We start from the raw sequence: 69,129 nt of genomic DNA, 5'->3' as shown, positions 1-69,129 counted from the left end.
TTTATTATAGCTCCTCTAATCTCCTGCTCAGCATCTTCCTGGAGACTCCCTCTAACTTAACACCCAACAGCAATCACGCCGGTAAAAGAACCAGTGGTGTAAGGGGAAGACCTATAAAGGACATTATATTACCTGTCTTTTATTATGGAGTGCTGTTATTTTAACCTCTCCTTCCTTGTGCAGTTTTACGTACTCGGGTTGAAAGTGCAAAGAGGCAGCAGGGAAATAGAGCACGCTGACTTCATCCTGTGATGTGCAACATAGGTAAAAGGAGAGGGAGGTCACCAGTGGGTTTTGTCATTTGTGTGGTCTCCAAGGCAAGTAGGATGAACATGGAAGGAAAGTCTCCGGGGTTGGTGTCCCATGTATTTTGCTGGCTGGGTTTGTCCATTTTTGACGTGGTTAAGTGTGCAAACGTGTGGGTGGGGGGAGCGTGCTGCTGTCGCGGGTGTGCAGCAGGTATACGCAGGGATGCACTCCAGGTGAAAGCCTCTGTGAGCGCAGGGCTTTCATCCACCTCCCTGTCTGATCAAAACTATTCCGGATCAGCCCCGTGCGGGGATACATCTTGGTAGAAAATCACGCTGGTGAAAACCGTCAGTGAGTTGTCAGCAGTCATCCCCAAACCAGTGTCTATCGAGGTGGCTGTTACTGGTACAGTTATATCAGTATAACTAATCCCAGGTCTGTCCTAGGACTCGGCCCCAAGCATCTCCTCGCCGTCTGCTCTCTGTAGGAGACCAGGTAGGGATGCAGGAAAAGGCAAGCGCAGAGAAAAGGACAAGGTAAGGGTTGTGTGTGTGCGTCCACCTTACCATGGGGTTGTCCATGGGTCAAAGCACCCTGTATCTTTGGTGGATGGAGCTGTAGGGAATTAGCTCCCTGGTTTTCCTTGCAGAAATAGAGCCTATTTATCTATTTATTTGTTTCTTTTTCATCAGCAGCCTCCTAAATAACTATCTAAAGCATTTCAAAAAGCCAGGCTGGCAAGACGTGAAAATCAGAGGGAGACAGGAGGGAGGGGAAAAGCGCCTGAGAGTCGGGAATAGGGGACAAATGGCCCCCGCCCCAGCGATGGTCCCAGCCCCCCATTCTCACCCTGCTAACATCCCTCCCTTTGGTAAACAGAGACAGGCAGGTTGGCACCTTGTCCCCCGGACAAAGGAGCTGGCCCTTTGTCTCCCTGTGACTGCCTGGCAGATGGGGGCTGGGGGTGCCTGAGGGGCCTTGTTCAAGGAAAGCCTCCAGAATGCAAAACGTGCCCACGGGCAGGCAGGAGAGATGGGTTTCTCCCTGTGAAAGAGCTGGGTGAAAGAGTTTCTATCTCCTGACTTTGAGAAAACATAAATAGGCTGTAATTTTCCTGACTGAGCCTCTTGTTTTTATAGGAACTGAGAGGGAAACCTAGGATTTGGAGCCAAACTTTATTTCTAGAAAGGAAGAAAGCCAAAATCCTGATGGCAGGAATGCGTGCATATCTTAAATATTTAAAATTCTTGCACGAAATTTCTTAGGAGGTGAGAATTTGGATCACAAATCAGTGAGATGCAAGTTTTGCAGAGTCCCAATACTTGCCAACCCCTGCTTCCAGCCCCAAGGGATTTACTGGCTTTTATTCTTGTTGCTTCCAGGGGGCTGAGCGAGGCAGACAGAGAGGAAAGAGCCAAGCCAAGGCACAAGAGCTGAGGAGAAGCCCATAGTTAGCTGGTCGGTTAGTCTATCACCCACTGGCGTGTTTTAACCAGGTCTTCTTCCAAGGCCATTGCACCACATACCTGGCCTAACCTTAGTGTCTGTGCTCCTAGACCACAAAAAGCTGGGCTGAGGCAATTAAATCACTGAAAATATATTGATTTCTTCAGGGAAGGTGTCAGGCACCGCACGGGGAGACTCGTGGCACGCTTCCATACCCAGCTCTACTGTGATGGCAGCTCAGATCTCTCCTTGTGGATGGGGAGTCTCTGGGTTGAAACCAGTCTCAGTCAATGGACGTGTCGTGCTGGCCTGGAGGTCTCGGACCGGCCGGTAACAGGAAGATGCCCACACTGCTGTTGGCATGATTTGTCCCCTTGTTTCATTATTTTCCCTCCCTACTCTGACCTATTATTAACAGACCCACCTTCTACCTAGTGCTTCTGTTTCCCCTGATATATTTGTAAAAGGCCTCTTATTCTCCTTAATCCCTTTGGCTATAATTAACTCATTCTGCATTTTTGCTGCCCTTATCTTTTCCCTGCAAGCCTTAACTGACTGAATATTCTTGTTTGGTTGCCTCCCTGTTTTCCATTTCTACTAAAGGTTTTCTTTTTAATCCTTAGATCTCTGAGCAGGCTTTGCACACTCTTATTTCTTGCATTCTTCTTCTTTATTTACTCTTCTTTTTCTCTCCCACCTTACTTATTGTGCGTGTAAGGACCCCTATCTGCCTTACACACGGGTAGATTTCAGGACCGCCTCACATGGCACCTTGCTCGCACAATTTCTTAATTCCCTTCAACGCATTCACCTTTTTCCTTTGGCACTGTGCGATTTTTTTGGCTAGGTTGAATTTGTCCTTCCCACTTGGGAGAGTCCCACCTTCTCTGGCAGTTCCTCTCTTTCACCCAATACCTTTTGTTCTACAGAAAACACGCAAAGTAAAAATTATGTCTTTTTAAAAAATTATTATTTGTGCAGGGTTTATTTTTGACCCAGAAAACTAGAAGGGCTGAACGTGGGCTCAGTGCTATTCAGGAAAGTGGATCTTGGCTCTCGGTGCCAAAGCTGTCTTTAGAGTTTGGGTCTGTATAACGTCCTAGCGTCTCTTCCCAACGGGACTCTCCGCACAGCCCTTTCCTTTACTGCTCTCAGTCCCCAGCTTTTCCAGCCTTCCTCTCGGCTGGGTTCGCCTTTACCATGATGGCTTTGAGCAGGTTTTACTTTCTTCTGATGCGTTTTACCTCTCGTGCCCACAGCGATATCTCCGAAGGGGCTGCGCTCCTGCTGCTGGGGCTCAGCTGGGAAATGGAGTGTTCCCCCACACTCAGGGGAGGAAATTTGTGGCACATGGCGGGGATCCAGTGTGTTTACCTGAGGGGACGGCGCCAGGGCTGGGATGATGCTGTGTGGTTGTGGGCTGAGGCCGTGAGAGCCCGTGGGGGACAGTGGAGACCCGTCCGCCATTGCGGGGCTGAGGCAGCCTGTCCTGACCGCCATTTTAGGCATCAGGAGGGGGCCTGGGCCACCCTTTCACCCCTTGGCCCGCTGCTGACACCCGCCTCAGGAGCAAGCACGGCGAGAGGAAACTTTTGCTAACAAAGAGGTGTAAACAGAAGAGGAATCTCCAGCCATGCTGCCCAAACCCTGCCTGGGCACTCTGAGGAGCGGCTGCTAGGCCATGCAGGTACGCCATGTAATTCAGTGGGTGGGGATGGTGATAGCAGCCCGTCCTTTTGTCCCTGTTATTGTGGAAACAGAGGCTAAAAGAGACCCCCTTGGAGGAGAGTCACAGGTGAACTTGTCCTCTGTGGTGTCAGCGCCCAGGAGGCTGCCAGGGCGGTCGGTGAGGGCCTGGCCGCCATCTTCTCTGCGAGAGGACAGGGCCGCCTGAGCCCAGCAGCCCGAGCCGCTGCCCCTGACAAGCGGCAACTGGCTCGCCCTGGTTTAAAGAGGGGAAAAAGACAACGAAACTGACCGTTTTTACCCCACTGCCAGCTCCCTTTCTCCTTCCCACCACGTTCCCCCAGGCCTGGGCCTCCACGGAGGCGAGGGCTGTGCTGCTTGGACAGCAGGGTGGCGGCAGGGAGGAGGGAGGTTTCTGAGGGGCGGCACGCGGCTGCCTTCCCCCATGTTCTCCCTCACCATCAGGCGGGTCCCGCCAGAGCTGGTGGTCTGTGCTCAGGCCCCAGCGAGGGCGGCAGCAGCTGCAGATGGCTGCGCCCACGGCCACTTTTGCCGGCCTTGGCCCCCGGCATCGCTCTTTGCAGCGGCCGCGGACATTTTTTGCGCCCTTTGGTCTCCTCCAGTTTCAGGCTCGGGCGCTGCGGTTCAGCGGGGCAGAGTGGGGGAGGGAAGGAGGAAGAAGTGGGGGTCTGCTTTACAGAAAAAAGAAAAAAAAAAAAAGTGAAAAGGCAGTCATCTGGGGCCTGGGCACGCTGGTGGTTTCGCCGCTTCCGTTGCCTGATCCACCTTTTCAGACACGCATGAGGAGACTTCTGAGAAACGGCCCTGAGCCCTTCAGCATAACTGCGCACACGCGCGCGTGCAAACACACGGCCCTGCACGCAGGCTTGCACGCCGGGAGGGAGCCCGCGAGGCCGGGCTGCTCCCCGGCACGCACTCACACATGCACACCTACCATCCTCCTTCCACAAAAGAGGTTTCTTTCATTTCGTGCGGGAGGAGGAGGTGGGAGAGAGGGAACTTGAAGGCTGCAAATTCCTCAGCCACATGTCTCGCCTCCCTCTCCTTTCCTATGCTGCCTGCCAGCTCCACGTTCAGGAGCCGCAGCTCCCGCTTCCCATACAAACAGGCAAGGCCGAACAACTGTGCTTTTAAACCCTGTGAGACATTTCTGTTGCTTTGTAGGTTGGGTTTTTTCACAGCATTTTTGTGCTTTGCCTGTCAGAGCCACCTCAAGGCTGCTCTAACTCTATAGGGCCAAGTTGCTGTTCAGCTGGTTAGGAGCACAGGCATGCCTTGTGCTGTGGTTGAAGTATTTTTTCCACCGGAGCTGTCCCCTTCTTGCCCCCAGCCAACCCCAGGAAGCTTGTCTTCATGCATATTGACAATTACCCTGTGCTGGAGCAAGGCTTTTCCAAACCCTGAGCAGTATACGTGGCATTTCAAAGGGATACTGCTGTCAGGCACCCACCTTGTCACAAAACTGTGAGCTGGAGCCACTGAAGCAGCAGGTGGTACCCAGGTGTGTCAGGCTAATCCTCAGCTCTCCTAAACCAGAGTTACTTTCCCTCATGAGTAACTAGGACAAGCACCGGAGAGGCAGAGTGTGTTTCTGTTTCACGGTTATTTGGTGCTTGCAGGCTCTCCCTTATTTTCAACAAGGTAGGAAGTATTGCTGCTCCTGTGTCATGGACAGAGACATTAAGGATAGTGGGTAAGATCTTACTCTCTCCAGAGCTGTGGCAAAGCAGCTTATGCCAGCCACCTCAGGGCTACCGTGGCTGTAAGGCGGTGTTTCTTAGCCCGTTCGGAGCATCCTGATGCTGAGTTGTGGCTCATTTAGAGCTGCTGCTGACTCAGGAGGGAGTCCAGCTGGCTCTCCTGTTTCTTTGCCTGACACTGCAGGCACAAACGAGTAGTATCAATCAGAAACAATGGCTGAAAGGCAAGTAGATATTTTTTTTTTGTTCATCTAAATAGGGGAAATCCTGTGTACGGAGATTTCAGGACCTGGTGGCTGGAGTGCAGAATGCATGGAGAGAAAGTCCGCTTTTGCAGAACGTTTCCCAAGGCATCCAAGGACTCTCTCAAACCCACAAAGCCTGCCCTAAAACCACAGCTGCAACAAAAGAGGAAGAGTCTACAGCAGAACTCGGAGCATATTAAACCTTGCAAAATAGGTCTCTTTCTGCGGTGGGGGCTATGTGTATAAATACATACATACGTGTACATGAAGAGAGAGCTGGGTTTGTTCAGCATCGGGGCTAAAAGTGAAAGCAGCCTGCAGGAATGCTGAGCAGGGGCGGTGATTTCAGGCAGGGCTAGCAGTGGCAGGGCTGGATCGTGTGGAGGAGCGGCCCGCAGTGGTGGCTTTGCAAGGAGAATGACCAGTCTTCCCAGGCCCTAGCGCAGCAGAAGTAAAGGACTCTGGCTGGTTTGTGAGCCACGGAGGTAAATTCAGCAAGGACGTAAACGGGAGAGCGAAACATTGGAAAGAGAGCACCAAGAAAGAGGGTGCGGATTAAAAGACGTCCAATTGGTGTAGGGTGAGTAGGCCAAAAGGAGCGTAATTTCCATGCGGCACTAAGGAAGAACGTAGGAAAAGAAAGTAAAAAGAGCGTGTTACAATATAGCCAGCTGTCTAATGTGCTGGTACCATCTCTGTTCCTGTCAGTCCTGCCACAAGCGAATGCAGCCGCTGTTGAGTTCAGAGTTGTGCAGACTCCCACGAAGGCGGTGTTCAAGGCTGGCCCCAGTGAGACTCTACCTGTGGTGGCTGCATTCCTGTGCATTGACTCAGGAGCTCGGGATTAACTCTTTCGAGGATGCAGGGCCTTTGCTGAGCAGGTGTGGGTCCCTCATGGACAGCTTTGCTGGAGCTGGAATGACGCTGGCCAAAGGGATCTCACCAAAGAAAGGAAATTCAAGGAGCCTGTGCTTGGACAGAGTGTCTGTAAGAGCTGTTGCTTCATTTGGACAAGCCTCTGGCCCACAATGCTGGTGCATACTTTGTGAACGTGCCTATGGTATGGTTTGCAGTCAGGGCTGCATATTTCAGCTGCTGCATGTATCCAGCTTCAAGTTTCCATTCTTGGGACGTGACCATGTCCAAGGCCTGCACTAACACAGACTAACGGATTGCCACAACCCTACGCGAGGTAAATAAATCCTGCCTTAACCGAGCAGGCAGAGACACGAAGTCTGTAGAGCCCATTCTAGATCTCAGGAGGCTGTAGCTCCTGGGCACAGTGGACTCTCCTCGTGGATCACTTCAGAAAGCACAGAAGAAGGAAATGCACCGGAGATCCCTGCTACTGCCTCGGTTCTTGTGAGCGCAAGGTCAGCAGAAGAAAAGTGGCTCCGTGCTATGTCTGGACGGCAGGCAGACAGGCTCCACTGAGCAAGCCACAGCCCTTATTCCCCGGTGATCGCATCCAGGCCAGGGATGTGGTTGGAGGTCCCTGACCTCCTTTAGCCCACACACCCAATCTTTCTTCCCAGGGAGTCAGAGCAGAGTTGCTGTAACCCTCAGGATGGAAGGACCAAGGGGTGGCTGCAACCAGAGGTCACAGTAGCATTTCCATCTCTGGGATTATCTGTGTCTCGCCTTCCACTGGAGCAAAATTCACTTCCATGTCCCTCAGTCAGCCTGCTGTGGAAGTGATGGAGACAGAGAGTAAAGCAAGCAGCTAATGCAGCAGGGAGCATTTCTTTGCATCTTTCCTGGACAGAAGCATCGTCTTCATTCCCATCACTTGCAGGACCAGCTGTGGTTTCTGGCAATGACGGACACAGCCATCACCCTCTGGATTCCTTTCCCTTTCATTGTCCCTCTGGAGAACAGGACTCCTGTTAAAAACCCTGTAAGTATCGCTGAGAGCCAGCTCTATTATTCACCAGCCAGTGAAGCAAGACAGGCATACTCTCCCACAACCTAGGGATGCCCCTCCGATCTATTACCAATGGTGCTATCTTTAATGGGATCAGAGCCTGCCCTTTTCCACATCCCGGTGGGACAACACCTGCCCACCAGAGAACAAAGAGGAAACCTGTTGTGATGGGAAAAAAGACAGTTCTCCCCAGAGAGGCAGTGAAGCCGTTTGATTAAGAGCATCTTTCTCCCAGCCAGCTGGTTTGCTAGCAAAACAACCAACTAAACTTCATCTTTATGCAAGAGAGAAAATCTCTGTGAAGCAAATGCCACAAGTCCAGTTTTATTCACCACTATAAACCATGAGAAATCTGGGGAAATCATTGCAGAAAAAGACTGTAAGAGCAAGAGGGAAAATATTTCTGCCTAAAGACAGTATTTAAAATATATTTTTAAAAGGTAAATTCAGAGCAATTTTTGAAATGCTGCAGCAAAGAGATCTAACCAGAAGCTTCATTTCTAACTTGTCCTCCTCAAAAGACCCAACGGTTACCCATTGCTGTACGTTTCTCTCAAGCCCCAGTCTTTGCAGAGCTGCAGCGTCCCAGTCGGGCAGGTCTAATTCCAGCTGTGCCTTCTGCATGACTGTCCTCTGGGGACTGACTGTCACCCGCGTGTGCACATCTGCCCCAGGAGTGCCCTTCATCTGTAGCACGCCCAGCCCCGGGGCAAGGAGCCAGGACGGGCCCAACCAACCCTCGTCTCCTCGACAGCGGTGCCAGGCTCCAAATCAGGCTGCGCCGCCTTTTTCTCTGTCCATGTCTCGAATCAGAGGCCACAGGCTTGGTTGCTGGTGCTTATCCCATGAGAATTTTGCCCAGAGCAAACCCGGCATTTGAGCATAGGTGCAGGCTCCGAGGGGGGCAGAAGAAAGTTAGCTATAAGCCAGGGGCCACTTTGTGGTACGCGGTTCATTAGCCCTGTCCAGAGTTGGAGTGGAAGGACTCGGGCATCCTCGGATGTGTTTGTGCATCCTAGTTTCTCTGGGGGTTTTGTGATTCTGGCAGAAGTGTAATTGCGGGCAAAGCTTCATTCCAGTGGATGCGGCACGTAACAAGAAGTTCACCTTCAGTTAGAGAGGATCTTAATATGACCTTCCGTAAAAAAGGGGCATTGTTTTGAGTTGTTAAACAGCTGCTGTGTTCCACCCCAGTAATGGCTGCAATTCGGTAGCAAATAATATAAGCCTTAGATAAACAGCCGGTAAAATAATTTGGGATCTTTCCTGGCGGGGGGAAGCAGGCAAGTTATTCTACAAAAATAAATTATTATTCTCTCTGCCTAGGAAATGAAGTGTTCTCCTTTTCTTCACCAAGTGGGCTGTCACACAAAATCTCTTCCCGCCCTTGTGTGCTGGAAGCAGCCCAATGCCGTTTGCGGTACTCTCTTGCCGTCTTCACCTTCGTAGGAAGCAAGAGGCGGTTTTAGTTTGGATTCATGCATCTTCTCCGTTTTCTCCTCCGACCCTTCTCTGCTTCTCCATTCCATCCCCAGTCTTCTTAAAAATAACCCTCCCAAACTGCCCAGGCTGTTCTGCACAGGCACAAACACCATCTCCTTTCTTGAAGCAGCCGCAACGTGACTGCAAGAGAAGCAAAAGTTTCCCTAAACCACTCCCTGCCGCGAAAGGCCGAGCGTCCCTTCGGTACACGCCGTGTCTGCCTGTGCTGGGGCAGGACTGAAAAGCGCCGGGCCTTGGGTCTTGGCCTCCATCGGATGAACAATTTCCCGTTGAAGGTTACTCACTTCCTGTTTTCCGTATTTAGACAATCTGGGCCTATAGGGAGGCTTTGATTTGTTGTAAACTTCAGCTGGTTTAAACGTTAAGTCGCGGGAGACCGAGGTGGGGGGAGGAGGGGAAAGGCCTGGAGACAAATTAGAGCTATTTAATACCGCGACCGTGTTCTCTCGCAGTTTTCTAGTGACCATTAGAGCATGTGAAAGGAAGGTCAGGGGCTGACAGCATGGGAGATGGAGAAAGGGCTGCTTCACAACGGGCTGGGGCCGGAGGCAGTTCGTGCCTGCGTGCGCGGGGCTCTGTGTGCGTGTGCAGCAGTCGGGAGCAGCCGGGTGATACACTCCAATGACTAATTTCTCCAGTGTGTCATTTTTGCCACAGACAGCTGTACGGAGAGGCTAACGGCAGCGCAATAGCTCCGCGGCGAAGGCAGGGAGGAGCCTCTAACCTAGAGAGGAGAGTGCTGTGCCCTTTCCCGGTGCCTATCAGTACACACCACACACTGACTTTTGTTCAAACTTGCCCAGAATTCTGCTTGACTGGAGCGAGTCAACACTTGTGCGTAGCTGATAGGACAGGCCACGTCTTTTTTCTGCCTGTTTTGCAAGGGGAAACTGAGGCACGGAGTGCTGTAACTTTGCTTGTTATCAGAAAGCGAGTGTGTGAGGGGTTGGGATGAGTGCTGGCACCAGTCAGGCAGTGGTCTGTCTCCTGAGATGTGCTCCGTCACGAAGCACGTTTTCCCTGTGTTGGTAGGAGTTATGCTTGGATAGAGAAAAGTAGTGCGCAGCCCAGAGTGCCTGCGGGCACAAAGGTTACATGAACAGTTTTGGTCTGTTCCTTTTTGTTCACCTACTTCTCTTCTAACAGTTTAACTCTCAAAATGAGGTGCTTTTACTTCCAAATTTTACAAGGGTCTACAAAAAAGAAAAGAAAAAAAAAAAAAACTAGCGGACGGGCTGAAATGCAGCAGGAGATGGTAAATTAACCTGAATTTTACAGCAAAGTCCAGTAGGGATTTCCAGGGATGCCCTGAAATCACTCTAGCAGCATAACCTGCTACCAGGATGCCAATGTGGGCAGGTGGGAGTGAATGAAAGAACCAGAGATAAAAAATCACAACCAAACCAGCCAACATAACGCTCTTGTGTCCCGGGTAAAGAAATCTGCCACGTCCTCTCTGCCTGACAGAGAGCAGGCGGGAGCAGAATCAAGCTCCAGAGAAAAATAAAAGCGCTGGGGAAGACTTTGGTGAAGCACTGTTTAGGAGAAACAAGGGTCGGTGTTCCCGCTCTGGCATCGATAGGCCCAACTCCAAACGATTTACACATGCTCTCGACCCTCCTGAGCCAGAGCCGACTTTCCTCCAAATAACTCCCTGCAGCCCAGGGTGCAGAACGGCAGGGAGAGGGACGGGAGCAGGGCGCAGGCAGGTAGCCGTTTTCTCCCTGGCGTTGCTGCATAGGCTGGGTTAACACTATACTTCCCCGATTCAGTTTTTATAGACCAAACAGTAGCAGTTCCCTCCCTCAGCGGTATGTTGAAGCCTTTCGCTGAAGGAGGGGTTAGTTCTCTATTGTGTTACTACCTGCTGGGTGTTTTTTCTGCTGTATCTCCCACCCTGCGATTGCATTTTGCTCAGCCGAGCTTTTGGTGCTCAGAAATGCAACTGAGTTCTTATTGCAAAGGCAGCGTAGTTCTTACTCCAGTCTTTCCCATAAGTTTCCTCTGATGGGGCCCTCGACCTCCCGGCAGCACCTTGGGGCAATCTGAGCCCTGGATTTAGGACGAGCTCTGGATCTGACAGGGACACATCAGACTGAATCAGGATTGACCGCAAAGCCGACACCACGGAGAATTGCACCCAAAGCTGTTCAAGCAAATGGTGTTTCTGAATCGGCACCAGCCGGCTGCCCTGATGCTGAGGTTGGATCTGTTAGATCCAGAGCAGCCTGGTTTGCGCTCATATCACCATGCTTAAAGAACAGTCACTTAATCTCACTTAGAAATGTTTACTTGCGAGGACCAGATGGCCCAGGGAGTTGGGCTAAACAAAGCATTTTACTTCTAGGTCACGCATTCTAATCCAGTCCAGGTTGGTGATAAACGAACGTATTCACCTGATAGCCACTTTTGGCTTCATTTTTGGTGTTTTTCAGGCTGGTTTCCAAGGGGAGATGTCACACCACAAAATCTCCCTCTGTGCCCTGCCACAGTTGGTACTGATTTGACTGTCTCTGTGGAGAAGCCAAGGATCAAATGCTCCATGGCGCCAGACTGTTTTCTTTTGCAGCCTGCAGGTAAGGGGAAGTTGTCCTGGGTCTGGCTGTGTCATGCCTGCTCTGCGGATGGGCAGGATTTCAGTTTGCAAAGCTGCCAGTCCAACCCCCTCCACCAGCGTGAAATTCATTAAAAAAAATAGGGAAATGTTTAATTGCAGTTGACATATAGGCACTCTCTGCTATGAACTTTACACGCAATCACAGATAACAGCATCAAAATTAATGCCTGCTTCCCACTTGTCCTGCTATAAGCAATAAACGTTTGGCAAGTCAGTAAATAACAAAATTCTCATGTGGCCATCTACAGGTCACCAGGATACTTAAGAAGTTTGCGTTAATTATACCATGTTTGCCATCAAAGAGGGGATGTTAACCCTTTCGAGCTGTTGCAGGAAAGCAGTGGGCTCATTTGGAAGTAAGTAAAAGAAATCTCGTCACTAAAAGTGCAACCTTTGCAAAATAAAAAAAAAAAAAAAGAGAGATGTTTGAGGCAAAACCCTCAGTAGACATCATGGAAAATACGCTACCTTTTCAGCTTTCCTTTTATTTATTTTGTATTTTGACATCAAACACTCCCTGTAACCTAATCTTCTTGGCTTTTGATGTGGCCGTGGAGACATGACAATTAAGCACGGCTTAAAACAATAATCCCAACAACGGGAACCAAAGGCAAGTAATGTCAGGGTTCCCCCCCTCACAAAAAGCCTGTCCCCCAGTGTTTGGTGGTAGTGAAAGGACCGTAAATCCCAATTTGTTGCCTCGATATCTGCTCTGCGCTTACACTTTACGTTGAACTTTACATACTTGCTACGTTTCCATTCCCTGCTGTTTGTTTTTCTTCTGCCATGCAAAATGTCTGGAGACAAACACGATACACACGTTGCAGAGAGATGGTTTGATCTTTCACAGATTAGTGCCACCTGACAAACGCGGGATTATTTGTTATCTGCGTTGCAGGAACCGCTGAAGACCCCGCTCAGAAGAGGCACGCTCCTCCGGCGCTGGGCGGCCGCAGCACCCCTCCCGACAAGCTGACGGATTATGGCCCTGATTCTGCGAGCGAATCGGACCGACCCGGCGAAATGCCTGCAGAGAGGCAGCACCAAGGTAAGCCCTCGTCAAAGTCTGAAGGGGTGTGTAATGTGCAACCAAAGCAGATAGCTTGATTATTCTGAATTATTTTAAAGTGATGTTGTTAGTTCTCCTGTTCTCTCCTCGTCTCAGCTATTCAAATATGGAGGGAGAGTCGCCGAGTTTACTTCTAACCCCGTTTTAAACCTGTCTGAAAATGACCATGTTTCTTTTTAAATGAAGCTTGCACGGTATGCTATAAACTGCCTTTTTTTTTTTTTTTTTTTTTTTTTTAATGGGTGTTTGCACTAAGCCTCGCTAAACAAGTTAGAGAGATGATTAACTCGTCTGAAATGATGCGGGAAGGCCTCGTCCCGGTTGCGTGTACTTTCTTCAGCACATCTAGAGCTGCGGCGGCTCCTCGTCATTCACGAGCAGGGCTTGCAAACGGGGCTGGGGAGGAGGCTGCACGGTTAAAGAGAAGCAGTGATAGAAAGGGCTGGAATTTGCACACACACGCTGAAAAAGGAACTCAGGTTATTTTTTTTCTTAATGAGTAAGGAGTTATCCCCAAGTTGGTTTCCACAGAAGTGAGACGCAACTCCCGGGGGGTCAAAGGAGGAAACCCGAAGTTCATTACCAGTTTTCTCGAAAATATTGTTTTAGTAGCAGCGGTACTCGCCCCTGCACGCAGCGGGGGGACTTTGCAAGACTTTGCTTCACTTTGTAAGGCCCCAAGGAGTTCCTTGGGGGGGTCAGACCGTGTGATGAAAGCAGCCGCAAAGTTTCGGCCGTGTGAGAGCTGCCTGGTAAGCGCTCTTCTCCATCCTCACATGCCAGCCCGCCCGCACGGCCCCTGCACCCACGGCTGCACCCCGTGTTCCCAGGACAGCGCTGAGCAGCTCCGGGCTGGCCGTCCCCCCATTGCTGCCTTCGCACCACCGGTGACGCCAAATGGTTAGGAGACAGGTTCCTAGGCTGACACCGTTGCCTGTTCCAGCAGTGCAAGAACCTACGGAGAACTGCCAGGTCTAATACAGGCCCTGCCTTGAAACCCATTAGGCAGCTGGCTGCTTTTCTGCCTTTACGGTGCTTTTAAAACTTGTTTTTAATTGAAAAGTATTTCTCCAAACACCTCAAAAAAACAACCCAAAAACCAACAAAAAAGCCCGGAGAAACCACAGTTCATCATCCGCAACGTGGCTGCTGCCTTAGATTTTAAACTGGTTTAGAAACTTCAGCGCACTTAACTGCATGACCTCGTCACCCCAAAACAACACCGGAGAATGAGCTTTTGTACCTGTGCTTTTTATACTAAATCATTCACCAACGACTTTTTTTGTCCTACCCTGGTAGGTTTTTGAAATATCAATAGCCCGCTCTGCATAAAGTTTAAGCTAATAATTCTACTGGCAACAATGACGACGATAATTTGTCCTCTCTCCCTATTAAAAGCAGCCTTTATGACATGAAGCTGGGCACAGGTACTTTGACAAAAAAGGTATTTTATTATTCTTAGCAATATTCACCTTGAAGGAATATGAGGAAAGCATACACTTTTTACAGACAATATATAAACATGTTGTACATAATTAACAATAACTTAGTTCACTAATCCAAAAATAAGCAAAATAAAAAAATTAAAATAAAACCAGAAAATACTGCAGAATTTTTTTATGCTGATACAAGTACAAAATAATTTAAATCTCGACTGCCGTTGTCTATGCTGCAGTGACTGACAATATATTGCACTTTGTCAACTGTATCAGTAATCCCTGTCTTCCACCCACGTCCCTTCCCCACCCCCCTGCCCAAATCCTACAGAAATTTGAGTTGGGTACAAATAATGTACAACTGTACCATTGTAAAAGGTAAAAAGTAAGAAGGACCCCATTTTTTACCTCAGTAGATTAAAAATTCGTAAGATTTCTCCCAGCCAATTCAGTTTCCCGTTTATTTCCACTTCTTTACAAAGTGCACCTATATGCCTACACAGACCAGAAAAAGGAGGAAAGCAGGATTTTCATGGCTGCTTCGTTCTTAATTCATTATCAAATATTTGAATTACATGTTTAGAAAAAAAATTAACATACATCCATTTTTATTTGTTTCGTTGTGTTTTTTTCTTTAAAGCAGGACTTTTGCAGTAAAGACACAATTGGCTTGATCCAAAAAAAAAAAAAAAAAAGAGAAAGAAAAACCCCAACAACAAAAAAGTTAAAAATTAAAAAAAAAAAAAAAAAAAAAAGCTTGTCACAGAGTTAAGCTTACGTGGTTTACATTATCAAACCCCTCTGTTCATTGGGGCATTTTCATCAGAAGTATAGCTAAATATGTACATTGTATGTTATACTGGAGCTTGTGTTCACGAGAGGCATCAGATCATAACAATCAATAGAATACACTTCACATTGGCAATAGCTTTGTTTTCGGTCATTTACGTACAATATGGTTTAATAATGGGAGATTTAAATTTTTTTCTTTTTTTTGTTTTGTTTTTTTTTTTTTCATATAAAACACGCTACGGAAAGCGGACGTTCCCCTTAGAACGATGCTTTCCCTCGTCTCGTTAGCTGTCGCTGTGTCTGGGATTTGACGGATGTGTGAAGCTCAAACTGATTGTCTCTCTCTTTCCCCTCTCCAGTGATCCCAACCTCATTTCTGCCCTTCCTCCCTGTGAAGTCCACCGGGGCCTGGATGCCCGAGACAGCACGCGCGCTGGCTGGCTGCGTGTGGACGTGGTGGCCACACTGCCGTAAGTTTACCCCAGCAGCTAATCTGCATTTTTAAGCGACAGCTGCCAACACAACAGAACAAAATGCTTCAACCTCTAAAGTCTGCGCGTTGGATGTTTTTATGCCCTGTGATGGTTTTTGCTGTGCTAGAAGTTAGCTGCCACTCAGTTTGGTAAATGCCTGTATCTCACCCCTCGCTAGTGCAGGATTGCCTTCCCCGAGAGTTTTTTTTCCCAACAGTTTGTCTGATCTAGCTGTCTGTTTTGAGGAATAATAGGGTGGTTGGGAGGGGGGCTGGTTTGGGTTTTGTTTGTTTTTTTTTGTTTTTTGTTGTTTTTTTTTTTTTTTTTAAAGAAGCCTTTCCTGTTAGGGAAAAGAATGAAGAAATTGTGTCAAAATAATCACCATCTTGGGCACATTAAAATCCCGTATTACAGCTACGTTTTTGCTTTGCCCCTGCCCCCCAGACTATGTTCCCCCCTCTTCCCCTTGTTTTGAAGGCCGGTTTTCTTACAGGGTAGCCATTGCAAACAACAGCACAAAAACATGCAATCAGAGGGGTTGAGGCTTTTCGTGGAAAACAAGAGCAAAATAAATATGACTTTGTGTCTGATTTCGTTTTAAAAATTACGTTTTTATAAAGATGTCCTTTACTTTTTTTCTTTTCTTTTTTTTTTTTTTTCTTCCTTTTTTTCCCCATCCCAAACAACGTCCGCAATAGAAATCCAGCATGTCTGGCTTCCAGTGAGCCGATTCCATCCTGGGAGGCTGCTTATATCTCTTTACAATATTCACAGTAATAACAAAGAGAGAAAGGAAAGCCAGTTCCAAGCCTTTTCCTTCAGCTTCTGCCACCTTTTGCTTCCTGCTGGACCATTAAGTATCGAACAGGTGAGTTCTTTTTCCTTATACCTGAGGGGGCAAAGTGCATTACAGGCACCACTACACGTTTCTGCAGAAGACCCATCATTTGCAAGGTTTTAGTCCAGCATTAAGAGTTAAACCACATGGGAGCAAAGATCCCCTTTGCCATCCCTACATTCTCCTCTTGGCAGAACATTTTCTTACTTGGTGTCGTCTTAGGCAAAGCCCCATGTTCTCAATCTCTGGGTGGGTCTTTTGGTCATCGGGTTTTATCCCATGGCTGTAACCATGCTGGATGGGTGCGGATGTCCAAATGAGATGCTGGAAGATGGGTGGATGGGGGTAGGTGTTGGTAGGATGTGTCCAGAGTGGCTAAAGGGTGGCAAATGCCCCATGGGCGCCATGTGACTAGCAAGGGCAGCAGCGCTGAAGGGAGACGATTTCTCCTGCATGCACTTGGACAGTTCCTCAAAACACTCGGAGCCTTTCTTGCTTTTCTTTGATTTGTTGGACATTTTCCTATTCCTGGTCTGAATTCCTTCCTTTTTCATGGTCAGAGGCCTGTTCACCTGCAAGAAATGAGAAAATCAGGCTCATGCAGACAAAATGACCTTATTGTGCAAAAATGAAAATATTTGGACAGCCCCCATGTGTTTTTCCTGGATGGAGACCTTTTTCTGGCCAAAAAAAATGGTGTTTCTCTCTGCAGAACTTGTTTATATTGATTTGTTTAATAAAACCACACACACAAAAAACCCCTAGACATGAAAAGCAAATTGAACTGAATTTGGCAGCTGATGACTCTCTTTCCCGTAGGCTTACCCTCAGTCCTCATTCATTTCCTAACAGAAGAGATCAAACTAGGAGGCACACGTTGACCCAAATTCAGTCCTAAGACATGAGCAATCTTGTACCAGTAACCTCTGTTACTTACAGTTTAAATACCGTTCCAGCATGTCAAGTGATTCCTGCTTAGGATTAATTTCTTTTTTAAAAAAATATAATAAAACAAAGCCTCAGATGTAATTATTTTTAAAGAAAATCAAAATGAAGATGCCCCATCAGGATTAGTTTTTGCGCAGAGCCCATTCCAAACGGCCTCTGTGTTTCTGGAGGGAAACAGCACGCAAACCACGCTTAGTTAAAACCAAGTGTGGTAGCTCTGTTTTGCCTGATTTGCCCAAGCGTTAGAAGCCAAGCTAATACATTGTAATGTCACTGAACTTAGCATCACTATGCCGACAAAGAATGGCTGTCACTTCCCAGGGGAACCTTAGAGACGGGGGGAAGGAATAGAACAACAACCAAAACCCTGAAACCAATAAAAGCCTAGTGTACGCCATGCAGTTAAGACATCAATCCCGGCTAGGCAAGCAGCGACACATGAGATGAGTAAATACTCACATTGTGCAATTTATAGTAGAGTCCGCAGGCATTACAAACTGGGTCCCCGTTTGCATTGCGTCGCCATAAGGTCGTGGTGGTTGTCTGACAGTTGGCACAACAAGTCCCTGCTCTCCTAGCCGCTGACTAACCAAAAGAAAAAGAAAATTAAAAAAATGGATCGGCAGGAGGAGGGAGATCATGAGAAAGGTTAAGTTGGACTCAATATTTAGGTTGGGTAGAACAAATTACTGAGATTTTACAGAGCATCAGGGCCGAAGGAAAGCTCCTGTCAGTTTTACATTTTGTGGCCGTTAGGTTTTTGTTTAAATTCAAGTATTCTCCTATGCGGACTGCAGCTTCAAGCCCCGCGGCACCGTGTGTGCAGGGGACGTAGAGAGAAACAAGGCATCTCTAACTCCACAAACAAAAATTTTAGAGGGGAAAATGACATCTGATTTGTTCAGGTTTTCCCTTTGCAGGATTCTAGAATGCGTTGTGAAAATGCATTTGCCCTTTTTTTTTTTTTTAAATGACCAATTTAGTTTATGCCGATGTTGGGACTGGGTTTGAAAAGAGCGAATGATCTTAAAGAATGTGATTTTTACCCCTACTCTGGCCCTTTAAAGATGGACACAAAAGAAAACCAACCGCATTGCTTAACTGGGTGCAGTATTTATCAGAGCCATCACTGAAAATTCAGTTTCCATTTACAAGTGAAAGGGAGAAAACAAAACCGGCTCCAACTTTCTTTAAATATTTAGCAAACCAAATTTCATGCCTTGCAGCAATGATTCCGCTGACCCGTCTGCCGCCTCTGTCCCTACTCAGTTCCTTGGCTGACAAGCCCTCAAACAACTGTCTTAAAAAAAAAAAAAAAAAGAGAGGAAAAGAAAAAAAAAAAACAAACCCCCAAATCCACCACCCTTTCTAAAACTATTGTTCTGCTGAAACCAAGGTGGGGGGAAAGAAAAATGCCCAAACATTCACCCACCTCCCAAAACAAGAACAGGAAAAGTAGAACAGCAGGCAGGCAGTAATTTCTGGATGGGCCCTTGTCTAGCAGACCCCACAAGAATACGTTCTTTGTGCAAGCATGCTATCGTATAAAGTGTTATGGACGGACTAATTGCACCCCGTATTTTGGAAAATAATTTTGTATTGGAAAGCTTCAGCCCTGCCTCTGGAAGCGGTCAAAATACAGTCCATTTTGTGCAATTGGGTTAATGCTGAGGACTCAATATTTTCTTTTCTTAAATTAGCAGAGTTTACTTTCTAATGCATATCGATCGTGGTAATTTCCCCGGGGCCTGGCTCCCTGGATATTTTTGCAATTAGCCACCGAGAGCCATAGGGCGAAGCGGCAGCGAAGCTCACGTTAACGTGCCGGGCATCTCCGTGAGCAGAGAGCAGTCACGGAGCGGTGGGTTTCCCAGAGGAGAACTTCGGGCGCTTCCCTGCCTGCCGGCCCCGCTGGGGAGCTGGTGCCGCTGGGAGCACAGACTGACCCGGCTCGCAGAAGAGGAGCACCCGGGTTCTGTTCTCACTTGCTCCTGGTTTAGGCCACGGCCCTCCGTAGCTTTCCCAGAGCTGATGGACGGCTCAGCAGCTTAAGGCAAGAATCGGCCCCTGGGAGACTCATATATTTCAGCCCTTAGTCGCCTGTGAGAACAGGCCGAAGGCAGAAAGAGGGGGTACCCCCTACTGCAAGTACACTCATGCAACCCAAACACAATTAATGCCAGACTTCCAGACACTGACACTATTAATATGCTCGCTTTGCTATTGCATGTCAGGCGAACAAATTCCCAAAGATGGCCATCTCCTCTCCCCAGCAAACAAGCAAACTACAGTGGAAAAAGGGGCAATAAACAAAGCTGTAAATCAATTAAAACAAAACATTAAAACAACTAAACTAACAGAAAACCTCTCTAGTGCCCCCCAAACCCCTGGCAGGGAGCTGAGTCTAAGTCTCCCAACACACTGGAAGGTGGAGACCTGTGTTTGCATACTTGAGATGGCTTACTGATATTCAACTGCGCTGCTTAACTCTATGGCCTGTCCCATTCAGACTGGAAAGCACTTGAGCCTGAGAGCCGATAATGTTACACTGTTGTCTTAACATTTTTCTATATGTCAGTCACTTTAGAAGGCAAGTCATTAAGAAGCTTGCATAGTTGAAATTCTGACTCAGGACAGAAATCTTCTCTATCCCATCCCAGTGCTAGAGCAGCAATGCCAATTTTCTGCTCTCCAGACCTCACTGAAACCTCCCCACGAATGGCTAAGAGACTTAGGCACCATAAATCACAAAGCTCCAAAAAATATATTTATTATTCTTAGCATTTTACGCATTATTTGTGGAGTGGAGTGTATTAGAAATTTCAAAACAGCGAGCATGACTGGCAAGGCTCGCCTATAGAAACTCTCTAAAGCTTTTAGAGTCAGGAAACAGATACACAAAGTTTCCTTATCTTTAACGTACAGATATCCGGATAGGAAACTACTACCAGGAGCTTAGAAAGGACATTTTTTTTAAATCGCTCAAATGAAAATACAAAGTATAGGTGACTCCATGGAAAAATAATAGGATTTTTTTTTTTTAAACAGTAGGGGATTGTCTGGGGAGGGAACCAATATTAATATTGCCAGAGAATATAAGAGTGAAAATTACTTCATGGCTTTTATACAAATAATTATTAAGTAGGGAGCAGTAGCTTTGACTCATCTGATTTGTTTTGCTTTTTGGAGCTGGAACTTTTTTTTAGTACACGGTGGAGGACATTCATGCTCATAACCCTTTCGCTCCCAGAATGCGCCCAAAACCTCCCAAGAGGCCAAATAAATGAGGAATTAAATTAAAAGCTGTCATCCGAGGATAAACGGGGAGACGGATACTCGATATCCCGCACGTATTGCGAGCGGCAGGGAGGCCGGGGACAGGCGCGCTCGGCGGGCTGCGGCGGTCTGTGCCGGGGGGATCTGCCCCCAGGCACGGCAGTGACCTCGGCGTGACTGACCCCCACGCACAGCGCGGCCCGGCTCCGCGCAGGGGCTGAGCAGGGGTGGGAGGCGTTGGACTTGTGCCTGCGTGTGGTCCCTTCGCCTAAGTTATCCCCAAACCCAGGAGAAATAGAGACACCTACCAGCCTTCGCTTAGGTTTAATGAGAGGTCGGTTTTGACCGTTCATTTTGTGGTAGAGCCCGCAGGCGTTACACAGGTAATGCCCGGTGCCGTCTCTTCTCCAGAGAGGGGTGGCAGTTGCTCCACAGTTCACACACTCTCTGCCTTCTAAATGGAAACACGAAGAAACCGGATTTCTTTCTTTAAAAACAAATTCACAAAAGCTTTTTGCATTGTCCTTTAGGCGTTTTCCAGAAGTCAAAACAGCGTGTTAATTCAAGCACAATCAGACAGCAGTGACATCTACAGCACATGCAGCAAGGAGCTCAGCGTTTCGCGAACGCCCAGACTCCAGCGAGTATTTTGTGTCACGATCAGAAACAGGCAGCTCTCTCTGCAAGGTGAGAAAGAGTGACACTCTCATTGTGCCAGATGGAAGTTATCGTTTCAGGAACGAGAACTCCCTTAATCTGCACCGGGCACTGCTCCCCTCCCGTATCTATTGCACTCCGATGGTTAGACCCCGCGTTCTCCCGCCACAACCACACACGTACACGTGTACACAAACACACGCACACCGGCAAACACGCAACGCGTTAGAGAGAGAGTCAGAGGTTTTCTAGAATTAAATCCAAGCAAAAAGACCGCCCGTTCGGTGCTTTCTTTTTTTGTTGCAAAGGCTACGGGATGAGAAAGTAAAGCCGAGCAGATTGGGAATGGATACAGAATGCCAAAGGCTCGGTTATGATTTTTGTTCTAAAGGCAGAAAAACGCTGTTAACACTGATCTTTGAGAAAGTTCAGTTTCAACAAGCACTCTGGAAATTACTGTAAAAAACAGGCTTTCGGTTCTTTGCCATTTCTGCGATTTTTCAACACTACAGTTTGGATTTGGGAGGCAGCAGTTTACCTTATTACTGCTTTGTTATTAGTTTTAGTAGCACAACGTGGGAACCACGGCATTGTAGAATGGCTCTGTTAAACCCAGCCTGTAACTCCCAGATATCTGTTTCTGCCTCAGAAAGCTCTCTGCTAAAAGTTCATTTGCCTCTGATGGTTCGAGGGCAGGTCTGCTTAATATAGAAATCTCTCTTAATATAGTTTATGCAAATCCTACAGTATTTAAGCAGAGAGGAAATTCTTTTTGCTAATAACTGAAGCAGGCCATGTTGAGTTCAGCGGGGCTTGTGTCTCCTTTAATCTAGGGAGTGGGTGGCTTTTAAACAACACAGTCTACAGTGAAAAATGAGGGGAGCTCTGCGGCGCTGCATTTGTAGCTTTTGTCCCTCCTAGGGCAGGAAGCTGCAGGAGTCGTCGTGTCGTGAGCCTTAGTTTTCCTACAAAAACACTGAGTGGTCACGAACTTTCCCCAGTTCCTTGCACAGGGGGCTCCCTTACAGAAAAAAAAAAAAAATGTAAAACAAAACAAAAAAGCTCCTTACTTCCCCCACCTAAAAATCACTGGCAGCTACGGGACAAAAATCAAAAAGCTACTCGAGATCCCTTTATCTTCACAGGACCGGGTCTTGAATCTGTTTCCAACCTGGGGCTGCTAATTGCCTTTAATAACCGCTCTCTGCCCTACTAAAAAATACATATACATAGTAGCAACTGCGTTTAAAGGAGGGCAGAGGGAGAGTGTGTTTTTCCCCTCAGAGGAGCCATTTGAAACAGAGCTGATGGGCTTGTAAAATAGCTGCTCTTTTTGTTGCAAAACTCATAAGAGATCACATTTCTAAATTATTGTCTACTTTAAAAATAAACGCATGTGGTGTATTCATAAGCATAGATGTGCAATGACAGATAAGAATACACACACGAAAGCATACATAGCCATTTATTTTTAAAGGGCTATCTAAATTCAGTCCCAATATACGGTATTTCCATGGCTGAGGACGTTAAAGCAGGAAGGGTAGCAGAATTACGCAAATTGTCTTAATTTGTTTCCCTAGTTGTACAACTACTGTGATTTCGGAGTGGGATCAAAACTGTCCATCACCTAATTTGCTGATTTAGGAATGCGCTTTTAGGAAGAAATGCAAGGAAGGGTTGCGAACACGGGAAAGATCTGCAGCTGAAGCAGAGATGTCTGGTTCGGGGGGGAAAAAAAGAAAAGGAGTGGTTTTTAGTTAAAGTTAGGCTGGAGTAAGTTAGCAATGACTGGACACCTAAGTCTTTCACCCTGGTATGTAAACTATATTTGAACTTTGGCTCCTGTAAAACGTGAAGGAAATAAGGCCCTCTGTGATGTGAAGCGGACCGGCCGGGGAAGTTTCGCTTTCATCCTGCGCTGGGGCCTTGGTTCGTATTAACGAAGAGACGTGGAAATTATCGAGGGAGAAATTCCTATCGCGAGAGAGTCCCCAGGCGTAATCCGGGGGGGGGGGGGGGGGGGGGGGGGGGGGTACTGACTTGGGGGAGCGGGGTCGGGCCCGAGCCCCTCGGGTGGCTGAGGCCAGCTTTTCTCCGAGGGAAACTTTTTCTTTTCCCTCACGTAAATCCCTCTTTGTACAAGCCTATCTGCCAGCTCACGCTGCTCCCCGTCTCCCTCGGCCCCATCTCAGGGCCCTGGAGCCGGTGCCCGGTGGCTCAGCGTCCGCCGTGGACGCGTTGGCACCCCCAGAAGCCTGGCGCAAGCTGCCTCTCCTAGCTTAAAACCCCAGAAAAGCGGGACGAAGCAGTCACCTGTCCCCAAGGGAGCCGACGGGAGCACCCAGCCTGGCAGCAGCCCGCAGCCTCGCCCCCCGGCAGCCACCAAGCCGGCCGGCGCAGGCACGCAACCCCGCAGCGCGGCCCTTGGCCCCGGGCTGGCGGGGCAGGCCGCGGGGCGCAGCACTTACCCGAACAGGATCTGGCCTTGCTCCGCGGTTTGGGGGTGAAGCTGGACGCGGGGCCCGCCAGAAAGCTGCCGGGGTGGAAGAGGCTGCTGCTGTAGTCGTGGGCGGCCGGGACGTAGGAGGGGTAGGTGGGGATGGGGTGGTGGGTGGAGGGCTGGGCCCCCATGCTGGTGAGGCTGCTTCTGAGCGGGCTGGCGCTCTCCATCTTCATCCCCTCCGACAGCGACACTTGGTACTTGATGCTGTCTTTGTCCTCCTGCCGGGCCCCGGCGGAGGAGGAAGGGGAGGCAGCGCTGGTGGAGTTGGGGTCCGGGGACACTTCCTTGGGAGGGGTCGGGGGGAAGCCGAAGAGGTGGGAGCCGGAGTGCGAGGCCGGGGTGAGCGAAGACACGGAGGCGGTGCTGGACGTGCTGCTGCCCGGGTACACCGAGATGGCCCCGGGGGCTCCGGCCGCCGAGGGGTGCAGGGGTGCCTTGGTGAAGGGGTTGACGGTCCAGGGGTTGTGGTGATGGGCGGACAGTGCCGCCTTGCTGCTGTCCAGCCAAGGGATGCCGGGGCTGTGGATGAGGTGAGGCCGGCACATCTGACTCCCGGTCAGGCGGGCTGTAGGAACACAAGAGCGTTTGGGGTCAGCGTGGGGCGGCGCAGCCCGCAGCGGCCCCGGGAGGGTGCAGCTCCCCGGCCCGGGCGGCCGGAGGGGAGCCGGGCACCGGCAGGGGGTCACAGCAGCCGGGCTGGCGCGGCGGCCGCTTCGCCCCGTCCCGGCCGAGGGAGAGGAGAGCCCGCCCGGCGGGAAGGCTGGGGAGCAGCGGGGGCACCCCCTTGCCCCCACCCCGCCCCGGCAGCCAGCAGCAAACCCCTTTCTGCTCTGCCTCCCGAGCTGCGGCGCCGCGCTCCCTTCGGCTCCTAAAACCACCCCCGAATAAAATCCATCGCCGATCTGAACCGGTTCGTATTTTGCATCCGGGAAGCAGCCGTCTCTGAGAAGTTTTAGCCTGTGCGCACACTATTTCCCCTTCCTCTCTCACCTCCCCCCGTTCTTTCCCTCCCCTCCGCCAGCCCTCGGTTATCTCTGGGGTTCAAATCCACCTTTTCTATCCCCTTCTCTTAGGTCTCCTCGCCCCCCGGCTCCCGCACGCCGAAGCGGCCCCCGGGTGAGGCTCCTCGGCTGCCCGCAGGACCCCGGCCGGGCGGGGAAGGGGCCGGGGGCGCGGAGGAGGGCAGCGGGTCCTGATTTACCGTGTGCCTGGCTGTAGGAGACCCTGGCCCGGGCGTGGGCGGAATTGGCGTAGTAGGGATTGCCCTGGGAGTCCAGGTGGTTGAAGAAGACGTCGACTTCATCCGGAGGTAGGAGCTGCGCCGGTTCCATGTAGTTGTGAGCCAGTCCGGGATGGTGGCTCTCGGGGTGCTGGCCGTTGAGCACGGCGTGGTGGGCCATCCAGCGAGGCTGGTCCGTGGCCACCTCCATGGCCTCGGGCCTCCCCTCCCACCCGCCCCCGGGCCAGGAGCGAGCGGCGCTCGGTGGGGAGGGGGGGGTTGGTGCCGCTGCGGGGTGGGTGGGGGGCGGCTTTCGGTGCTGCTGGCGGGGTTTTGGGAGCCGGGGTGGCTGTTCTGCAGGAGCGAAGCGGCGGGGGATGGAGGGCGCCCTCGGAGGGGTGGGGGAGGACCCCCGAAGTCGGCGTGTCCCCCGTCAGCCGGCGGAGGCAGGTCCGGGGCAGCACCTGTGGACGGCAGAGACGGGCGGGTGAGCGGCGGGCGGCCCCCGGGACGGGACGGGACGGGGCGGGGGGGGGGGCAGCGGAGCCCCTCCCCCCTTCCCAAAATATCCTCTCCCCCAAAGCCCTCGCCTTGCGCCCTCCCTGCTCATTGCCCCGCAAAATAAACACAGATCCCATTTCAAACTCTTTACCCAAAAAAAAAAAAAAAAAGAAAAAAGGCAAAAAGCTTCCTTTCCCCCCCCCCCCGCTCTCGCTACAAACGTCAACAGGAGTTTTTCCAGCTGGCTTCAAAAGCGGGGTGAAAAAGGAAGAACGGCAGCTCTAATATAGCGTAGTTGTAGCAAGAACTCGGAGTGACACAAAAGGAAAAGGAGGGGAGAAAGAGGGAGGGGGCAGCGAAGGAGAAGAGGGGGGAGAGGAGAAGAGGGGGGGAGAGAAGGAGAAGAGGGGGAGAAGGGTGCTTAGCGAAAGCAGCCAGTGCGCCCCGGCAGCGGCCCCCCCGCCCCACACTTACCCGGGGCGGGAGGCAGGGTGCCTCGGCGGGGCGGCGGCGGTGGGTGCCGGCGCGCAGGGAGCGATGCCGCGAAAAGGGGGAGAAAGGAGGGGGGAAAAGGGGAAAAAAAAAAAAAAGGGGGGGGGGGGAAGAGAGGGGGGGAAGCGGAGCGAGCGCGGGAGGAGGAGAGGAGGCTGCGGAGGGTGTTACTCGGATGGCAAAGCCGCTGCTCTGGCCGGCTCGGTCCCATCCCCGCGCATCCTATATGAGCGCTGGCGCCAGCTGGCCGCGGCGCCGCAGACGGGCCGGGGCGCGCAGGGCCGGCGGCCGGGCCAGCCAATCCCGCCGCCCCACACCGCCCCCGGCCGCACCCCCGGCCCGAACGGAGCCGGCCCGGGCGGGGGGAGCGCGGCCCAGGCCCCCTCCTCCTCCCCCCGCCCGCCGCATCCTCGCCCGCCGGCGCCCCGGGGGCTTTCCCCGCCCGGGCGCTGCACGCCCCTGCGGGGCGGGGACGGGGAAATGAGGGGGGTCCCGCCGGGGTGTGCGGGGATGCGAGGGGCGGGGGACACGCGCACACCGAGGACGGAGTGCGGGAAGGGCTCGGCGGTGGGGCCGGCTCCGGGATGCCCGGGGCCGGGATGGAAATGGGCACCGGGGGGGATAAATTGACTGAAATCTCTTAAATCGGGCACAGCGGCCGGGAGCGGGGCAAACCCCAGCGTGGTGGTTCCCACCACGTTAGTTTGAAATAACTTGTCTGAATCGGGGGGGAAAAAATAAAATAATAAAAACGAATGAACGCGAGGCTCCTCGCCGGCCCCGGGGACCGGCAGGGCGAGGAGGGCCCGGGCAGCGGGGCAGGGTCGGATCCTGCCCGGCTCCCGGGGCTGCAGCCCCCGGCTGGGCTCTGCCGGCCGCCGCGGAGCCAAGGGCCGGGCCCGGGGAGCCGGGCCGGGGCAGAGGGGCGCCTGGGGACCGGCTACGGCCTCCCCGACGGGGCCGCAAGCCCGTTTTTTTTTCCCTTCTCCCCCTTTTTTTAAACCAAAACAAAACTCAGTTTTAATATTTGCAATTCCTCGAGCGCTTTGGACCGGGGAGGAGAGGCGCAGCCCGAATCAACAGGCGTTTGCCGCGGGGTTTGCGGCGCAGCTCGGCAGCAGCCGGAGCGCGGGTCGGGCTCTGCCACCCCCGAAGGCGCCCATAAACCCGCCCGCTTTTGGGGCGGAAAATAATAATAACGGGAAAGTCACAACCAAACCCCCCGGAGCGCTGCCGCAGGTCCCGCTTCCCAGGCGCTCCCCTCCCGCTCCTCAGCCGCTGCTTTCGGGGGAAAAGGGAAGCGCTCCTCGCAATGCCTTAAACCTCCGACCTGGCCACGGGGCGAGGAACCCCCCCTGCTCCGCCCGGGGAGCGGGGCCGGGGGCGGCGGGACCGGGGGCGGCGGGGAGCGGCCCCTCCGGCCGCCGGGCAGCGGCCGCGGCTCCAGCCCGACGGCGCGGCCGGGGCGGGGGGCGCGGAGCCGGGGGGGAGCGGGGCGGCCCTGGGGGTGCTGCTGCTGCTGCTGCGGCTGCCGCTGGTGCTGCGGCTGCCGCTGGTGCTGCGGCTGCTGCTGGTGGTGCTGCTGCGGCTGCTGCTGCTGCCCCGGGGCCGCCCCCCCGGCGGGCAGCGCTGGGGGCTGGGAGCCGGAGCCGGCCTCCCCCGGCCCGGCCGCCCCAGTCACTACGACGCCGGGGCTCTGACGTCACCCGCCACTGCCAAATTCTCCAGGAAATGAACTTTTTTTTTTTTTTTTTAAATAATAACAATAATAATAATAATAATGATGACGGTAATAATAATAAAACTCCCTTTCCTCGCTGCGGAGCCCGTCTGGCCGGAGCGACGCGGGGCTCCCTCCCCAGCTCTCCCCCCCAGTTGTCCCCCCCCGGGGACCCCCAGCGCAGCCCCCCGGGGGGACGCCCAGCGCAGCCCGGGGAGGCGGGGGCCGGGCCGGGGCCGCCGGAGGCCGGGGCAGGAGGGGAACCGGCATTGCCCCCCCCTCCCCTCCCCGCGTCCTTGCCTCCTGCACCCAAAGCCCGGCTTGCCCCGCTCCCCCCGGCCCCCCTCGCCCCCTCCTGCCGCCGGCAGCGGCTGCCGGGCGCGGAGGCGCGGCGGAGCCCGGGCTGCCGGGGCCGGGCCGGGCCGGTGGGGCCGGGGCCGGGCGCCGGGCCGGGCCGGGCGGGAGAGGGGCCGGGGGCCGGTGCCCCCCGCGCTGCGGGGCTGCCGGCCGGCGGCGGAGCCTGCCCGGGCGCCGTAGGCCGGAGGTGCCAGGGAGGAAAGGGAAACAAAGCGAAAAAAAAAAAAAAAGAAAAAGGAAAGTTAAAAGGCAGAGAGAGAAGCAAGCGAGCTTTCTAAAAATCCGGCTTCTCCTTCCGAAGCGATTTTCTTTCTCCGCGCACCACAAAAGCCCCCACCAAAGCCATCCAAATATCCCCCCAAAACGGATTTTTTTTTTTTTCTTTTCTTTTTTTGGAAAGAAGGGTGAGTATAAACCAAACGCGGCCGTTCGCAGGTGGGTCCCCCGCGCCCGGCTCTGCCCGCAGCCCGCAGGCGGCCGTGCCCCGGGTCCCTCCCGCCGCAGCCGGACCTCCCGGCCCCGGCGCCCCGCTCCCCCTCGGTCAGTCCTACGGGTGTCTTAATTCTTGCCCGCTGCCATCAGCACGGGGCCGCGATTTTTTTCTTTTTTTTTTTTTTTGGGGGGGGGGGGAGCGGGGGTGGGCTGTTTGTTTTAGGCAGGTGATAAAATCGCAGTTAACGAGCTGATAATTCGTTCGTGTTTGTTTTAAAAGACAAATTGTAAAGATTAATCAGGCGGTTTGATTTATGGCGAGGCAGACCCCGGCCAGGGCTCCCTGAAGCCCCCGTCTCGGGTTACCCCGGGGCCGGCGGACAGAAGGGGCGAGGGGGGCAGCGGCTCCGGCCGGGTCCCCCCCTCCGGGCCCGGGGTCCGGCTGCCCCCTCCCCGCCGCCGGGTCTCTCCTGGCCCCCGGCCCCCGCCTTTTGCACCCCTTTGCAAAAGAAATGACCCCTCCAGCAAGGACGAACCATTTCTGCCGAGGGAGCGGTTCAGGTCCCCTGCCGGAGCCGGGACACTTCCCAGCCAGCCGGCTCGCAGGATTTCACTTCATTTTATTTTATTTTCTATTTCATTCCCGCCCTGTCCCGTCCCCGCTGCCTCTGGCGAACCGGCTGCCGGCTCCGCTCTCGCCCGCTCGCTGCCCCGGCGGCACGGCTGGGCTTTGTAATTGAATTAACCCGGCCGTCGGGAGCCGAGCAGCTCCGCTGCGCTGCGCTGCGCTGCGCTGCGCTCCCGCGGCCGGCTGCGCGGCTCTGCCCCCGCGTTCCGCCAAGCCCCGCACCCCCCCTTGGCCGCCTTTTCTCCCTTTTCTTTTTTCCCGACACAACGGGCTCCGTTTTATTAACTTTATTTTGTTCTTGCCGTTGCAATTTTTTTTTTTTCCCCCTTTTTTTAATAAGGGAGCTTTCCCCAGATCTGGCAGCACAACTGGTTATTTTGATTTGATTGACAAGTGATGTCATATCGTTAAGGGAGGGGGGGAGACGACAACATGTTTTAGCAACAGTTAGTAGCGCCATGTGATGGAGCTGACACCTATGCCCGGGCAGAGGCGAAGGCAGAAAACAAATACCCCGGCCGCGCACACGTATTTATTTACACGCCCGGAGCGGGGTTTCTTCATTATTTTTTTTTTTTTCCCCTTGATCCTGGGTGCTTGGGCCAGGGAAAAAATTGTACCTGAGCGAACGCGGCTGGGCCGGCGGGGATGCGCAGCCCCGGGGCCCTCTCCTGCAGCCCCCCCTCCCCGGTGCCCCCCGGCTCCCTCCCGGGGCGCGGAGAGCGGGGCTCCAGCGCTCCCCGGGGCGGCCGTGCCGCACCCCCCGCCCCGCCCCGGCCGCAAGCGGGGAGGGCAGGAAAAACACCGGGAAAAGAAAGGAAAAAAGAGGGAGAGAAGCCCTCAGCCCCCCCGCCGGGGCCGCCGCAGGTAGAGGAGCAGCGGCCGGGGCGAGCGGAGCCGCTCGCCCGCAGGTAGGAGCCCCGGGCGAGCAGCCCCCGCCCCGCCTCGCCTTTATTTCCTCGGGTGTGATTTTTTTTTTTTTTTGAGGGAGGGGAAGTTCTTGCTTTCTGCCTCTTTTTTTTTTTTTTTTTTTTTTCCCCCCCGGTGTTTTCCTCCCTCTGGTCTTGTCGCCGCTTTGCTTTTCTTCTCCCCCGGCCTCCCTGCCCCGCGTTACCGGCGCGTATTAATGGTTACTAATAGGGTTATAAAATGACACAGTTACCTCCTAACCACCAGACCCTACTTCAGCTGCATTAAAGAGAAAAAAAAAAAAAAAAAAAAAAAAAGAAAAGAGCCGGCTCGGGGAATAAATCACGGAATACCTAATTTTTGTTTTCTGTTTGTAAATACCGTGGGAGCCTCCTCGCTGTCCCCCACCCCGCGTGTCCCCACCGTGGGAACCCTCGGTCCCCGCCTCCCTCCGGGCCCGCTCCCCTTCACCTGCGCTGTGCCCGCAGCCCCCGCAGCCCCGGCTCCAAATAAAGGGGAGGAAAAGCCTGGGGTCGCCCCCCGCCTGCCCACAAAAACGCTTTTTGTGCAAGGTCCCAAAGCAAAACGCCTGCGGGGCGGGGGGGCGGTTTGCAGGCGCACGGCTTTGTCCAGAAAAAGGTATAAACGTTTTTTTCATGGGGTGCCAGGGAAGATTTCGTTCGCGGGAGCTCGCTTTAATTTTAAATATATATTTTTTTTTTTTTTTTTTTTTTCCTTGCAAGGTTATTTCGGGCGCAGCTGTTGCCGGAGGGAGGAAAGAGGCCGATCCCGCAGGTTTGATTTGTTTCTCCGCAGGCAAAACTTCTCCGGGGAGGGCCCGAGCCCGGAGCGGGGAGCGGGGCCCGGCCCCGGCCGCCTTTCCCCCGCCGCCCGCGGCGCTTGGGCAGGCCGGGGCTGAGGCTTCCGAGAGAAAAACAAATAACTGCGTTTAATAAAGATGCTCCGGGGGAGAACAGTCCCCGCGACCGAAGCCCGCACCCCCTCTTCGTGAAATCGCTTTTCTTGTTGAAATCGCCTCAAATCCAGGCAGGCTCCGCTCCTGGTTACGTCTATTTTTTTTGTTGTTGGTTTTTTTTTTTTCCCCTTGCCTTCCAGCCTGAGCACCCCAAAGCAAAAGGAGGATAAAGAGGGGAACTTTGCACATACAAAAACAACCAAAAAAAAAAAAAAAAAAGAGAGAGAGGGGGGTGAAAAAGCCAGCGGAGAGGAGCGGGTCCCCGATGTGGCTGGGTAATTTTAAATCATGCAAAGCCCCGTAAAGCTGCCGCACGGGACTGGGACGGGAGGACTCCCCGGCAGGCAGGTGCAGGGGCAGCGGGGCCGGGCCCCGCCGCCTTCCCGGCCACAACAAACCCTCGCAGCTCTCTCTTTTTTTTTTTTTTTTTTTTTTTTAATGCCCAAATCTGCCAACAATGGGAGCGAGGAGATAGGAGGCGGCTGCGGGGAGGGGGCGCGGGGCTCCGCACACCCCGTCTCCGGCGAGCGTCTGCCTGGCCGCCCTGGGTGAAATGCAACTTTCCAAGATGGAGATTTAAATAATTACCCCGGTGACAACGCGGGGGGGGATAATAAAAAAAAAAAAAAAAAAAAAAACAACTCACAAAACTCAAGCCCAAACGCGGCCCGGCTCCCCGCAGGGCGCCGGTGCGGGGAGCGGGGCGGGCGCGCCCCGGCCGCCGGGCAGAGGCGGCCGAGCCCCGGGCGATGCAGCGGGCTCAGCCCGGCCCGGCAGCCCCGGCCCCGGCCGGGCGGGAGGAGGCGGCCCGGGGGGCTCCGGCCCTGCCGGCGGCGTTTTTTCGTTCTTTACAGAACCCTGCCAGGTTTCTCCCCAGGGGGATCTGCCCCGAGCGATGCGCCCCGGCAGCGGGACCCGCATCCCGCTGCGCTGCGGAGCCGCGGTGCCGCATCCCCTTACCTCGCCTCGCCTTTCGCCCGTCCTCGGGTTTTTCTTTCAATTTTCCGCCCGCTGCCTGGAAGGCGCCGCTTCTCCTCCTCCTCCTCCTCCTCCTCCTCCTCGGCGGGGCCGGCCGGCGGGTCGGGGAGGGGGCGGCGGCCGCAGGAGCCTCCCCGCCTGCCTGCGCCGGCAGCGGCGGCCCGGAGCCCGGCGGAGGGGTGCGGGGAGCCCGGCGGAGGGGGGCCCGGAGCCCGGCGGTGGGGCTGCCCGGAGCCCGGCGGAGGGGCTGCCCGAGGTGCGCACCGCTTCAAACTGGCAGCGGTTTTCGAGCTGAGCCCTTTTTTTTTTTTTTCCTCCCTTCCCTCCTTCCCCCCTTCCCTTCCTCCCTCCCTCCCTCTCTTTTCCTCTCTCCCTTCTTTCCCTCCCCTCCTCTCCCTCACTCTCCCGCATTCGAGGATGGCACAGCGAGCCGCTGTGTGTATTTATGTACATAATAAGGCAGCTCGTCCCCTCCACTTCATTTGCATCATTACAATATCTGTACAAGCACATCACATTGTCTGTTGCTTGCACCTTTTGTTACGGTTGCTGTCACAGTCTACGCGACTTGACTTTCATATTTTAAATGAATTGATATTATACCAACAAGACGCTGGCAGCCCGGGCGCTGGGAGAGCCGCAGCCCCAGCCTCTCCCGAGCCGCTCGCTTCTTCCCCCGGATCCCAGGGAAGGTGGGGCGGGGGGAGCCGCTTCCTAGGATCAATTATTCGTATAAATTATTCCTATTCGTATTAATTTTGTTTCCACACCCTGATGAAGGGAATGTTTGGGGGTATTTGGATATTTTTTTTTTTTCCATTGGCCAGCCCGGCTTTTGTATAACCTCGTGTTTCTTCCCCTCCCTTCTCCCTTCCCAAACTCAGTCTTTCGGGCTGTGCACCTGCACCTAAGAGGGGCAGCGGAGAAGCTGGAAGAGGCGCAAGCAGATATTACGCGACGAGTCGTTGTTATAGCTAGGAAAGGAACGGTAAAACAGATATCTCGCAGACCGCTAGGAAATCACGCCAGAACGAATGTTTTTGGAAAGGTTTGCGCGCCCCAGCCCCGGCTTGGCAGCCCTCACCTGCCGGGGGCTGTCCTCACCTGCGTGTGTCTGTGCGGGGCTGGGGGGGTCCCCTCGCCCAGCGCCCGGCGGCTGGATGGGGTGGCGGGCGCCGGGGCCGGCCGCGGGGGCCCGCGCCGTGGGGGGCCGCGGGGGCCGCGCCGAGGCGCCGCGGGGCGCGGGGCGCTTCTGCGGGGGGGGCAGGCGAGACCCCCGGGCGGGGCTGCGGGAAAAGCCGTATAAACGGGGAGACAAAGGCCGGACCGTCCGGCGGGGGCCCCGCGGGAGCGGGGGAACGAAAGACGGTTCAGGAAGGGAAGGAGAAAAGTTTCGCGGGAGAGGAATTATCATCATAATGGAGGTAAAAATGTGAGCAGGGGAAAGGGCGGGGGGAATCCTATTCTGCTGGCATTTTCTGTCTGTCTTTGTGATATGGTTCGGGGGAAAAAGGGTCCTTGATATGCGGCAGATAATTCTTATCAGCCCCACGCAGCCCATTTCCAAAGTAAGTGTTTTAATTACTCCTCCTGTATTACCCTTCATCCTCTGAGAGGAGATACATCGCCAGATTTATGCGGGGAGGGGGGGGGAATACAAAAGAATGCGGTATTAAAATATATACATATATACATCTCCCCCTCTTTTTTCCCCTGTGCCCAGGGAGAGGGAGCCGCTGTCGCCAGCCGCGCCCCGGGGTCGCCCCTGCCCGGACCGACTCTGAAACGCGGGCGGACAAACCGCGGGGAGCAGCGGGCTTTGAAGGCTGCGGATTTCTCCCCAGGCGGCGGCAGCCGGGGGGTGGGAGCCGGGGCCCGGGGGGCCGAGGCCGGCGGAGGAGCGGGGCTGCCCACCCCGGGCTCGCCTGCTCGCCGGCCGGGCCGGCCCGGGCTGCCCGGGGCCAGGGCCACCCCCGGAGCCACCGGAGGCACCTGGGGCCGGAGGGAGGGGGGGTGGCGATTTTCCCCTCCTGCCCGCTGGAAGAGAAGGATGTTTTCCTCTGCTGTTTAGCTCTCGTACTAAAGATGTCATCTGAAAGTCTGGGAGGACGGGGGGACCGTGCTCTGCTCTCGTCCACGGTAACAACCATATTCTTCTGCATATTGAAAAATATAATAGACACTGGGGAAGGCTTTTTTTTCCTCCCTCCTTTAAAAAAAAAAAAAAAAGGAAAGAACCAACCTTTTCAATATTGATTCAACAAAAAAGAGAGGGAGAGAATTTAAAAAAGAGAAGAAGCAGCACCAGCAGCAGGGAGAATATAGGCTCAGCAACTCTCCAGGTTCGCTTCCTTATTATTACTATCCAGGGGTAATTTTTCATCTCTGCTAGCTAATCTTTGTTCCTTGTGAAGATAATGAATAGCCCAATCCTTATCTCCTGGGCTCCTGGAGGCTGCTGGAGAATGGGGTTGAACAGGGTTGAAAATTGGTTCCAAAGTGCTGCTGAATAAATGGTGTTCCTTATCTCTCGCTTCCAGATTATCGGAACCCTTTCAAAACTCACACAACAAATACAGCCACCGCATCTAATGCATCATTTACCAGAGCAGATCTCCGCGTTTGATCGGCAGATAGGCAAAATCTATGTATTCCTTGCTTTACTTAGTATGCATGGAGGGGGGCTGCGGGGCATGCGGGGTGCCCCCGGCCGGGCCCGGGACACCCCCCAGGCCCTTAGCACAGGCAGCTCTTGGCTGTGGACCCCGTGGGGTGAGGAGAGTGTCCCCTGCCTGTCCCCGAGCCGGGGCAGCAGGGTGGGACAGCAGCCCACCTTGCACGGTGCCCATTTGGGGCTGCTCCGCTGGGGAGTTGGCAGATTTGCAGGGAAAGGGGAAGAGGGGTGAGCATCGTCCCAGGCACCCCAGCCCCCCACTGGCACTCACTCCTGCACCCACAGTCGCATTCATCCGCACCCGCGAGCAGTCGCTGCTCCAGGGGTGCTGAGCCTCAGCTGCGTGGCAGCACCCCAGCCCCCCCCAAAAGCCACTTTTTGGCTCAGCCGTGTCCTAGTCCTGCCCCTGCCCTCAGCGGTCTTGGGGCCCAGCTGGACCAGTCTGGTAAAACCTCCTGGTGCTCCCCCCAGCTCGTCCCCGCCAGGTCCCAGCAGCCCGGCCGCGGAGCCCGGCCAGTCCCCCAGGTCCCCCGGGGGCTGGGGACAGCCTCCAGCCCTCCCGGTCGGTGCTGGGTGATCCCCCCACATCCCAGCCGCAGGCAGGACAGGGCATCCGGGGCAGCCCGAACGTGGGGAGCAACTGGTGAGCCTGGGGGAGAAAAAGAAACAAATAAACCCCACAGAAAGGGAGGCCGCCTCTGCTCCTGGGGTTAGCGTGAAGTCTGTCCCTTCCAGCTCAGGGCAGTATCGGGCCTGCCTTCGTTCCTTCGTTCGTTTGTTCCTTCCTCCTTCCCTCCCTTTCTCTCTCTCCCCCCGCTCTCTTTCTCCCTCTCTTTTTTCCCATAGGTTTTCTTGTTTATTATTTTTTTTTTTTTATTTCCCCCCCCCAAACATCTGCATAACAGTAAATGCCTCCCAGCCCAGCTGTGCGGCCCCCAGCTCCAGCACAGGAGATTCCCCAGGCCAGGCGTCCCCTCGGCTCTCACCCACCCCTTCTCCCCCCGGCAGCGCCAGAGCCGGCGCCCGGGTACCAAACAAGGTGACGGTTTATGTCGCACACCCCTGCCTCCCCAGCACCGCCCTGGACCCGGGGCCCAGCGGGTTCTGGGCTGGGACGGGACAGCCACGGTGTCCCGCTCCCCTCCGCCCGTCCGGCAGCACTCATCCCTCCCCTGCCTGCAACGGGAGAGAAACTTCCATGGAAGTTGTGGGCACGCAGCGGCCCCGGCCCCTGCCCGCGCACAGGAGTTTTGCAAATGTTCAACTCGTGCTAATTTTTTTATGGCTGTATTCACAGTTGTTCCCTGTAAAAAATGGACCTGTGTTAGTTTATTAATAACCTAAACATTACGTATTAAAGACCTATGAGTGACACAAGATGACAAAAAGCTGTATTTTTCCAATATACACAAGCACACATTTAATAACCTTCTATTGCATCTCAGCTAGGCCTTCTCTCTGATGGTTCCCATGGCAACTGAGATAAAAAAGCAGCCATTTTCCATATCTCTATGAAAGTCTATTATATTGCAGGATTAGTTCATCTTCTGCTAAGGTCAAACACAAAGTCATACAACCTGAAATATTTAGAATCCATGTACATTCATTTTTTTATATGCCCTTTCATTTTCCACAAAAGACTGGGCTCCTCTGAGGTTTTATTCCCCAGAAAATGCTAAGCAAAGCAATAAAAAAATCATGATTAGCAGCTGATGAAAAGTTCAATTGTTTTCTCCCCCCCCCCCCCCGTTTTTTTTTTCCCCCCTTTTTTAAAAAAAACCCACTATTGTTGGGCAGATAGCGCCTTCCTCATTTATCTCTATCAGCAGCCGTGATTGCAGCCGATACCGGCCGCCTAATTGGGCTGCGAGCAATTTGCAGGCGGACGGCGTCACCTTCTGGCTACGGCGGGTGAGGCAGCGGCGGGGCCGGGCCGGGGGCTCCGGGGCGCGGGGGGCTCCGGGGCAGCCCCCAGCCCCAGCCCGGCGCCGGGAGCCGGGGGCTTCGGGAGCTCCGGGGCAGCCCCCAGCCCCAGCCCGGGGCCGGGGGCTCCGGGGGCTCCAGGGGCTCGGGGGCAGCCCCCAGCCCCAGCCCGGGGCCGGGAGCCGGGGGCTCCGGGGGCTCCGGGGCAGCCCCCAGCCCGGGAGCCGGGGGCTCCGGGGCGCGGGGGGCTCCGGGGCAGCCCCCAGCCCCAGCCCGGGGCCGGGGGCTCCGGGGGCTCCAGGGGCTCGGGGGCAGCCCCCAGCCCCGGGCCAGGAGCCCGGGGGGCTCCGGGGGCGCGCAGCCACTCTTGAAATATTTACTCCCCTCTGCGCCGCTTTGCAAGGATGAATATCATCTCGCTGCAGGCTTGCAAATATTTTAAGAGTCCCTGTCTGCTTATACCTGTGATGATTAAACATTTTGTTTCCGTTAGCGCGTCCTGATGAGGCGCTCAAAGCCTTTCCCCTGCAAGTTTCACCTCTTGCGTGCTCGCAAAAAAACTGCGTTGAACGCACCTGAGTCGCTCCCGCCAGCCCCCATCTCCGGTGGGGCGGGCAGAGGGAGAGTGAAGGCACTGGTTTTTTTTATTGTTGTTTTTGTGAAGAAGTTGGCAACGTAATTCAGCTGGCTCTTGGTGACACCTAGAAATGCAATAAAATAAAAGCTGGGCAGCCTTCAGACAGTTTGAATGGTGACAAACGTGTTATCGCCCATGACATGAAGAACTACGGCTCACTCTTTTTCCAAGGTCACTCCTGAAAACCTGGAAAATCAAGGGAGAGAATTTGTGCATGTGGCCAGCCACACTTGTGGCTTTGTTCACGGGTACCTGCTGCAACGTGACATTTATCCCAGCCCCTTTTAACGTGGAAAAATAGAGGCTCTGGAAAGAGGCGCAAAAGGGGAGAAGCTCGTGGGTGGCAGAAGGACGGAAGAATTACTTTCTTCCTTCTTTTCCCCATCCCTCCATCCCCCGGGGCCCCGCAGGGATGTCCCGGTGTTGGAGCAGCCCGGGGTGGGCCAGGCGGGGGGTTAGCAGGGACGGTGGATCCCAGGCTGTCCCTGGAGATGTCCTGCGCCCACTGCGGAGAGGGGGAGCGGGGAGAGGAGCCAACGTGGGCGAAGCCAAAGCCCAGCCCTGACGCACCGTCCCCCGCCGCCTGGGCTGCCCCCAGCCCGGGTGACGCGGGTGGCATGGGGCGCACGCTGCTGCCGGAGGTCGGCGAGCCCCCGAAGGTGGTTTTAATAAGCCGTTTGCAGGCAGGTGTTGCACAGCCATGGCCAGAGCCATGCCCACCTCCCAGGGCAGGCAGCGGCCCCTGCTCCCGGCAGCGCACCTGGGAGGGGGACAGCGGGCGGCTCCCCTGCCCGGGGACCGGCTCACCTGGGGCACCCGCGCACCCATAAAAGCCCACACCTGCGCCCATCCCTGCCCTTCGCTCTCTGCTTCCCTCTGCTTCTTTCAGCGGAGGGCAGGCACCTGCATTTTCAGGGCTAATGCAAAGCTATCTATTTTTAAGCCTTGGATCTATTTTTAAGCTTTGGATCCTGGGATTTAGAGGTCTCATCTCTCTCTCTCTCTCTCTCTCTCTCTCTCTCTGTATTTTCTTTTTTTTTTTTTTTAAAGGTGGCTATATTTCCAGTCTCAGGGTTTGTACTAAAGAGAAGAAGCCTGAAAGTGTGCCCTGAGCTGAAAGTTTGAAGGAGGAGTTCAGAGCATCACCAAACGTAGGTGGATTTCTTTTTTTTTTTTTTTTAAGTCTTGTGGTTTCTTTTCTTCCCTACTTCATCCTTGCCATCCCCGGCAGCAGCTGACGTGGTGTTTGCACATCTGGGGTCTGCAGCCTTGAGAAAGCCTCTAGAAATCTGGGAGCAACCGCGTCCTCCAGCTAAAAAGGGGTGTTCCCCTGCCTGCAGTGCTAGCACCCTCTTCTTGGGGGGTGGTGGTCGTCTCCTCTCGTAGCTCCGGCTTTCTTGTGAAATCTGCTGCTGGGGGTCGGTGGAGGCTGCGCAGCGTGGGTGCTACGGGGGGCTGTGAGGGAGCTCGCTGCGAGGGTCCCTGTCCTCCAGCAAGCGGGGGTGTTGGGGTGCCGGTGGAGGCTGTCGGGAACGCTGCGGAGCCGTGCTGGGCGCAGTGCTGAGTGCCGTTCAAACCCAGCATGGAGCAAAAATGGGGGAAAAAAAAAAAAGTCCCCTTTGGGCTGCAAATATTTAGATGATTTCCAGTGGCCGCTTACTGCTGGGGGAAGCCTGGAGGCATGTGGGGCTGCTGTCATGTGGCTTTTTGCAGGAGCAGGGTGGCCACTCGTGCCTGGGAGGAAGGGGCTCCTTCCAAGCCCGGGGGCTCGCGGGGCGGCCGTGCCACCGAGGGGATGCTCTCTGCTCCCCCTCCCCGGCGCCGTGTGGTTTGGGATTCAGGGCAGTGGCGAAATGCCCCAGTTTAGCCCCCGGTTGTTTTTCTGTCTCTCAGTGACATCTGGTGCGTTGCTGCGAGTTCCCAGAAAGAGGCCCTGATGGAGGATGTCAGGGTAGGAAGAAAGGAGCTGACCTTGCTATTAAAAGGCAACAGAAATGGAAATGTTTCAGGCTGTTTCTAGCAGACATCTCTGGGAAGAAAATCTCCTTCCTCTGCTCCATCAGGCCCTCGTGGGCAGCTTTTATCTGCTAATTGTTCACTTGATAACGCGCTGGAGATGCTTAAGTTATCCTCATCTCCGTTGCTGCGTCTGAAAAGATCTTGTGGAGTTTGAGGATTTAAGTTCTATTGATCCCTCACGACTTTGTACGTTCCTGGTCTCACAGTGACACCAACAGCCCCGATGCTCTCGGATCAAAGATGCTCATCCCCAGCGGGAAGAATTTGGGGCCAGATCCTGCTCCGAGTCCGGAGCAATCCCATTGAATCCAGCCTGGCATTCCCAGCAGCACCTCTTTAAAGAGGGAATCTCTTGCAAATCTTTGATCCTGGCTCTGGGCAGGGTCCTGTGGAGGAAGGGAACCTTGCCATCACACGGCTGCTCCTCGTGACGGGGGAGAAGTGGAGTAATTATCAAGATTAGTGAGAATAAGCTTTGCTTACAGCTTGAGATGAATGAATGTTTTAAACCCTCTTGGCTTTTTGGCTGAGATCAAATGTGGCATCGGTTTAACATCTGTATCCTTTATCCGGGGAGTGGGAAGACTGACCTTTCTTGACGCAGGGCATGAACTTGATTTAAAAGGGCTCTCCTTTGCGCCGGGCGGTCCTGCTAGGTGATGCTGCGGGGAGCAGGGGCTGCTCTGCCTGCCGGGAAGGGGAGGAGGAGGAGGAGGAGGAGGAGGAGGACAGCCTGGGAGGCTGTGCTGGACGTTTGGAGAAGGCTGAGAGCAGCGCGTGTGAAGCGTGGCTGGAGGTGGACCTGTGTGCTTGAGGACGGTGCGGGCACAGTGACAGCGTGGTGACAGCAGGCAGCCATCGGGATTGAGATGTACGGATAGTCCCGGCTGGCCACAGAGCGATCGGTTCAGTCTCCTCCGAGCTGTTGTCCACTGAGCTGCGGCTGACAGCGTATCTTGGAAAACCTGAACAATATATCTGCTGCAAAGGCATAAATCATCCCAGCGCTCCCTGTGCCCCAGCGCTCCTCCCGTGCCGCGTGCCGCTGCGGGGCCAGGAGCGAGCTGACAGCCGGCGTTCGCCCAGCGCGGGTGGCGGCGGGGGCTTGGTAGCAGCCACCGGAGCTAATGATTTAAGTGATTAGCGCGAGGAGCACAGGCAGCTCCTATTGACTTCAGCCAAGGTGTTCCCGTTGTTCGGGCCGGTGTTTTCCAGCCGCTGCCTGCGGAGATGCCACCAGTGCTGCCACCAGCCGCCTTGCCGTGGCCGTGGGATGAGTCGGTGAAGCCCTTCCCAGAAGCTGCGGGCACAGAGCAGGGGCAGCCAAAGGCTTTCCGAGCTCTGCCTTCAAATGCTTTTGAGTGATGAAATTAGCCGTTTCCTTGGGATGCGAGCACGCGGCTTGGCTTCTTGGACACCATCTCCTCTCGCCCGCCCCAGCTCTGGGGTGCCAGGTGTGGGCGGGCTGTGTCTGGGCTAGTGGCCCACGATGCCGCGGCGGTGGCCAAAGCTGGGCAGCGAGGCTGGCATGCCCCGAACGGGAAGATTGGCGTGGCCGTGCCCAGTGCGGGAGCTCAGGGACGGGCTCTCCTGCAGCGTTTCGGCATCCTCAGTGCATTTAGTCTGTACTGGGCTGAAGGCACCGGCTTCGCCTTCCCCATTGCTTTCTCTTGGCATGTTGCTCTTGGGCTGTGCTAAGGAACAGTCCTTTAACAGGGACAAGCCCCTGAGCAAAAAAGCACCAAATAACTTTGTTTTGCGCCCAACAGAGAGGGAGATGGTATCTTGTAGAGCCCAGGAGCCTTTCACGCCCTCAGGGAACAGGCCTGGTTCTTGTTTGAAAAAAATCAGCCTGGGCTGGCTCTGCCCATCCTTGCAAAGTGAACCCCATGCGTGTTGGAAGGAGGTTTTGTTTGCTGGGCCAGAGAAAGTGAAAGGCAACCTGAGAGCAGGGCTGGAGCCGCTCTGGCAAGCGGCAGACGAAGCGGCGGAGCCTCATTCTGCACCCCTGGCCCTGGAAGCCCCGCACATCTGAGCAGCCCCTCGATGCTGCTCCAGCTTGGCACAGGCAGCTGCCAGCTCAGCGGGTGGACACGATGCCCGTACCGGGAGGGTCTCCCGAAAGGCCCGCTCTCCTTCAGAGACTAAGACAGTCGATGCTGGGAGGCGGAGAGGGTTGTGTTTGACTACTGCGGGCTCTTAAGCCCCGCTGGAGCATCTGGCCAAGCCGCTGCTGGGGACAGGACACTGCGGTGGGGGCTATTGGAGCTGGTCCACCAGCCAGTTCCTGTGCCGTGTGCGTGTGTAATGCACACCGGCACGGTATACGCTGTGCAGAGTCTGTGTCTGTGGGTACGGTATTTATTTAGGTGTTGAAGGTGAAATGAATCTCTGCTGTTTCCCTCCGGGCTGAATCTTTACCTGCTCCCCCAGCTGAAAGCCAACACTGCTTCTCCGGAGCATGGGAACCTCCTCCCGGCACGGCCGGTGGACGTTTCCCAGACTTCAGGAGAAAAGCCCTTTCCCCCTCCACCCCCTGATGAAACACTCGCTCCCCCTTACCCATCTTCCCTTCATTTCCAAAGGCTGGTTGTGCCGCTGCTGCTCTGCCCCTTTCCCTTGTTTTTCCCGGCTGTTTTGGAGCCCAGCGGGTGGCTGGGGACAGAAACCCGCCCAGCCCACAGAAGCCATGGAAATGCTTCCTACGGGGCTGATAAAAGCAGGGTTTTTTTTGCCAGAACCCAAAATAGCCATTTCCAGTGCAACAGGCGCATCACCACTGAGTCAGCTCAGCACAGTAACAGGCAATCCTGCCGGACGGTGATGCTCCGGAGGAGGCAGCTGGGCTGCTGCTCTTCCTCGGTGTGCGCAGGTGAACTGGGAGCGACCGCACTGGGATCTGTGGGACCACTGGGAACATCTCTCCAGGAAGCGCTTTCCTTAACCCACTGATCTTGACCCTGGCCTGCTGGGCTGTTCTCAGGGCTCCTAAACAAAGCCCATCCTTCATTTGGTAACGTGGCTGCGTTTTTTTTTTCCAAATGGAGGGATTTCTTCATAAATCACTTTTTTTCGCTAAATTAAGAAGGTAGAGAAGGGGAGGAAGGGAAACCCCCCAGCCCTTGTCTTGGTGGCTTGTCATGCCTGCCTTTAATTGACAGACCTTGTTATTAATGTTTTCCAGCCGCCTCTCATCCAGGGCTCAAACCTCCCTTTTAAAGCCCTGTCATGTTAAAAATTGACGTGTGTTGACTTTGGCCTGGGAGAAGCTGGGCCCTGGCTGTAGGTAGGAACTGCATGTGTTTAGTCTGGCTTACGTTTTATTTTCCCCTTTCATCAAATTAGTTCAGCTGTATTTTTTTTCTGAAGGAAAGAAAAGAAAAGAAAAACTGTTTGACAATCCGAGGCTCCGGGTTAGAATTGCAGCATTGCGTTAAAACAACAAAAAATAGTTTACAAATGTGGGCTGCAGCAGGCCGGGTGGAGAGGGGGCCGCTGGAGCAGGGACGGGAAAAGCTGCTGCACATAAACACCATCTCCGAGAGGCGCACGGATTCCTCCTGCAACACCACAGCCCCAGCTGTTTGTTTGCTTGATTTATACCAGTTGGGGCTGTTGCATTCAGCCTTGCTAAAATTAGTCCTGTCTTGACTGCATCAGGTTTTTTTTTTCCTCCCTCTCCTCCTAGTTCAGCCCGCGCAGCAGCCTTGCGGCAGGTACCTGAGTGCTCCACTCCAAAGCTCAGCCAGGGATGTGCTGCAAGCCCAGTAAGGTGACCACTTGGCTGAACTGGGGTTGGAAAGCCAGGGAAACACTGCTTCTTGCCCACTAAGTGCCGGGGATTGGGAGCCACGTGGCACGTTTCATTGGGATTGCAGTTAAGACCCAAACTGCATCCATCAGGGATGCTCCCGCTCGCCAACGTGGAGCGGAGGAGTTCCCACATGCCGGGGAGAGCGTGTCCTGCTCCTGCTGCCCCAGGGTTTTACCGACACCTTAGTGCCTTGCTGTGGGAGGCATCGGCCCCCCTCCGGGTGCGTTTCCCCAGGTGCTTCAGGGTTACACGCACCGGAGATATCCGTGGGGTTCATCTAACACACAGGAGGTCTCCCCGGACCAAAGTCACTGAGGACCAGGGAAGCACCAGCTGCGGTTTTGGTGCCAAATGGAAAGAAATAGCTGAAACCTCAGGAAGTTACTAATGTGCTCGTGTCACCATCCTGCCTGCGCTGAATCCAACCTTCCTCTGCCAGGGGCGGATGAGAGACACCGGCCTGGGGCTGGAAACGGCGGGGAGGAAACCCCAGGCAGGGCTGCCAGGAGGCTCCGTGGGGGTAAGGGGGGTCTCCACTCCCACCCCCTCAAGAGCACGGCGGTGGCATGTCCCCATGCCCCCCTCGGGGTGTCTCCTATGGTGCCTGTGGACATGGGAGCAATGGGGCTCAGCACCTGCTGCTTGGTCGATGCCATGTCCAGGCAGAGCCAGTGTTGCTCCTGCAAGGACTGACCGCTCCATCGCACCTGAACAGTGCAAATGAAGTGGAAACAGGCGGAGAAGGATCCTCATTTGCGCTGGGCCATGTTGGGGACAACCTGTCCTTGCCTCCTGAAAAGTCTTGCAGGTGGGTGCTGGCTTAGCATCTCCCCTTGCAGCAATTCCCATGCATCCTTTTTTTCCTGCGCCTCGTGACGGTGTTTCTGTGGGCCCCGTGGGATGCCCACAACGCAGCCCTGTGTCCTCAGTGCCCACCGAGTGCAGTGCCAGACCCCACCACCCCGGCAGACCCGGGACCCTCCACCTGGATTAGCCCCTCATTTTTTGGCTGTATGAGGGGACAAGAACAAGTCCCATCCATGATGCTGGCTGCCACACAGGTGTCACTGCAAACTGGGGGACCTGGAGGGTTCCTGGCTCCCTGATGGACCCATAATGAAATAGTTGCACCCAGGGAAGCGTGGGGAGATTTGGCACCGAGACCTCTTCTCCCTGCAGCCACAATCCCTTTCCAAAGGGCCTGGCTGGGCAGCGCGAGGACCCGAGCCCTCACAGGGGCTGAAATATTTTCTAACAGCTACTTCTGTAACATTAGCAAAATCAAAGCAAAATGTGTCAAAATTCCCATTAAGACACATTTAACTTCCCTTGTTTCAAGACAAAGTGCCTTTGCCTGGAGGCGGGTTTCGGGTTTGCTGCGCGGCCGTGGGAGACTATTGGATTACAGGCAGCACAGAGCCAGATTTTGCTCTCTTCAGGGTAAAGGCTTTTTCTAATCAGGATCAGTTTAATTCTGTCATCTGAATTATTAGTTTGGCTCCATTTCTGGCCTGTGCAGGAAGGAGATGAGGAAAAGGAGCCTGGTGCTGGAGGAGGGGAGGGGAGCGGGGAGAGGGTCCGAGCCCTGAAGGGCACAGTCTCTCCCTGTCTGGGACCTGCTCTTTGCACTGCAAAAACCCCGTGTTTGTATTTTAGATGGTGATGGATGGTGGAAGGTGTGAAGGCCTCTGAGGGATTGAGCCTCGCTGCATGGCTCTGCCATAGATGAGCATCAGCCTGGTTTACTGGTGGGAAAACTGAGGCACGGGGCAGAGACCAGGGACGTGGAGCTGTGGTGCTGGCAATGCTGAGCTGCCCTCGCCTGCAGAGAGGTAGGATGAATTGCTCATTAAATAGAGGAGACGGCAAAATCCCTCCTTTCCTCCTGCAAAAAAAAAAAAAAAGCATCTCTGCATCCTGGCTTGTGTGTCAGGGGAGGCTGTTTGGGCCTTACCACATCCTCGCTTTGAAAAGGATACTTTTGTTCCCTGCCCTTTTTTTCTTTCCTCCCCAAGAATAAGGGTGTGTATGGAAAGTTGAAGGCAGTGTTTTCCATGTTATTCCTCCAACATCCTCACTCCCCGTGCCATGGGTCCTCTCTGCGGTCCCCATTCCCAAGTGGATCCTGACGCTTGTACTCTGGACGTGCACATTCCCACTGCCTTCAGCCCAGGCTCCCAGGGAGCATTTTGGCTCTTTGACCTGCTCAGAGGGCAGCAGGCAGCAGCAGTAACAAATAACAACTGGCTCGGTGGGTATTGCTGATGGCATCGTCAGGAGAGTGGGCTGGGGAGCGGTAGCACAGCAGCGCTGAGAAGGGCTGGCCTTGGGTGAAGGGGCTGGGCAGCGCATCCCAGGCCGCTGGTGACCGAGGTTTGGGTTGTCTACACCTCTCACGGGGATGAAATCAGGCTGGACTGAGCATTAAAGGAAAGCTGGTGCTCAGTCTTGGGTGGAGCAGCCAGGTCCGCTGCCTGCATGTTCCCAGGTGGCTCCTCAAAATGAGGGGCAAGTTGCCAGCATGAGGAGGACCCCATTTTTATTTCACCCATGCAATTCAGGGGAGAGGGAAGCCTTGTTTCAGCCCACGAGCTGGATACCTGCTTCTCCAAAGGTGGCACCGAGACACCTAAAATGAGAGGATGCAGGCACAGGCGGTGGGATCAGGATTAGCCAGGCCATCGAGGTTGATTGCGGTGGCTGAGGCTGACAGGAGCATGCAAGGACTCCAGTGCATCCGATTTAAGCCGTTGAGCAAATCCGCAGGCAACGGCACCCAGCATGGGGTGATGCTGGCTCTGAGCTGCATGGGCAAACGCAGGCAGCACTACAACAAGGACGGTCTTTGCAAAGTAGCGGGAGGCACTGGAGGAGACAAATAACTGAGCCCACTGCTTGGCGTGAGCATCTGGGAGTCCAGATCCCATCTGGAAAAGGGAATTGCTTCCAGCTGCCCCTGAGGAGAGGAGGGTCTGTGAGGAAAGGGACTGGTCAGGCAATTGCTGGGTTAGCTGGTGGGAGGGCAGGCAGGCCTGCAGCCGGGCTGGCTGGTGGATTCACCCGCAATGGGCACCCTTGGGAGATGCCAAGCTTTCTCCTGGGCTGCTAACGTCTGCCCTGCAGCTGGAGCACCGACTGCTGCCAAAGAGCGTTTCCAGAGCAAGCAACTGTAAAAAGCAGCGTAGTGCATCCTCTCCCTGCTGCCAACGGGGAACGTGGCTCCTCAGGAGCATTTACCCTGGAGCAAGAGGCGATGAGACCTTCGCCATCCCATGGCAGCAAGACACTTCTGCTTAATAAACTCTCTGCTCCTCAGTTATGCTCAGGCCATGGTCGTTCAGAGGTCCGAGCCCAGGTAGGACTGAGATGTGTTGGCAGAGCTGGGGAAAATGGCTGAGTTGCAAAAGACTTGGGGAGTCCTTAGCAGATCTACCACTGAGTCGTGTCTTACTGGGTTTTTGTAAGGTTTCCTTAACGCCCATGAAGAACAAGAGAGCCCTAGCTGGTACATGAAGGGTCTTCAACCCATTAGATCTGGGGACAAAAGAGCTGCTTGTTTCCTGGCTGGGCCAGTCCTGGGGTGGGAGCAGGGAGATCCAGCACAGGGCAGGGGGGTGACGTGAACAGCACTGGGTCTGGCCCATCGGTGATGGGGAACCCATGACTGGACCCATATCGGTCAGCATGTAGGAGTTCCACGCATGGCAGAGCTCAGCTCCAAGGGGATAGAGGCTGACGTGATGTTTTTGGCTTTGTTCCTTGCTGGCATAATCAATCTTCTGCAAGAGATGCTCTCCGCTCAGCATTTCTGACGTTATCTCATCCCCACTGTCAAGTGCAGGCTGAAAAAGTGTCCCAGCACTTTAATTTTCAGCCACTTAAGCCCTGAGCATCTTTGAAGCCTTGGGTCCGTGCTTCCCTCTGCTCCCACGTCCCCTCGCTGATGAGCGGCTGTTACACAGGGAAGCCGGCCCGCGTCTTTGGTGCCCTGCCCCTGCGAGGTGCTCCCTTCCCCGTGGCCTGTTTTGGTCCGTAGAGTCCTTTAGGTCCCCTGTGTCAGAGATTCTCTCTTTCCTCCTAAATCAGGAGCTGATGGTTGCATGTCTGAGTCCAGGAACACAGCGATCCTGGAGTCCTCTTTCCTTGGCCTCCTTAATCTGATGGAGTCAACATGCTGGCTTTTTTGCTGGGCCCAAAATGTTTCCAAAGAAGGTAATTTTGTGGGGATACTGCTGTGGGGTGTACTAGTTTGTATTTGGGATTGCGCTGTGTATTTTTTAAGATTGTTGCGGGTTGTGAGATGCGATGCCCATGTGCGGGTTGATGTTGAGAGTCAGCGTTTCTTTGGGTCACTGCTGTGAGCTTCTGCCATGGAGCTGCTGGAGCTGGTGTCCAGGACGCGTGTGGTACCAGTTGGGCTGATGCCTCTTTGAACATCTTCGCCAACATCTTCCAGTCCATGTATCCTGAAGTCCCTTTCCCTCTTCTTGAAAGAGGCCAAGGAGATGGGAGATGGCGTGAGCTCAGGCCATGGGAGCTTTCACCCTCCGCAGGAGCCACCGAACCCGGGTGACTGGGCTGGTGCCTCCCAGGGCTACCAGCTGGGACAGCCCACAGCCACCCTCAGCAGCTGGCCAAAGCCTCCAACGTGCTTCAACAGCGCCTCTTCCCCAGGGAGGCTGGTGCCACCTCAAGCTCTGTCTTGCAGCTACTCCTCGGTGAGCGCAGGCCGTGCCTGCAGCCCCCGCCTGGGCGTTTCACGGTGCAGTGTCACCTACTCATGGGAGAGGGACCTTCTCCCAGCTGCTGGGGGTGGGCAGAGCTGTGAGCAAGCCCGCTGGGCTGCTGTGCCTCCAAAGCTGGCTGGTGCCGGCTCCCCTCACCCCAGGGTGCCTCACCAAAATAGCTGCTATGGAAAGAAGGTTGTTGACTTTTTTCTTTTCCTTTTCTTTTTCTTTCTTTTTTTCTTCCTGTGCTCAAACTTCCGCAGACCTCCTCAGAAGGCTCTGGCATATCATCCTACAGATGTGGCATAGAAGCCCTGGTTGCAAAATATATCCGGCATGGCAGTTGGTAGTGTTGTGCAATCTCCATCAACTTACGGAAACCACTGTGAGATACTATTAAAGAGAGACTCCGGCCCCATCCATCACTCCAGCCGCAGTCACGTGTGCCGCTGTCAGGCAGAAGGGCCCAGGCAGGCAGCGCAGGGGCTGTAGGCACCAGGAGAGCTTTCCCTTGCAGTGGGTGCTCTTGTGCGGGGGCGGATGGGATGTGACCTCTCTTCCGGCACCCTTTGCTATTCAGACCGCATCTGTTGCATTGCCACTTATGTCCTACCATTAAATATTCCGCTTCAGTGCCCATCAGTGCTGCTGGTTTCATGCCAGCGGTCAAAAGCTGTGAACGGCCATGCAAAGCTCAGCTGGGAAACATGGCGGAGATGATGGTTATGGTAGCTCTGAGAGGCCAGACATGGGATGGGAGAGTGAAAGCCGCTGTTTAGATCTCAACGCGTTTCCTTTTTCTTAACCCAGCAGAGACCTTCCCTGCAGGCTCCGCGGCCCAGGCAGTCAGTGCAGTGTGCTCCATCAGACTGTCCTAGCGTGGGACAGCCAGTGCCACCACATCTGATGCCAGCAAGCATGTGTGAGAAGGAGCTGCAGCAACTGGAGAGCCCAGGTGTCTCCCTTGCAGGAGAAGGCTGTTGTGCAGGTCAGAGGATGCTGAAGGGACTTGAAGCCAGAGGAGAGAAGGGAATTGGAGGTGTTTGCAGGAACAAGGACATCCACACTGTTCCTATGCAGCCGGCTGGCTTTTCTCAACTAAAAGGGAACCCTTTGGATGAGCAACACCAAACGGGGAGCAGGACTCTACCTGCCTATGTGCAGACAGGCTCCTGGAGGCCACCTCTGGGCTGGCGATGGGGCATCTCTGTTCTCTAGGGCTGTTGTTAGTCGCCCTCCCCAATAAGCGGGGCCTTGGCTGCAAGGGGGCACTTGCGCAACATCCCGGGTCTCCTGGCTTGGCAAGAACATCAAGGGCTGCAAGGATGGACCGGCAACTTTCAACCATGGGCAGACTTGGATAAAGGGCCACAGGACACCGGTCGCACCACCCCTATCCATCCCTGTCCTTGGGGCACCTTCCCCACTGATCCCAACGGCTGTGGCAGACGCTGGGAAGGGACACAGCGCTGGGGCGAGCAGCCGTCGCTCACCCATCACTGAGGAACCCTGCTCACCGTGGCAGGCTCTTTATCACCGCGGCTTTATTGCACCTTATTGCACGGCACCTCTGGCCCAGCTCACCCTCTCCTCCCGAGCTGCCTCTCGCCCATCTCGCTCTCTGCGGGCATATTAAATCCCCGAGGTCTGCCCGGGAGAAATTGCCGCCGCTCCATTACCCTGCTGTCAGCATCCGCTGCACTTGTGAGAATCAGGCTCCGCATCAGAAAATAATAAAGGCAATATTATGAGCAGAGGGGAGAGGAGATTAAAAAACCTGTTTAAAGAGCATTCTGGTCCCTGTGCTGTTTATTGCACATCGTGACTTTGGGTTATTTTTGCTGTCACTGGAGTTGGACTTTTAATTTTCCTCTCACCGTCAAGTGACTGGTTTGTAATTTCCCTATGGCTGTGAGGATTAAAAAAGGCTGGTTTTTTTTAAAGTACCTGTTGCTCCCCAAGATCACTAGTGATACTTTCTCTGCTAGTTGACGTACTAATTATATCCCTTATTTAGCCAGACCACAGTCATAGCATGGGCTGAGTCCAAGCCCGAGGCTGAGCCGAGCTCGCAGTGGCAGTGATGGGGCTGCCTGGGGAGGACTTCGTGTCCCAGTGCTGGGCTGGTTCTGTTCTGCTTGGGACCTTGCTGTCACACTCACGTTTATCCAGGTGTGGTTTTTTTTTTTTTGGATGTGATTTACTTTCCAGGGTGTTTTGGTCAATTTTCACCCTTAATGCCTTTGGCTAATGAGCCTGCTGAATTTCACAGAATGGTTTTCATGCACTGAGACATTTGTGCTGTGGGTTGGCAGCACTAGAAAGGGAAGGTGTTTAAGTCCTCCAGCCAAAAATGCAGTCTCCTCCATCCCCGTGCCAAATACTTTATCTGTGATAGGATTTTTTTGTTGGTGGTGGTGGTTTTTTAATTAATGGCTAACTGCATCCGTAAATCCCGTGAAGCAGTGCTGGGTGTTGGTGCCGTGGAGCTGTCACGGGCTGATGCCGCAGCAAGGGCTGTGCGGGCACGTGGCAGCCCCGGCCCTGGAGAGCGTGCGGTGGCCAGCACGGACACGCGGCTGGTGCTGCCTGCCTTGACGGCAGCGCCCATCTCTGTGCTGATGGGTTTGGGTGATACCCCCCCACCCAAGGGGGTCAAGGCTACCTGGGCTGACTTAACTCCTTTTATTGCAGTGCAGGTCTTTTTGTCAAGCCTGAAGAGTTTCACCAGCGTGAATCTGGGATCCACCACGTGAGCAGCTTTGCCTGCAGCTCCAGGGCAGGCGTCTCTTCAGCTGGCACAGCAGCGGCAGAGGAGGGTCGGTCTTGGAGATGTTGGCTGGAAGCAGCTCCCGGAGGTCTCCAGGACTGTCGCTGGCTCTAAAGCAGCTCAGCTCTGGCTTTGCCCAGCCAAGTCCTGCAAACCTCCAAGGATGGGAATTCTCACCCCTCTGGGGACTCAGCCCACTGCTGCGCTCTCATCCTGCCGATGGCAAGAAGGAACAGGTAGGGACGAGGACAACGCTGTGTGCAGCTCCTTCAGGCACGGCACCAGGGCACAGGGCTGTGGCAAACACCAGCGGTGTGAGGGCCTGGTGGAGAAGGATGGGCCATGACAGATGCGGTTGCTGGCCTCTCTACACGGCAGAGCTGCTGCAGGCACTGCTGGGATGCCCGATACGTGTGTCTGCATTGGGGTTACTTATTGCCTCGGATGCGACTGCAACCATACCTGGGCCATGCATGCACCCGAAGGGAGCTGGAGGTGAAAACCCACCTCAGGAGCTACTGCTTCATCTCAGTTTGCTCTCTTCTCCTTCCCCACCCTGCTTCCTGGGGGTCAGCGTGGGCAGAGCTCTCCTGAAGGCAAAGAGGTTGCCTGGCTTTGCTGGAGATGAGCCCAGGTCCAGTCCCTGCTCACTGCTGCCCGAGTGAGAGAGCTCTGCCTCTCCTCCGGTCCATCCTTCTCCCTCCTCCCAGTCCCGGGGAGCCGGGTCTGGGACTCCCCCACCAACAGGTCATGCTGGCACCAAAGACTAAAATTAAAAAAAAAAAAATCCACATGTTTCTAAAGAAAACTCCAGGCTGAGCTTTCCCAGCTGGAGGGTAGGGGACGGTTGCTTTGTAATCACTCCCGGCTTACTGTTGAAAACATCTTGGTCAGATTTTTATCAGCGCCTGAACAGGAACAGCCTTGAAGGACTGTCTCTAGGGAGATTAGGTGGTTGCCTAGTACAGTGCACGATGCTCCTGCCCGGCCGGCTGAGATGCATTTTAAGTGACACTGATTTGGTGCCTGGCTGGGGACCGGCATCCCTGGTGCTTCGTGGCAGAGCCGGGTGGCCGCTGTCTGGCCCAGGGAAGACCATTAGCTGTCGGGTGATGCCCACGGTGGGGTGTAAGTGTGCAGTTGACTCCTGCTCGCGGTGTCAAGGAAGGGCTGGGGATGCCCAGAAGGCAGGTGGGATGAGTTTACCCATCCTCAGAGTAAGGTGAAAGGAGAAAAGGGCAAGGAGGCTCAGGGCTGCCCTGCGAGGAGAGGACCAGTATTGGGGAAGAGGCTTGAGCTGCAGAGGGGAGCCTGCAGGGCCCCCTGATGAGGAGACATCTCCACTGCAGGGACAGGGCTGAGGTGGGACCAGGCGGTGTGAGCGGAGCTGGGCTGGAAGCGGTGAGATTTGATCTGTGGTGACTCTGAGCAGCTTTGGGGCTAAAGTTGGGTCCCAAGGAGGCTACAGCATCCGCCAGGGACGGGGATCAGGGCTAGGAGAGGAATCTGCGCAAGAGGAGGTGGATGTTGAAGAGCAAGAAACAGCGGGTCTGGGCTGGGATGGATGTACAATGGGCAGGGAGGAGACGGAGCTGGTCCTCTGCGCGGGAGCCTGTGTGCGATGGGAGGGAGGATGGGCTGGATGGCAAGGGGAACGAAGAGCTGTGCTCCTCCTGGGCAGTCAGCACAGCTTCGGGAGCCCAGACCCCGCAGGGATGAACCCTCTGGCTGATGCTGCTGCAAATCGGGTGGGAGCATGCTAGACGATCTCCATGGAGAGCGTCTGCCCCAAAAGCCCAGGCACTGAGCGGGACGGGTTGGCTTGCGCTCCCCATGGCCTCAAATGCTGATGTTGTCTCCCACTGCCAGGGCTTGTGCCATTCCTTCCCTCTGCCTTTGCTGTACCATTCCCTTTTATATCCCTATGGAAAGAAAACAAGCCCTGTGCTCTAGCAGCAGCACAAATAAGAGGGGAAGAGGGAGAGCGAGGCTGTGGCTTGCGCCAGCCCTTTGCCACCTGGATGGTGCTGGTGGCCAGGCTGGGCTGGGAGCGTTGGGCAGCGCTTAGGGTTTCCAGTAAGGCCGGGCCGTGGCGGGGGGCAGGGACGGGGGCAGGAAGCGTGCAGCAGGCAGCAGGAAGCTGGCCGCCGCGCCGCCCGGCATTCCTGCGCGCTGGAAACCCGAGTCACGCTTCCTGCGGCGTGCCGGGAGCGCCTCCGCCCCAAGCAGCGCCTGCCGCCGGGCTGGATGCGGCCCTGGGGCTGCAGGGCCCCTGCTCTCGGGGATGGGAGCAAAGCGATGCTCGGTGGCTGCGGTCCCCAGTGCAGGGTGGGATGCGGCCTGGCAGCCATCCTGAGGATGCTCCGGGCACGGGTCCCAACTGCGGTCCCTCTGGTGACAATCGCACCCCAAAGGGGAGAGGGTTATGCCAAGGTGAGATGACAGCTAACTGCAACAGTAGACAGCACAAGCGTGTTTTAGGTGACCTCGGTGTGGAAACAAGCAGTGCCCCATGGCAACGAGTCCCAGACGGAGCCCCGTGCTCTCATGGCTGTGCCCCATCGCTCCTCTCCCACCGCAGGCTTGTCCCAGCACGTGTCCTCCATGCCATGCACCCCCGCTGCCCGCAGGGGTCCTGTCTCCGTGTGCACCTCCGCTCCGCACCTCCTGGGGTTTGGCCCCGGAGAAAGCCAAGCTGCCCTGTGTTAGGAGAGTTGGCAACGGACCCGTCCCCACGGGACGGCGTTATTTCCTCTCCTCCGCCCACACCCCCCAGCAGGGCTACGGCCAAGAGCGGGGCTTGTGGCCATCCCTGCGCCCTCCCGCCGGGGTTTCCTCCTGCCTGTCCTGCTGACTGCAGTCCAGGCAGGGAGAGGAAACTTCGGGCTCTTCTCCCAAAACCTCTTCCACACCTGTGCTTTGGGTTATTTCCTTTAAGGTGCTTGTGCTTTAGCCGGTAAGACCTCAACTGATTAATAATTATTGTGATTACCTTTGCTCTCCTCCTAGACCTCTGCAATTCCCCCTCGCTTATGCCCACATAACGTTCAATTAATCAATGTACTGATTAAACAAGCCCAGCTCCGCGCTGGCCCAACGGCACGTCTCCGAGAGGGTTTTCAGCTTTGTTCTCCTCCGACAGCCCACCAGGTGAGTTCAATCCTCTGCGAGTTACTCATGTCCAAGTTTACCTTCGCACCAGAGAGCCCATCCAGCGCTCGTGTCCTGGCTGCGTTTCCTCTGGCACCCCGCAGCCGCGCAAACAACGCTGCTGCACCGCTGCCGCCCTCGGTTGCGACATTGCTGCTCTGTTGCCCTGTCCTTTCTTTCGGCGTACGGGCGAGATTTCCCTGGCGGGGTGCTAGGAGGTGGTGTCACAGCCATTCGGGACGGTGCTGAGCGGTGTCAGTGGCCGTGCGAGCAGCGGGACGGCCACAGGAGCTTCCGAGCTGGGCTGGCACAGCTGGCAAAGAGGAAAAGCGGATGGGTACAGGTGATGAGAAAAGTCCCACTGGGCAACTTTTTGGATAGAAAGAGGGTCCCGGTGTTCCCGTTTGAAGCTGACATGCGCCAACGCGGCTTAGGAGTGTAACCGGAGGAACTGAAGCCCTGCAGTTCGCAGCAGGGGAAAATCTCATTTTCCCAACCAACATTGCGAGGCCAGCGCAATGTATTCTCTAGGCCCAGAAAACTTACTTTTCTGTTCTCTCTCATTCTAGTACCAGTCTAACCACCCCGGGGAATAGGGCGAGCCTCTGCTGCGGGGTTTTTCCAGCGCGGCTCTGCCATGGGGAGAGGGTCCGTCTAGTTCGGCTTGCAAACCCCCAGTATTTTTTCCTTGGCAGTGCAGGCGCTGGAAGCGTAAGCCTGCCGGTTTAAGCCTGGCCCACCAGCGATCTCTCTGCTGCCTTGGCTACCTTTCACAGCACACCTGGAAGCAGACTGGTCCCTGTTTGAAAGCCAAGCTCTACCTGTGAGCGTCACCAAGCCCCTCGAGTGCATCCCAGCCCACGGGCTTTGATGGCTCCACAGTGGCTTGCCGCAAGCCCGTATGAGCGCGGTCCCCGTGGCCCTGCCACCTCAGTCCAGCAGCAAAAAACCCCGCAAAACCCCACCGCCAGCTTTTCTCCAGCCGATCTCCCCCGACGGAGGGGTCAGCCCTCTGCCAACCTGCCGCCGTAGGAAGCAGGAGCGCGGCTGGCGGCTGCGGTTTCCCGGACGGCTGCTTTCCCAGCCGAGATTGCAGGGCTGGAGTAATGAGTTACCCAGCCCTCCGAGAAGAGGAGAGCGCAGCAGGAGCCGGCGGTGTTTCCAGCGAAGGAAATCCCAGTGCTTCGTGATCTCCGCATAATCGCGGGCAGCAAGGAGCAGGAAGCGCTTGTTAGGAAGGAGCGAGGAAACGGAGCCGCTGCCTCGACCCCAGCACACTTTTTAGGACCGGAAAGTGGGAGTAGGAAGGCGTAAAAGTGCTTTGAGCTTTCGCAGAGGATTGCAAAGGGCAAAGGGTGAGGGGCGAGGGAACAAATACCGGCGTGGCGCTCGAGGAGGGGGGAGCCGGCGTGTGCGTGCCGTGGAGGGGACTTCACGGTGGAGCTGCTAATTAAATAAGAAAGGCTCGCCTCCATGCTTGTTAGGTTAACTCAGCAGGGATATTGCAAAAGCAAATTCTTCCCAGCAAGTGTAATTAGGGGGCCGGAATTCCTCTGGTTCCTCGTCCTCCCTGCTATTCCTGCTAAAGCCATCAGGTGAGGACACGGGGTGAGGGGGCGAGGGGGGAACACGCAAGTCCTGTGCAATAACAACCCCCCTCCCGGCGTGGCAAGGATTTCGCATCAAGGCTTGACATTTTTCTCTCTGATTATTGCAGGGTGGAAAATACACGTTCAACAAAACAGGCTCCCTCTCCGGGCTGGGTTGCAGGGCTGCTTCCCCCAGGTCAACACGCTCGTGTTGGAGGTGGAAAGAGGACTGCGAGGGGTCTGGGCAGGGCACCGGCAGCTCCCAGCCCACAGGATTTGGGAGGCGTCCGCGCACAGCACGGTGGTCCTGGATGGTGCTGCCGACCCGTCAGCGGTCTGCCTCGTCTTCCTTGCCGAGGGGCGCGTGGCTCTGACCCAGCCCAGGGCTGCAGCGGGACGTTTCGGGGCTTGCCGGGCACACCGTGGCACGTCTTGCTGCGCTTGTGCCAGCGCCGCCCGTGCAGGCAAAAGGAGGATGCTCATGGGGGGCAGCACACGAAGACGCGTCTCGCCTGGCACTGGGGGACACCAGGTACCTCTGGAAACGTGGGGACAGCGGGGATGTGTGGCATGGGTGGAAGGGGATCCAGCCCAGGGCTGGATGGAGGGCACGGATGGAGGGCGAGGGGCTGGGAGAGGAAACGTGGGGGGAGGAGAAAGGGTGAGCCTGGGACCTTAAAGAGCAATTAGTCAAAGCTGAATTGTTTTTCTAAACTCTTAATGAAAACAAAGAGTGGGGCATGGCCCAGATGGTGCCAAGGGATCAAATAAATGTCGCACTCAGGAAGCAGCTGCTACTGGGAATGTTTCCTGCCAGCCCTGCTGCTGCTTACAGCCACTTTTATTATTTGTTATTTTTCAGGACTGCAGCTGGGGTTTCCCTCCAGCTGTGTGGAAATATGCTTAAGGCTGGTCCACACCAAGAGGTGAAGGGCTTGCTAGGGCTCATCCCTGGCCCGTGGCAGCAGGCAGCCCCGGGGCACGCAGCCTCCCTGCCCGGCATCTGCGGCCACCCCTCTCCAGGGCAAGATGGAGCGGTCTTGTCCTCCGCCTCCCACCCAGCCTGGTCCAGCACCATCTCTGGCTCGTACATTTTGTGCCTTTGTCTTGTGTAAGGTTTTATCCAAGGGCAATGTCCTGTTTCCCTGCCCAACACGAGCATCCCCCTGTGGGAGTTCAACCTGTCCTTGCTCTGTGCAATTGCTGTGAACGACCAGAAATCGAGAAATTCAACAAAAATGAACTTTTTGGGTGATGTTTTCATCTGCCTGCTGCTTTTTGAAGCCAGAGAGGGTTTTTTTTCTGTAATCCCAAGGGCTAAAGTACCCTTATTTTTAGGAAAAAATATAAATCACAACCAAGCCAAAGCTCCCTCGACTCCAGCAGCTGGGATTTAAGAAAAGCACTGAACCCAGCCAGATCAGCTCGCTAGCCGTGAGCTGGCAGCCGTGGGCATTGGCCAGCCTGAGAGATGGCAAAAGGTAGCTGAGAAGGGACGCGTGGGCCAAGCAGATCGTGGCGGCTGGTGTCCCTTTGATGAAGGGGATGGTGGCTGAAGGGAGGGGGACTGTGCTCTGTCCCCCACGCTGGCTGGTCTCATCCAGTCCACCAGCAGCCCCTCTGCTGCCTTTTTTTTGGGGTACAAGAGACCTGACTGTCTCACACGCTCTTTTCTGTGCACATCAGTCATGAGAGCCCAGGTTGTGCCAGTCCCACAGGTTGTCTGGGCTTTCTGAGGCCCCTGAAAATGTTTGTGCAAAGAGCTGAACTGGTAGAGAAGAGGATCCGCTAGCGCTATGACAGAGGGAAAGAGCACAACATGCGCTCAACCCCTTATTAGCCAGCAGAGACTCTGCATGGGGCTGCACTTTCCTGACACAAAACAGTTGGAAAGCTGGCTTTGTAGGGCAGCTGCTCCCAGAGCAATGTGCTTTTAAGACATAGGGGCCATGGTGGATTGGTGTATATTCAAGTATTTTATTGGGAGACCAGAGGTAGGCACCACTCAGGTCCCTCCTGAGGAACCGTGTGCTCAGCTCCTGCCCCTTGCTTTCTATACATGGAAAAAACACGTCAAACATGCAATGTTATGGTACAGCCTGATCTTTAGAGGATCTCATTTTCCACCCAAGCCTTTCTCTGTGCGCCCAGGAGGATGAGCAGGGATGGTTTGCTGAGGCTCGTGGCTGGCTTTCATCCAGTGTCCCCACCCAGAGTGGGGTCCGATACCCCTGAGCAGGCTGCTGCGGGATGGGGATCGCCCCAGACAGCAGGTACGGGGGTCCCGTGAGCTCCCAACCAGGGGGAAGGAGCTGGGCAGAAGGAAGCAGCTGTGGAGCAGCCGGCACCAGCGAGGATGGCGCAGGGAACCCCCGCGTGCCCGGGGTTCGGCAGCACGGCCCCGGCGCTGCGGTTCAGCACGCTGGCAGGGCAGGACCCTTGCTATCGAGCCATGTCCCAGGAGTTTTGCTCCAGCCAAACCGTCGGCTCCAGCTGTTGTGGCAATTTGGAGATGCCCGCTGGGGCTTTCGGGCTGGGTCAGGGTGGGGGGCTGTTTCCCGGCTGTGGTGGCCGAGGCTTTGCCAACTCATGCTGGAGACACCACTTCCCTGCCCGTCATAGCGTGTCCCGGGATTTGCGGTTATGTCCTCAGAGCTGTTTGATCCGCTAAAATCGCAGCTGATCAAAGGGGCAGTTTACGAGAACAAAACACCGGGTGACTTCCTCCGGTGGTGCCAGAGGCAGCCCTTCGGAGGCGAGATACAAGAAAAGAAGAAATCTTTTAACTACTCAGTCTCTTGGCTCCTCAGATAGCTGCTTCTGCGGGACAGCCCTGCTGCACAGCCCAGGCAAGAGCCAAGTGATAGAGTTTTTTAAAAAAATAAATAATCTCTATATACTGATAGATGACCTTGGATTTCCACTTCTACACACACACATTTTAAAAAATGTGAATTCCTGCCTTTCCAGGCTGGGGAAGAAGCTTGGCTGCTGCAGTAACTCAAAAGCAAAAGCCCCCAATTGCTCATCTACTGAACAAGCGCAGGGCAAAAGCCCGACAGGCCCATCAGGCTTGGGGTTTGCACATTGGTTGGGAGAGGGAAATGATGGCCAGAGCGGGGGCACCTGCAGCCAGCCACAATCGCCCCATTCTCTCTGGTCCCATGTTTCTTCCGATGACTGTTGTGGTTGTTAACATAGGATTTAATTATTTTTGCTTGGACAGGGGAAGAAAGAGACGGCTAAGGATAGCACTCCTGCAGCGATAAGCGTGCAGCGGTGGCCACACGTTGCCCTCCTGCCTGAGACACGGGGAGTGCCACCAGCGTGGGCAGAGGCGCATCCCAGGTAGGCGCTGCCAGGCTGGATCTCAGCTGCAGACTCCAAAGCCTCCCAATTCCCTTTTTGGCCTATCATCTAGTGAATTGGGAGATTTGCTGTCGAACAGGGACCATGTTAAGCATTGTTTCTGCAAGCTGGAGCATCCTCCGGGGTGGTTGCACCAACCCTGGTGGCCTCAAGAGCGGATGGGATGGGCTTTTTGGTGGGAGTGTGTAGGAGTGACCACCACTCCGACGGGAGCTCAGGTAGGGGTTCAGAGCAGCGCTCCTGCGAGAGACCTTTCTGTGCTGGTCCGTGTATTGCCAGAACCTCCAACTGCTGAAAACTGGGTCCCATTGCACAGGAGCGGGAGGAGACGGGCAGGGAGCGGAAAGTCACCCGGTGGTGGGAAGCATTAAAGAGGGCTGGGCAGAGGGGTGCTCCCCACCCGCCCTCCACGCGCTGGAAACAGCCCGCTCCCCAGGTAGAGGAGGAAGCTGGCAGTGACGATGATGCGCTCCGGACGTCACCGTGCAATCAGGGAGGCTATTTATAGGTCGCTAATTGATTAGGGCAGCCACAGCAGGAGGAAATGACTTTCAAGAGTGACAGAAAACCACAGTGCCCAGCTGGCTTTGGAGAGGTCTCGGGGAGAGCAGAAAGTCCCGAAATGATCAAAATGCTTTGGAAAGAGGCGTTTCGCTGGGGTGGTGCCTGACTTGGGGTACGGCCTGAAGAGAAGCGGCATACCTGCCTGTGCTGTTTGTGGGGACCCCTTGGTAGGACAGAGCTGTCGTTGGTCTGGGAAGCCCCATGGAAGTGCTGGTGGCTATACTCTGCGCTGGGGCATGAGATGGAGCTTTTGGCTCTCCTCTGTAGCCATCCCCCAAGGGGTTTTCTGCTCTTTTGAGCTCCAGTTAGAGGCTTTGCCCCCAGGAGGGGCTCTCAGGATTAATTCATTAAAAGGTGGTAAGTAGGATTGACACCAGCTCAGAGAACACCTTAAATGCCAGTTGATGTCCTCCTAGGTGGGACGCTTTTCTTCCTTGACTTCTTGAGCGAGACGTGTTCCCTCCAGCCAAGGGCTGACCTTACTGTTGGCCATCGGGCTACTCGTCAGGGCATCTCAGAGCAATTGCAGCTTTTCCTTACAGCCTGGAAGATGCCAAGTTGATCCCAAGAATAAACCTGGGCAATGTCATGTGCCCGTGACAGGGAAGAGCCTGTTTTCTGGAGGTCCTGATGTGAGATCCCAGCCTGCGGGAATGCAAATAACGGGGAGCTGGTCCCGGCCATGCTGGGGCTGCCCGAGGCGAGTGTGCTGAGCTGGTGTGAGCTGCAGGAATGCACTGTCTCCGAGTCTGCTCGTTTGGAAATGGTGCTCTTTTCAACGGTTCTGTTATCAGATGGAGCATTTCCTTCATCAGTGTTAATATCCATGTAGTGAAACAATGAAAGGGCTTCCTATCAGTTCCAAATAGGACGTGAAAAGCTCTCAGCGTTAAGAGTAGAGGATGCTGGAATAGGGCAATGGGAAACGCCTGAGTCACTGAAATGCCTCTTTGATTCCATGAGGCTGATATGTTCAAAAGGGAAGAAGAAAAAAATAGAAAGAGAGAGAGCGGAGCTGGTTAATGATCTGCGGGACAGAGGACAGGAAGGGCCAGCGCTTGCAGCGTGGGCCCTGCAGAGGAGGGGAGGCGCAGAGGGATGTCTGGCAAGGGCTTTGGAAAGTGGAGAGTGCAGCGAGCTGCCTAGTTTGTTTTCGGAGAGGGGGGAGGCATGATGGAGAAAGCCTTCCCCAGCCTAACCCTGTGCCCCTCGTCCTGCTGCCTCTTGGCCGGTGTGTGCCAGCTTTGCCCTCCCTTGCTTGAGCGCTGCTGGGCCTGCGATCCCGGACCGGAGCAGGGCTGTGCAGCGCTGCACGGCGTGGGGCGAGGGAACGGGCCAGGGCAATGCTCTCCAGCAAAAACTGGAAGGGCTGGATGTGTCCCCAGTGCTCCGTGCAGGCATAGGACATAGCGGTGTCTTTTCTTCACATCTCCCGTTTGCCCTGGCAGAGCCAGCTGGGGTGAAGCTGCTGGATGGACACGGAGGGGCTGCTCTCGGGCTTTGTCAAGCAGCATCGGCAGCACCACGAGGCTGTCCTGGGGACTCCTGGTGCAAGGAGGCGGCACCAGCCGTCCTCCATCCCATGGACGGGAAGCTCACCTGCAAGCTGCCCCTGCAGCCTGTGGGATTTAGGCTGTCGGTCCTGCTTAACTCGGGGCCGATGAGATGCAAACCAAACTTTTAAATCACTGCGATTTAATGCTCCCTTCAAGCGCTGCAGACTCAGAGTAGGGGAGGGGAAAACCGCTTTGCGAAGCACGCAAGGTCGCCAGCCCGCAGCACGGAGGAGCTGACCCTTTCCGTTGCCTGTGGTCCTGGCTGGAGGACGTGCACGACACCTTGTGCTGGAGCTGTGCGTGCAGGCAGGAGCGAGGGGTTTGCTGAGATTGGGCAGCACCTGCCGTCCTGGGGCAGAGGGAGCAGGATATCCCCAGCCTGCAGAAATCCCTGGCCTGCAGCGGGGCAGGCAGCCAGGCCAGCGCGGTCGCTGGCTGCTCTTTTGCAGGGACTGAAGGTCTCCCTGCCCGTCCCCGCTGGCCAGGTGTAAATCTCAAGGCCACCAAACAAACACACAGGCTGTGACGTGTGCCAGGTCAGGGGCTGCGAGCAGATTTTTTTGCTATTACAGGAAGAGCTGCAAATACTTTAGATGTAACTAACCTGTTTTCTCTCTGTTTTGCAAGCCATCCCCAGTCTCCTGCAGGCAAACTCCCCATCGGGCATAACGACAAATGCCTCGCTGTCCTCCCTGGGAAAATTCCTCTGTGAAATGAGGTTGGAACTGCAAAGAGGAAGAGCCAGAGGGTAGGAGGGGGTCAGACTTGCTCCTTCGTGGTGGTAAGAGCATTTGGAGCTGCAAAGCTCTGATTAAAATAGAATAGCATAGAATAGAATAGTTCAGTTGGAAGGGACCTATAACAATCATCTAGTCCAACAGTCTGGCTGCTTCAGAGCTGACCAGAAGTTAAAGCATTGTCCAAATGCCTCTTAAACACTGCTCAGTGAGGAGCAAGCCCCTCTGTGAGGTTTCTCCTCGCCCGGAGAAGCACCATGGAGAGCCGTACCCAAGGGGCACGGCTGCTCCCTGCGCGGGGTGACGGAGCAGCGCACACCCAAAATCACTCCTCTCCCGGCTCCTGGCCGCAGGTGGGAGGTGCGGAGGTGTCCCCTCGCCGGGAGGCGTGCAGGAGCCCCCGTGAGCCTGCTCCCCAGGGATGTGTCCTGTCCTCCACCCTGGCTTGCCCAGGAGATGCCTTTGGCTCTCTGCTTCCCTCGCTCCGTGGGGAGCCCAGTCCCAGGGAGACCAACCTCCGGGCGATGCACAGCACAGGCCGGCCCGCTGCAGCCCCCATCCCCCGGCAGGACAGGGCTGCCCGTTGTGACGGGTGAGAGGAGAGGTGATGAAAAGCCGGGAGGAGATGTGCCAGGGCCGGAGGGAGCCCAGCGCCGGGGGTGAGGGCGGCCAGGGAAGGCTCGCACACAAAGGGCCATCCTGTCTTCACACCTGCGGGGCAGCCGGGGCGCTGACGGGGGGGACAATGCCACTGACAGAGGGACATCGCTGGCAGATAGCGGCAGGGCGCTTCAAATAAAGGCAAGCAGCGCGGTGACAGGAGACGTGCCTGGGCTCAGCCGCGCCGGGGAAGGCGGCCACCGGGGGCATGGGCTGGGGACAGTGCTGGAGACCCTGCGGAGGGGACAGGGGGAGGTCAGGCGGTTGCCTCTCCTCCTCTGTCTCTGCAATGCTCAAGCCTAGGCAGTAATTTGGCACGGGCCGGGATGTGCCTTGGCCAGGCTGTTTTCTACCACTGTGGGAGAAATAGGTGGTCTGCGTGAGCAGGGGCTGGAGCCAGGGCTTGGGCGAAGGCTTGGAGAAGCTCTCAGAAAAGGCTCCCCTCATCTCCACCTTCTTGCAAAACATACAGCAGACCCCAGCCCAGCCCATCCATCGGGCTTTTCCAAGAGTTTGCTGAAGTCCCAGATCAGGAACCACTGTGGGTTTCCAGCTAGTTTTCCTACTGGTCAGGCATGACTGTGTTTGAACCCACCGCCATGCTGTTCCCTTGGCTTTCTGTGCCTTGTCCAGGGCAGACTCACACTCGGGACTGCAGGCAGCCCCCCGGGTGGGGCTGGGGTCCTGCGGGAACCAGCATGGGCGAATTCAGGTGGGCACTCAGCAATATTTTGCCCCCCCCCTTTGGCGGGGTTCAGCACGGGGCTGTGGTGGGCACCCATCACCAGCTGGTGATGAGCCCGGGCTACCCAGCCCTTGCCTTACAGTGTGCACAAACCGCGCTAGCTCTAACCCCAAAGTACAAGGAGAGACGCAGCCCAGGGCTGTCAGGCTTCTTGTGCTTCCCAGGAGGACCAGAAGCCCTCAGGAGCTGGGGGGCCCCGTGCTGTGGGTTCGCCTCCTCTCCTTCGGATGCTGGGGTAACACTTCGCTCGGGTCCCGCTCCCTCCTGCCCACTGTCACCGGCGTGGGGACATCTGTGCCCGCTTCCCATACACCCCGCTGTGGGGGCGAGCAGGGTTAGGGATGCTGGAGGAGGAGGGGGGAGCTGTGTGCGTTAGGAAGCAGGTTGTAGATTTAAGCGGCTTTAACGTGCCTTTGCGCAGCCCGGGGCCGGGGCCGGGCGGAGCCGGGGCCGCTCCCCGCAGCCGCCGACAGCGGGCGGATGGTGCCCTCCTGCGGCCGGGGACCCCCAGGCTTCCTCAGTCAGGCTCCGGGCCGGGGAGTTTGGATGTCTTTTCGGTTCTTTTAATTTGTTTCTAGGGATGTTTTCCCTCCTCTGGCCTCTGCTTTTCCCTGGCTTCCCATCTGCTGAACTCCCACCTCTGTACCGCAGCCAGGCTGAGACGCCGCGCAGGCATCGAGCTGCTCCGGCGCTGCCAGCCCCTTCCCCGGAGCGGAGCTGTGGGGTCCCTGCAGCCCCAGCCGCATCCCCATCTGCATCCCCGGGACCCCCCGGGGCCCCGAGCCCGGCAGGCTCCCGCTCCAGGGGTGGCAACAGACCCTTGGGTTTGGGATCAGGGGATCTGGGAGTCATCCAGCTCCGGGTGGGCAGCAAAGGGGGCGTAACGGGATGGGGTGACCCTGAGAGGAGCCTGGCGGGACAGGCACCCTGGGGTGGGCTCTGTTGGGTGCTTGGGTGTCCCTGTTGCTGCCGCCAGCGTGCCCAGCTCGGGCTCCGAGCACGACCCAACGCGTCTCTTTCCTGTCCCAGCTGGGAAGGGCTGGGTCCCTGCCAGCTTTCCTGTTTGCGTTACGCCCCGCCGCTCCCCAGCAGCCTGTCCCTCGCAGGGTGGGGGGCGAGGGCAGCAGCATCCCCCAGGGATGCCCCCATGGCTGGCGGGACACCCCGACCCTGCTCCCCTCCTGCCGGGACCTGCCACATCCCCCCTGCCCTCCCGCGGGAGGGGGATGGAGAAGTATCCAGGCTGGGCAGATTAGCCCCCGCCGAGGCCTGAGCAGCCCCAGAGCCCCTTGCAAGCCTCCACGGGCCCTTGGGGCTCCGGGGGAGGCAATGGGCAGAGCCCACCTACAGCTTGCAGGAGCCTTTCCCCTCCGGACGGGTTTTGCTGCGGCAGGGGAAGGGGGAGATGATGGCCTCCCGGCACCCCATCCAGCACCAGGCCAGCGATGAGAGATGCCTCCTGGAGCTGTCAGGGGATGACAACGGAGGACGGAGGCTCCCAGCCCTGCCCCACAGATGGGCGCAGGCAGGGCTGCCTTCAAAGCAAAGTGTGGGTGCTCCCCGGCCCGCTGGGATTAGAAAGTTAAGGGCTGGCATTGTTTTCCCAGGTCCAGAGGGGTGGATACCAGGCAGGATTAGTCTGGCAAAGCTCCCAAATGTGCTCAAAGGGGCACAATAGGACCTTGGAGAGAAGAAGCTGCTCCGATGACAGGCGAGAGGAGCGTCTCTCAGCAGCCTCTGCCTCCTGACGCAGGTGGGATGCGCTCGGGGCAGGTGCTGCTGCTGTGCAGCTCCGTCTCTGCCAGGACACCCTTCCCCGTGTGTCCTGGGACCCCCCCCCGCGCCGCTGGTCCTGCGGGAGGGCTCATGGGGCGCAGGGCCCTCTGTGGCAGGGGCAGAGAGGAGAGGTGATGGCTGTGAGTGACCTCGGTGCCTCTTGGCTGCCAACAGCCCAGGTGACCCCTGCAAGTCCCTCGGGGTCAGTGCTGCCCATCCCTGGCTGCAGAAAGGGGTTGAGCATGGAGTATGAAGCTACCTGTATCACTGGTCCGATATTTGCTTCTCCAGTTATTGGTTTTATAAATGATATTTGGCTCAAGAAGAACTAAAGGCACTGTTGAATTTGGGGGAGCCTGACAGTACTTTGGGGCAGGGGGAGCTCACCGGGGCATGGAGCATGCCCTGCGGCAGCCAGCTCTTTCCCAGGGCATCTCTCAGCTGCCCGAGGCCGTCGCTGCTGTTGGGGAGCTCCGGAGACCCCTGGGGTGATGGGATGGGACGTGTGTGCAGGCACCAGCAGAGCCTGGGAAAAAGGCAGGGGCATACAGGTAAACAGGTAATGCATGCACAGGCATTATTGCTTCATTTTTTTTTTTTTTAATCATTTATGATCAGGAGCAATTAGAAGCTAAAACCTGGAGAGCAACAAAGCCCCCTTCCCCATCCAGAGACCCGCACCAGCACTGTAGGGGCGGCCGTGTGCTCCGGTGCAGCTGTAGAAAGCGTGGTCGCAAGGGGACTGGCAACCGGTGCGGGCAGCCAGCCGGTGAGTGGCACCTCCTGCCCAAAACCCCAGCCTCCGTGGGCACGGGTGGGGGGCCCAGGCCTCCTCAGGGGGCTGGGGGACAGGCGGGCTGGATGCGGCCCCAGCAGCAGGGAGCGGGCAGGGTATCGCCCGTGGGGTGCCGCTTCCTTGGGCACGAGGCGATGCCCCAAGCAGGCCCTGGGCGGGGGGGAGCCCGTGCCTGGGATCTCCCAAAGTGTGCAGGCCCTTCTGTGCCGGTTCAGTCATGCTCCCGCTTACCAGATTTTTGCAGAAGCCTCAGTCACCAGGAGCCAAATTTCACTGAGTAGAAAGGTGCACCCGAGCAGAGCTGCAGAAGTTGGCAAACCAGCGCCAAGGGCATTTGCTGCAGCGTAAGGAGCTGCTCCATCAGTGAGCTGCAGTGATTGCCCGGGCTCCCTGCTGAAACCACAGCTTTGCCCAGCAGCACGAGGCACCAGCTTTTGTTCGTCTGCGATAACTTATTAGCCCTGATAACTCCTTAAAGTGATGGGGAACTTGAGCACCTGCCCTCGCCTGCCTGGCCCAGCTCCTCCAGCATGGGTCATGCATGGGCTTGGCACCGTCCTGCTCTGCAGCAGCCTGGCTCACACAGCTGTGCCCGGCAGAGGCAGGTCTGCACATGCCGCGGATGCACCTGAGCTGCCGGGAGAAGGCAGACATCCACCACGGAGCCTCCGCCTTGCCCACGGCCTGTCACATGCTATCTGAAGCGCTGCAAACCAGGCTGAGAACCAAAGAGACTCAACACATCTCAGGCTTCTTATCCACCTGGCCCCAGGATGGCTGGCCTGGAGCAGAGGCACCAGACCCGGGCCGGGCTCGCTTTGGGAAGACTGCGGGGGAGCTCACTGTCGGCGTGGTCTCACGGAGCAGCCGGAGCATCCGTTAGGCTGCGTGGGGCTGGCGTGCCGTGTTTGTGAAACCCGCCGTGCTTGCGGTTGACCAGAGCGCTGAAATAAGCCCGGCCGGAATTGGTGCACTGCTCTGTATCCTGATGTGGTGAGCAGCTCCGACCGGCGAGGGTGGGGGCAGCCCCACTGGGGAGACTGTTGGCAGCGGGACTGCGGGGGCTTGGCAGCACCGGCACGAGGACCGCACGCAGGGCCCCGCCAGCGCCCGGAAAGCTCAGCCTGGCACTAACGGAACTGTGATAAAAATGAACGTGACCAGGACAGCGGCGTGGGGGAGATTAATGTCAGATTGTCAGAGGGGAGGAAACTAAGGCGGACAGCACTCAAACAGATACTGGAGCACGCTGCGGGGGCGAAGGGGGTAGATGCTGCTTCTCCTGGCATTGCTGCATCTGCAGATCTGCATCCCCCCCTACAGCCTTTGAGGAGAGACGAAGGGACGAAGGATTTGCCTGAAGCGCGTGCATCACCCTTGCCAATCCCTGTTCCACCAGTCCTCCCACCTCTGCAGGTGGGGGACCTGCCCCTCCGTACCGGCCTCAACACCGACATAAGCAGCGCTTGCTGCCTGGCACGTTGCTGCACATCTCTTGTAGGTCCCTGACCAGGCCGAGTTTGCTGGTGTTTCCCACCAGCGAAGCTTTGACTGCGACAGGAGAGCTCTGGCTACAAGAAGGTGCTTCGCCATGGCTGCCCGCGGGAACAAATCTCCCCTCGTCATTGCTGTCAGCTGCTGCGGCCTTGCCTGCACTGCCAGAGAAGCCTGCTTGTTCAGTGTCCCCCACGCTGCCTGGTCCCCTGGTATCACCACGGCTTCTCCAGGACCCCGCAGCTTCCAGCCGTGCAGGTACAAGAGCCTCTCGGGGGCCTCCTTTGCTCCATCGCCTTTGGTGACCCCAGTGGTGGTTTTCTCTCCAGCCCTCCTTTCTCAGCTGCTGTCAGGCACCGGTCACATCACACGCTCTTTCCCACCTGAAAGAGGCAATCCACGTCCCTACCCAGCCTCCAGGGCATCACCTTCCCTCCCTGTCCCCTGCTGTGCCCTGGGCTCTTCCTACCTCTCTCCCGGGGGAGTATCCAGCCCCTCAAAACCTGCCCGTGGCATCATCCCGAACAAAAGTCTCACCAGGTTAGGTCAGAGAAGAGGCCAAACCAGGGCTTAACTAAGTAGCCACAGGAGCTGGGCCCCAGCGGGGCCGCGTCCGCCCTGTTCGCGCCTTCGCCCCGCATCCCTCCTCCTCCTGCCCCGCATCCCTCCTGCATCCCTCTGCCCGCAGAGCGTGGGGTTTGGCTCTGCGCTGACCCAGCCGAGCCAGCAAAACACCTCAAAACCCCAAACCCGGCTGGGCAGAGGCGGGGGAACAAGGCTGCAGCCCGGCGGGTGCCTCCGCTTCCCCCGCTGCCGGCCCCGGCGCTGCCGCCGGCGCGGTGGCCCTGCGGCGGGGCCAAGCGCGGGCCTGCAGGGACCCCTGGTGGCTGCCAGCCTCGCTGCGGCCCGGGACCCTCCGCCGGGCGGGAGGGCACCCCCGGAGCGGGAGGGCACCCCAGGAGCAGGAGGACACCCCGGGAGCAGGAGGGCACCCCAGGAGCAGGAGGGCACCCCGGGAGCGGGAGGGCACCCCAGGAGCGGGAGGGCACCCCGGGAGCGGGAGGGCACCCCGGGAGCAGGAGGGCACCCGGCGAGCGGGATGGCACCCCAGGAGCAGGAGGGCACCCGGCGAGCGGGATGGCACCCCAGGAGCAGGATGGCACCCCAGGAGCGGGATGGCACCCCGGGAGCAGGAGGGCACCCCGGGAGCAGGAGGGCACCTCGGGAGCGGGAGGGCACCCCGGGAGCGGGAGGGCACCTCGGGAGCGGGAGGGCACCCCAGGAGCGGGAGGGCACCCGGCGAGCGGGATGGCACCCCGGGAGCGGGAGGGCACCTCAGGAGCAGGAGGGCACCCGGCGAGCGGGATGGCACCCCGGGAGCGGGATGGCACCTTGGGAGCGGGAGAGCACCCCAGGAGCGGGATGGCACTTCGGGAGCAGGATGGCACTTCGGGAGCAGGAGGGCACCCCGGGAGCGGGATGGGAGGCAGCTGGGGTACAGCTGCAGAGGCCACAGAGCCTCTTTTTCTCTACAGCATCCCCTCAGCGGCTGCAGCTCCTTCTTTTCTGCCGTAAGAGGAACCAAAGACATTTCCCTCCCCTGGGCTGGGTGAAGAGTCAGGGAGAGGCGTTTTTCCATCTCAACCCCTTTCTAGTTTGTTTTTCTTCTCCCCTCCTTGAGGCCTGCGTCCCAGGGCTGAGGCTACGCCAAATTTTGTGGGCAGAGCTGGCCTGGGCCACGGCCTGGCCTGTGCCAGCGAAGGCAGGGGGCACTGCGGGCGCGGGAACCAGCGGGGATGGGTGAGCAGGGAGCGCAGGCGGGGTGCAAGCCCGGCTTGCTGCCCATGGGGTGCATGTCCTCCTCCGGCATTCCCGGCTCCCGCGGGACCAGCTGGCTCCTGCCTGTGCTCCGCACCGGCCACCTGCAGAGGGAACGCTCTTCCCTTCGCCAGGGCGCTCTTGGGCCGTTGGCCCAGGCAAAGCAAAGAGGTTTTCGCATCCACCTGCCTGCTGGAGGTCTGCAGCCTCGCTCAGGGGTGAGGCTCACTCATTCATTTATCTGGATGATGCTGAGTCCTTCGGCTCCCGCAGCTCTGCCCCGCCAGCTCCTTTTCAAACAAGCCAGGTTTTATATATCCCAAACAGCAGCCCCTGCTGTCAGGGACCAATTTCTCCAGGACGGTGAGCTCTGTTAGGATGCTCACTCTGCTGCTTTGGTTTTATTAGTCCTTTTTTAGCTTTAGCACCCAAGTAATTCACCTCCCCCAGTGCTGGTACTCACTTGATCCTCCCTACGTGAGCTCACACCTTGTCCCCGCTAACCCACACCATGTGGATTTGCTCTTTCAGCACCACCTCCTCTGAATGCCTCCAGCTTGTAGGATCTCCCCTGGTACCAAAGATTACGATAAAAGTGCGTTGGCATAAGCATCAGTCCCCGAGGAGCAGGACAGTGTGGTCTTGGCCGCCTGGGACCCGGCGGCAGCGGCAGCACAGGGTAGGGAGCAGAGGTGTGATCGCGGTGGCTGGCCATG

General features: G+C 55.9%; 1 protein-coding gene across 2 annotated transcripts; it reads right to left on the bottom strand.

Moving 5' to 3' along the window:
• Positions 1-13,891: 13,891 nt before the first annotated feature.
• On the bottom strand, positions 13,892-25,647 carry GATA2 (GATA binding protein 2). Of its 2 annotated transcripts, XM_082321525.1 has the most exons (6): positions 25,578-25,647; positions 24,585-25,066; positions 23,349-23,948; positions 20,532-20,710; positions 17,407-17,532; positions 13,892-16,571 (listed from the first exon to the last, which is right to left on the bottom strand). In XM_082321525.1, exons 2-6 carry the CDS (start codon positions 24,811-24,813, stop codon positions 16,272-16,274), a joined length of 1,434 nt encoding a protein of 477 aa, XP_082177651.1. In that variant the 5' UTR covers positions 24,814-25,066; positions 25,578-25,647; the 3' UTR covers positions 13,892-16,271. The 2 variants fall into 2 exon arrangements, with proteins under 2 accessions (XP_082177651.1, XP_082177652.1); XM_082321526.1 differs by lacking the exon at positions 25,578-25,647 and having other exon boundaries at positions 20,532-20,677; positions 24,585-25,273.
• Between the last annotated feature and the right edge of the window lie 43,482 nt (positions 25,648-69,129).

This window comes from Platalea leucorodia, assembly GCF_965183815.1.
Source record: "Platalea leucorodia genome assembly, chromosome: 9".
Lineage (NCBI taxonomy): Eukaryota > Metazoa > Chordata > Aves > Pelecaniformes > Threskiornithidae > Platalea > Platalea leucorodia.
The sequence above is the reverse complement of the archived record's forward strand: the minus strand, read 5'-3'. Positions and strand labels throughout refer to the sequence as shown.

What these genes read in the sequence shown, in the direction of transcription:
- GATA2 (XM_082321525.1), bottom strand. Translation starts at nt 24,813, where the DNA reads ATGGAGGTGGCCACGGACCAGCCTCGCTGGATGGCCCACCACGCCGTG. An exon ending in CTCCTACAGCCAGGCACACG is followed by an intron (nt 23,949 to 24,584) that starts GTAAATCAGGAC and finishes GTGTTCCTACAG; the next exon opens with CCCGCCTGACCGGGAGTCAG. An exon ending in CAAGGCCAGATCCTGTTCGG is followed by an intron (nt 20,711 to 23,348) that starts GTAAGTGCTGCG and finishes TTGTTTTTAAAG; the next exon opens with AAAGAAATCCGGTTTCTTCG.